The sequence below is a fragment of the Juglans microcarpa x Juglans regia genome, chromosome 4D (assembly GCF_004785595.1).
Source record: "Juglans microcarpa x Juglans regia isolate MS1-56 chromosome 4D, Jm3101_v1.0, whole genome shotgun sequence".
Classification (NCBI taxonomy): Eukaryota; Viridiplantae; Streptophyta; class Magnoliopsida; order Fagales; family Juglandaceae; genus Juglans; species Juglans microcarpa x Juglans regia.
The window spans coordinates 17,074,616-17,146,704 of NC_054600.1; the positions used below are offsets into that span (position 1 = coordinate 17,074,616).

A 72,089-nucleotide genomic window follows, 5' to 3' on the forward strand; every position below is an offset into this window, starting at 1 on the left:
CTTCTTCTAGTTGTTCTGCTGCAAGCAATCACTCTTTTGAAGGCAAGGTCGAGGCTTGCTCTGGGAGTCCCGGCTTTTCGGCATCGCCTTCTTCAATTTCTTCACTTGCTGCTGTGGGACAAGACGTTCTAGTTTTTATAGCAAGTGGAGAGGAGATCGAGTTGCTCGAAGCCTTGTATTCTGTTATTAAGAGGGCGGTAGCCGCTACTTCCAATAATCGTGTCACGAAGGCGGAGCACCAAGTGGAAGGTGGGCTCATTCTGGATGTTGTAGCCAGCGAGGGTTTGGTGGATCTGTGCGAAGATCCCTCTTGTCCATGCTGGAACGATTCTTGAAGAGATGGTCTCGACTTACGTAAAAAGTGTCGAGGGTTAGCCTCTGACCTTTGCAACTGGGGGTTGCTGACAAGGCTCGTCGAACCAAGGCGTCCGCACAACCGCCCGATGCAGGGTATTTGATGGAGGTCATCCTCCTTTTGGCCTAACTGGAAACCGGGGGGAGGGGGGGTAATTTGCGGAAGCCATCAGCCAAGTCGGCAAGTGTTTATCTGGCTTCTTCCATGAGGTTTTGCAACTTCTTTTTCCATCTTTTTCCTTTCTTTCACCATTTTCTATATTCTTTTTACTGACCACTCCATGTTGGCCTCTCTTGTTTGTCAGAGTTCCTCTCATCTGGAAGCCTTTATTATGGATGGCTAAGAGGCTGTTGAGCAGGAAAATAGGCCTTCACACGATGACCAAGACTGCCCTACGGTATGCTAGTGATGAGAGGGATGAGAGGGAACGGCTGGAGCAAGAGCTAAGGAGGGTACAACTTGCCTTGGAGGAGGGTAGTAACAAAACTAAGAAACTCACCCATCGTCGGAATGAGCTAAAGGAGAAGGCGAGGGAAGATGCCTAGTAGATTGAGGCCTTGGAGCGACTTGTCCCAAGTGCAGGATGTCGCGTCCCGCCTAGACAACTAGCTGAAGTTGGTCGTGAGCGTTTGTGATACCGAGTGGGTGCATGGGTGTACTGAGGGCCTTAGGTCATTGCAGGACCACATCCTGGAGAGTTCCAAGCTATTTTCGCAGACCTTCGAGAAATATTTGCTTGACCATGACCTTTCCCGGGTTATCGTTGACAAAGAAATCTTTGCGTTCCACTGCAAGCTGGGGATGGTGTGATCCTTGATGCTTTTTATGGGTCTTGCCATCCCGGCTACGTACGAGCCTATTGTTCCCAAACACAGTGACCCTAACTTTGACATCCCTGAGGTCGTCGCTCCCAATGCCGAGGTCTTTAAGCATGGTGCCTGAAGTTACTATGCCCTAACTTCTTTGTGTCGTTTCTGTTATTTCATTTTGCTTTTCTTTCTCTTTATTTTTTCAAATGTATATACCTATGCACCATTGTCATACAGCTCATGTATAATTTCTGATCATTAATGAAACTGCCTTATACTTTGTTGTGGCAGGCTGCTTGTCTTTACGTATTTTTCTCCGATGTTTTAAGGTCCACCCTGTAGCGCCTAACCTATTCCTGACGACCCCGTTGGCCGACAGTTCTTCTGCTTATACTATCTTCATTTGCCCTTATCAGTTGCCCTCTTGGGGCCTTTAGAGATATTTTTTGATGAGGCTGATGTCTCTCCACTTCTTCTTTATGCCAATTTCCTCATTTTTGTCGTCTATCTCTTGGATGCACTTTACCATTCCTAGTCCTTCAGTTCTTTCATTTTACGTTGTTGTGTTTTATTTCGGTATGTAACCAAAAGAATAGAGAAGTGCCATTGGTGTATGTTGGCCCTCGCTCGCTGTTTTCAGCTTGAAGGGGATGGAAATTCCCCCCTTAAGAGTTAAGCTCCATCAGGAAGACTCCAGTCGCCTCCTTGGGGGGAGAGGCCGGGAAGTGATTTGCTAGCCCGCCTCGATGCCCCTCCAAGTAGGACCATGGCTGTGAAGTTGAATATAACTAATCGGGGCTGCTCTTTACAAAAATGGGAGTTGCAGTAGATTATTTGGTAGCCATGGGGATGGCCTACTCTCCGTCGTGGGGAGAAAAGGCGACCTCTGGCTTGACCTGTCTTCTTGGTCCTTGGGGAGGTAGGTTGTCTGAGTAGTTTGGGACTAGACCCTTTCTGGCTTGTTGGTATTGTGTATTTAATTCTTGATTGAAAGATAAACATGTAATCATAACTTTATCCTTAATTTTGTAGGAGTTAGACTTGCAAACTTGGGCCTTGAGATTAAATCCACTCCCGCTTGTTGATATCATGTAGTCTGGCATTCAGCTAGGTTCTTCGGCCTTCAAGGTGGCACACTCATTGCTTCAACATTTCACTGTTGGAGACTTTGTTCATGTCGGGTAGTCGAAAGACTAGGCCTCACTCCATCAGAGAGAGGTCAGGATGTCTCAAGTCAAACCCACTCTTTCGATTGCCTGAGGAGGTAACTTCTTCAGACGGTCGTGGGGCCGATCCGCTCTTTCGCTGCGATGGGAGTCGGGATAAGTATTCAGGCAACCGAAAGGCTGGACCCGCTCTCCTTCACAAGAGGGACTAAGCTGCCTCTGGCACAACTCGCCCCTACTACCTTGTGGGGGAGGTAATTAATTCGGGCAGTTTGACACTAAACCCGCTCCTTCTTGTTGACATTGCAGGAAAATGTATGATTTGGGTCAGGCTGGAGTTGAACCACTCTTTGTTCCCAACGGAGGTTAGGGTAAGTCTTCGGGCCACTGGGGGGCTAGTCCCGCACTCCTCCGCGGGAGGGGTAGAGTAGCCTCTGACATGACTCACCCATTTGAATCCCCTGGGGAGATAAGTTTTCGGGCAGTTTGCATCTGGACAATGCCTTGGTAATCATCTTCATGGGCAGAGGAGGTGTCGGCCTCGTGGATGGTAAACTTGGGTCGGTCGAAGCGAGGTTCTGGTCCCCTCGTTGGAGCTTCCTCCCTTCTCTTGTCGAGCCAACTTGCCAAAACTGTTTACAGAGCCCCGCATCAGAGACCCGAACCATACTCGTGCTGGCCCCTATAGGGTTAGTGGGAACACCCTGCATGCCACCTCTCCTGGGAAGTCATGCAACATCATGTGAGCCTTGAAGGTTTCCAGGTGTTGAAGGGGGTCCCTCCTTCCATCGTAAATCTCCATGGTGGGGACCCTAAACTTTGTTGGCAAGGGCATATCCATTACTTCTTCTATGTAGGATAAACCAGTGCTTGTAAGCAGTTGGTCCACCGACGATGATGTGCCCACTATTTCCTTACAATCTCTTTGTATTTCCCTTTGAGATTACGGAGCTTGTCTTACATGTTCTTCCTTTTCTCCTCCACGTTCGCTCCAGCTCTCTTGTTCTAGGACTTTACATGCTCGTTATTGTTGGGTTCCGCCTCTTCGTCCTGCCCTTGTTGAGGTTTTCTGAGCTCCTCATTCTCATTGCGAAGTTTTTGCACCTCGTCAGTCAACTTTGTTACCCATCTTCCATAGTTTTCAATCTTGCCTTTATGGCAACCTACTCTGTGTCCCTTCTGAGTTGTCTAAAACAGGTTGTTGTAAGCATACAAAGTATACGTAAGATCTAAAAGGATCCCATAGATTACAACTGTAACGCCCCAATGGAAGGCCCAAACTACATGGCCTATACTCTAAAAGGACTAGTCAATGACACAATTAGAATCCCATTGGAACATTTGTGACGCCCCAATGGAAGGCTCAAACCACATGGCCTATATTCCAAAAGGACTAGTCAATGATACAATTGGAGCATCATTGGAACATTATAAAGAGTAAGAACTTCTCCTTCCCAAACAATGTGGGATCCCATATACCATCTATCCTTATCCATATCACATGGGTATCACAATCTACCCTCCTTAAATTTCTGACGTCCTCGTTGAGCCTGTCCATTGTAGGTGGCACGGCTCAAGTTCCACATTTCTGATTGAGATAAGCTCTGATACCATTTGTAAACCCCCAATGGAAGGCCCAAACTACATGGCCTATACTCTAAAGTTAGTAGAGTATTTTGGAAGTTTGTAAATAATGAGAGAGTCTACGAATCATAAAGTTTTCTCGTATTTGAAAATTGTTATTTATACCAAGAGCCTAGGGGGACAGATCGTGCCTGCCCCTGAGGAGTCCATGCTCTCTTTATTGTTCATTTTGTCAGAGTTCTTTAATGCATCGTGTCTCTATGACGATATCATTAATGTGGCATGTAGCTTGGGTAGTAGTGCCATTAATGCGACGTGGTTTCCTTATTTGCCTTACACTGCTGGTGTTCTTAATGGTCCGTCGATGTCACCATGTCAAATGATCTAGAGTCTCCCTTACTTCCCGCTAGTTTATGTGGACAGGTATTTTAGGGCTGGACGCTGCTCGTGGGATCTCCAAGATGGCGAGTTTCATCCCCCTGCATTATGCTCCCACACGAGGGTTGCGTTCCAGGGGAGTCTACTTGTGGGTCGAGCTAAGGAATCTATTTATTGTGGGCTGGGCCTTCGCTTCTTATTCCCTTAGTTGCTCCTCTCAGACCCATTAAGAAAAGGGGAGTAAACCCCTTACAACTAGTTTTTTCTTACTTGGTTTTCCTTGGCAAGTTCTTCACAAAACATACTATTTGTGAGGAATATATTATTCTCCAAAACAAAACATACTATGCTAGTGTTGTATATAAACATACTATCCAAGGAATACACTAGTGTTGTATTCCTTGGGATTACATACTATTTTTATTCTCCCATTATAACTATATGCATAAAATAAATGATATAGGGTTCTTCATGAAAAACTATTTTCATATTCAACATTTCTATACTCTTGCTATTTTATAAAATTTAAAAGAGAACAAAACATGTATGGCAAATCTACTAGCTTATAATTAAGGGGAATGGGGGTTTGGAAGAGATCATCAGTGAAAGGGATGCGGGATGCAATGTTGGCTTTCGGGAAATCAAGTCATGCGGCAAGACATTATCTGCAGTGGTCCACGCAATGGTCAGTTGGTGGAGATTGGGTCGTTGGAGAGCAACAGGCAAGGGAGAATCGTTGGCATGCATGAGGGGTACGGAAGGGGTGATAAGAGTTTAGGGGTGACTTGGGAGTCTTTTAGGGACAGGAGAGCGGGGCACGTGAGACCCTCTCCAAGCGCGTGTGGCTCGCATGCCCATTAGAAAAGGATGTAGGGTAGGATTTTTCAATAGATTAATACTAGATACAAGTCTCAAATAGATAAATTTTACGTAATTTTTTTTTATAAAACAATAGGTTTTACTAAAATAATAGGTTTTTTTTTTTTTTTTTTTTTTTTTTTTTTTTTATATTTTTGAGATGTGGTCCACTGTTTTACACAAAGATTTTACAGAATTTATCTATTTGAGACTTATATAAATCATCTCTCATTTTTCAAAAAGAAGACGGAGGAGAATGCATATGCATAATTCAGGTGGCTTGTGGGTACCGCGTGGTGTGGGGAATATATAGGGAGTATGTAAATTTGATATAAAAAAAAAAAAGAACGAAAAAAACAAGTTAAATCACACATCAAACGAAAATCTAATATTTCAAGCCTTTGATACAAACAATAAAAAATTTTGAAAAATGGGGATTTTTAAGAAAATCAAATGTACATTATATTATTGATGATCATGAGGTTAATTTTTTTTTTAAATTAATTATAGTGACGGTCAAAAACCTCAATATAAGTTTGACCGTCAAGATCAAAGGGAAAATAGAGGGCAACAAAACACATGGAGTCGTACTCTAGTCCTATTGAATGCATTCTCCCAAATTAAAAAGTAAATGCTCTTGATAATCCAATCAATAATTAAGCATGCCCGACCTTAGCGCCAAATATTAGATGAATTCTGATTTATAGTCATTTTTATGTATTTTTTATACACTCTACTGATGTGATTGACCGAAACAATTAGCTTATATTAAAAAAAATGACGTAGCCATTCGTATTAATAGAGTGCACAATGATTTATATGCAAAAAAAAATGCACATAGAGTTTTTGATATTAGACAGAAAGAAATAAGTAGTTTTTACATAGAGAGAGTATTTTATATATAAAAATGATATTTATAATCATATATTGTGAAAGTATTGCGCATTTTTTTTAAAAAAAATAAGTAAATATGATACTCATATTATAAAAATATTAATTTTTTTAATGGTAGATTTCACTTTTTTTCAAAAGAAATACATGACATTTACATAATCTGTAACTGTATCTAACATTACTCAATATGAGCAACATATATCTTCCCTATTGAGATCAAAATGGAGCCATGTGTTTCTCATGTTTAATTTGTTTCGGCATTGATCACGTAATTAGTATATATATGAGTACAGCTCTGGAATTATATAATCATACATTTGAAGAAAAAATAAAATAAATTAAGATCACATCATGTACTTGGGATTTCTTCATAAATTACGCAGCAGGTATATATATTACAGCTATGTAATTAATAAATTAATTAAAGGGACTTAGAAATATATAGTTTCTACCTAATTCAAATGTTGGTAAAAAAAAAAAACATGAGTACTGAAGTAACCAAGACTCAAGATCGAACATATAATATTGTCATGTGTAGTTAGAGTTTAATTTGTGTGTGAATTAAGAAGCTAGCTTCAATATCGCCATTGCCACTATTAATGTGATCTATTTCTTACTAATTTAGGTGCAATTTGGTCCAATTTGGTTCAAATCCGAAGGTGATTATGTTTAAGAATGGATGTGAGTTTAGCTCCAAAGAATCTGAACCACATATAAGTCATGAACTTAATTTTTTTTTTTGGATAATTTACGTTTGGATAATGACATAAGATGAGATAAATTGAGATGATTTATAAATAGTAATAAAATTATTAATTAAAATTAGATGATATGAGATGAGTCTGTGTATCCAAACCCACTACAAGCAATTTCTTTTTTTTTTTCTTGAAGTTTGTCTTACTGGCATCCAGTTAAAAATTCACTGGATACATCCTGTTGAAAAGGAAATGGGTAAGATTGAAAGATTGATAGAAAAGTCAACTTTATTTTTCACTTAAAGCAATCTTGTCTAATCATTTTTCAAACAGGTCGATATTTCCAATGAATTTTTAACTAGATGTAATAGTAAATTTCAAATGTCGGATAATAAATCAAGTAATGCTAGATACAGTTTATTTTATTTAAAATAATTAATAATATCTATTTAGTATAACATATAGAAAAAATTATTTATATTATATTAATGCAAACATGAATTTTAAAGGATACTCTCAATTTCTCATTAGTAATGACAAAAATATTGGAAATTAGATAATGCTGTTTTATAGAACGATTTATCTACCAATAATAATATATATAGTAACATTATTGATGATGATGTAACTTCGTAAGAGCAAAATCTCATATCTGGAAGATTATAAATGTGTAGATATAAAATAATGATGATAAAAAGAATAATAAATAGTATTTTTAATAAATATTAGATATGAAAAGATTAAAATTTTGTTTGGTTACTTAACCCATTTCAACTTATCATTACAATTTTTTTAAATTTTAATATAAAATATAATAAATAATTCAACTTTTTTAAATTTTAAAATAATAATAATATTAAAAAATAATATTTTAATAATATTTTATCATCTCAATTCAACTCAGTTCAACATTCAAACGCAACGAAAAAATAAGTGAACTGTGAAATCTAGTCCACTATCGCCGTTTTGGGCCAATGTACATATGCTGTGACTGCGTAAGTTCCACCTAAGTACGATGCACGCGCGTGCAACCCATGCTTTGCGGCAGTAGCCCATGCCCTATTGCCCGAAAATTCAGAGAATCTGCCCTATTTTCAGAATACAAACAATCCAACACTTCTCCCCCTAAAGTAAGAAATAAAGACAAAAAAAAAAAAAAAAAAAAACAAATTTTCCTATATATCAGCCATTGTTCATTCTGTATTTCACACTTGGACAATTTTTTTTTTTTTATATAAAGTGTATGATAGTGAATAGTACCGGTGAGAGAATTATTCAAAAAACAAATAGCAGCAAAAAAGTATGTGATAATGCACATTTGTGAATTTTTTTTACCATTTATTTATTTCTTTATTTTATAAGAAAAAAAAGTGCATAAGAGAGAGCAACTAGAGATGATTTTTTTACCCAGGTGTGATCATAATAGCAAACCGGACAAAAGGGACTTAGATAGCGAGAAGTTATAGGCGTTTCCTCAAATCAGGTTAAGTCATGGCTTAAACCTAATCTTTATTAGGAAATTTAATAAATTTTTAAATGGGTAATACCAATGAATTTAAAGGTGAATTTAACAAAGTTGCTAACACTGAAGAAACCCATCTAATAAACTGAGCCCTTCATAATTCATATCATATACATTTGACTCATCTAAGCATCGATTAAATACGGAGGTCCTTCCTCATTGGGTAAGGCGAGTGTCATTTCCTTCTTTGAAGGGTTAGGCGGTGGACGTGGGTTTTCAATAATTTCCTGTAGAGAACAAGAGACTGTACCAGTTAGCCATGGAAGAAGAACTGACTAAGCTTTGGGAAGAATTTAGGCTAACAGGAATAGGGAAAGAAGAGGTGAACATTTTTTGTGGAACATTCTAAACGTGCTGATGACAGAGCTCACAAATGTTTACTTATTCAGGTTTTGATGGACAAGAACTTAAACAAAGAAGCTTTTAAAGGAACTGTGACTAGAGTTTGAAACCCTGAGGGTTCTATTTGGTTTACTGAGGTGGGTCATCATCTTTTCTTGGTTGAATTTCAAAAAGATGTTGATATTGTTGGAGTGTTTAATGGTAGACCATGGACTTTTGATAAACATCTTATATGCATACAATTGTTTGACAAAAGTACCCCTCCTAATGAGATGATTTTTAATCAAGAACCTTTATGGGTTCAACTACATGGCTTGCCTCTTCCAGCCATGACAGTGGATGGGGGAGAGAAAATTGGCTCTACAATTGGGGAAGTGATTTCTATGGATGTGGATGGGGAAAATTTTTCAGAATAAGAGTCAATATGGATATTACAAAGCCTATTCCTCGTGGGAAATTAATTAGAGTAGAAGGCAAACAAAGATGGATTGAGTTTAAATACGAAAGATTGCCTTTATTCTGTTTTCAATGTGGGGTTATAAAACATGATGGCCGTGTATGTGTAATGGATAGATCAACTCTTAATTCTATAGATACTTCTCATATTCAATATGGTAAATGGTTGAGGGCCACAACCTTTAATTTAGTGGGAAGTGGAGAAAAAAGATCAGAGGAAATGGGCTTTAGAAGTTAGTACAATGGCTCAGGAAGTGGGGAGCGTCCAAGCAGTGGGGCTTTGATCAATGTTTCAAGAAGTCAGGCAATACAAAATGTGAATTCTGATGAAGAGGCACATGACCAGCAATCTGGAAGTTTCAACAAGACTGCAATAGCTGAAGGAAAGCAAATTTCATGTCTTGATCAACAAAGGCAAGATGAATCAACACAAGAATAGACAAGAAATCAACAAGGAGAGGGGTTTAAAGTTTTTAACTTACAGAATGAAGCTCAAGGAAAATTCAGCAATAATGTTTTGTTACCAAAAGAAAGCCTGATCAGTTCTAACATCTCTGACAGTAATCCAGTGCAGTTTGAGCAGGTATTTTCTAAACCTTTGAGTTGGAAGAGAAGAGCAAGAGCTTTAATAGTCTCAACATCAGAAGCAATAGAAACTGACAACATTAGCAGAGTTATTACAAGAGGAAGGAAAAGGGAAAAAGATTCAAATGATAGTGAGAATATTCAAATGATCACCAAGTAACAGAAAGAGGAGCTCAAGCATGGAAGGAGACTAAATCAGGAGCTTTTGGTGGCGGCTGTTGAGCAGCCCCACCAATCCCAATGAAATGCTTAACTTGGAATGGTCGAGGGCATGGGAACCCTCGAACAGTTCGTGAGCTTTACTTCTTAGTGAAGCAAAAGAGCCCAAATATCCTCTTCCTTATTGAAACAAAGAGTTCGAGAGAGAGGATTGAACAAATCAAGAATAGAATTGGTTTTGATAGAAGTTTTACTATTAATGCAAAAGGGTTTGGTGGAGGTTTAGCCATGATGTGGAATTCTACTATGGATATAGAGGTTATCACTTATACCAGTTTTCATATCTCGTTTAAAGTCAATGATTCTAGACTTGGAAAGATATGGACTGTCACAAGGTTTTATGGACATCCAATAACTGCAAAAAAAGAAGGAAGTTGGCAATTGCTTAGGCATCTACAACCTAAAGACAATAGCCCATGGTTGTGCATGGGTGACTTCAATGAAATTCTGTATCAACATCAGAAATGGGGAGGAGCTTAAAGATCTTTTGCTCAAATGCAAGGATTTAGGAAAGCTTTGCAGGATTGTGACTTAAGTGACTTGGGATATAATGGACTCAAACATACCTGGTCTAACAATAGAGAAGGATCAAAATTCACCAAGGAAAGGTTAGATAGAGTATGTGCAAACACCACTTGTCTTACCATGTATCCCTCAATAGAGGTTTCAACAATTGCAACAAGTTCTTCATATCATTATCCTCTTTTGACAATCTTGAACACTCAAACACAACCTGCCAGTAGAAAAGAAAGGCTATTCAGATATGGATAAAGTTGGGGCATTAATAATGCAAGGACTTAATTTCAAATGCTCAAAACAGATATGCAAATTCTTTAGAAGGTTTGAAAATCAAGATGCTCAAGTGCAAAACACAATTATTGAAATGGAGTAAGAACAAGGAGAAAGAAGTTTCTAACTCAATTAAGGTGCAACAAGAAAAGATTTTACATCTTCAAGCAAGAAACAAAGGTGCTAATATTGCAGAAATACAATAGATTCAAAGGCTGATTAATTGGAGATTGGAACAAGAAGAAGAGAAGTGGAAACAAAGGTCCAAACAAAGATAGCTTAAAGAGGGAGATAGAAACACAAGTTATTTTCACAAGTGTGCTTCTCAAAGGCACAAAATTAATACTATTAACAGCATCTATGATGGAGAGGGGCATCTTTAAACTTTTAAACAAGTCATTAATCAGACTTTTCAAGATTTCTTCACTAATCTATTTTCTACTTCAAATCCAGAGGGTCAACAACAGTGTGTAGATACAATGCCTAGGGTGGTCATAGATGAGATGAACCAAATGCTCTAGAAAGATTTTGATTTTTCAGAGATTCAAAATACAATTCATAATATGAATCCTATGAGTTCCCTAGGTCCAGATGGGTTTTCAGCTAGTTTTTTTCAACAACATTGGGGTGTTATAGGTAAAGAATTTTGTGAGGCAGTTACTACAGCCTTTAACACCAACAATTGGGACAGCCCAATTAATGAGACTTTTATAGTGTTAATCCCGAAGGTCAAAAACCCCAAAGTTGTAACAGAATTCAGACCTATCAGTTTGAGTAATGTGATGTATAAGGTTATGGCCAAAGCAATAGCAAACGGATTGAAGAAAATTCTGCCTAGCATCATTTCAACAACTCAGACTACATTTATACTAGAGAGGATGATAGCAGACAGTGTTATTGTTGCTTATGAAGCTATTCACTCAATGCAGTCCAAAATGAAGGGTTCAAAAGGATTTATGAATCTTAAGATGGACATGAGTAAAGCTTACGACAGATTGGAATGGTTGTTTATTGAATCAGTAATGAGGAAGATGGGCTTCAACAGAAAATGGATTGCTCTTATTTCAATATGTGTTTTAATTGTCTCTTACTCATTGTTAATCAATGACATTCCACAATCTAAATTTCAGCCATCTCGTGGAGTTAGACAGGGTGATCCACTATCACCCTATCTATTTATATTATGCTCAGAAGCACTCACTCAATTGATCAATAAGGCAGAGTTGGCTAGACAAATCACAGGGATTCCTATTACTAGAGGGAAACTGCATATCAGTCATCTATTTTTTTTTCAGATGATTGTATGCTTTTTTGTCAGGTAGTAGAGCTGGAATGGAGGAAGATGATGGATATTGTTAATCAATATGAGGAAGCATCTGGCCAGAGAATGAATAAAGATAAGCCCTCTCTCTTATTCAGTAAAAATATCAGTCTCTCTTCCAAGAACTTATTAACTAGTATGGCAAGGATTAGAGGAACAAATTCACAGGAGAAGTATCTAAGCCTCCCATCTTTGGTTGGTAGATCAAGATGCAAAGAGTTCAAGGCCATTCTTGACAGAGCCAGCAATAAAATGAGCAATTGGAAGCACAAATTCTTATCACAAGTAGGGAGAGAGATTATGCTCAAATCTGTCATTCAAGCAATTCTCACTTATTCAATGGGAGTTTTTAAACTTCCTAAATCTTTATTGAGGTAGCTAAATAGTTTGATGAAAGGGTATTGGTGGGGTCAGGTAAATCAAGAAGAATGGATGAGCTGGATGAGTTGGTCTCAGATGGGGAAATCTAAAGAAGTAGGAGGTCTTGGTTTTAGAGATTTTGAAAATTTTAATCTTGCTTTGTTAACAAAACAAGGTTGGAGAATTCTGTTATATCCTAATTCTTTATCTTCTAGAGTGTTGAAACTTAAATATTTTCCCAAATATGATTTTCTTAATGCAAAAGTGGAAAGTAACTCATCCTACATTGGGAGAAGTTTTTTTATCAATAAGAGAGCTTTTACAACAAGGACTTCATTGGAGAATAGGAAATGGGAAATCAGTGAGAATATGGTCTAACCCATGGTTGCCACAACCTACAACTTACATACCTTAAAGTGATAACAAATCAATGGGGGTAGAAGCTAAAGTGGAAGTTCTAATCATGCCAGATGGTAAGGAATGGAATCTACCTTTTATTGATGAAATTTTTTACAACAAGGAAGTTGAGCTTATCAAGCAGTTACCAATCAGCCAGAGTAATCAACAAGACAAATTGATATGGAGAGACAGTGCTAATGGCTACTTTACAGTGAGAAGCGCATATCATTCACAAGGAGAATTGCAAGACAAGGAAAAAGGGCAAAGTTCTTTCATCAATATTCAAAGAGACCAGCAGTGGACCAGATTATGGAAACTTCAGTTACCTCCAGCAGCAAAGAGTTTTCTATGGAGAGCATGTAGAAATATATTGCCCACAAAGAACAACCTGTAAAAGAGGAAAGTTTTGGATAATTCAATTTGTCCAATGTGTCTTAGTGAGCCTGAAACAATTGAGCATATTTTGTGGGAGTGTGCCTCAGCAAATGATGTTTTGAGCCAACTTTTCAGGACAATTCAGAAAAGTAAGTGGTCTTACAGAAGTTTCAAAGAGTTAATAGAAGACATGTTCAACAAACTTGACAAGCAAGAAATGATGGAGCTGTCTTTATCTTTCTGGAATCTATGGTGGAGAAGAAATTAGTTAGTTTTAAAAAATATTTTGTTAGATCCATAGGCTGCGATACACAGAGTCAATCACATGAATCTGGATTTATGTACAGTTGAACCAAGATATGAGCAGATAGTCAGTGTAGAAATCAGAAGGACAGATCCATGGGTTTGTCCACCTCAAGGATTTTGTAAGGTTAACTGGGATGTGGCTGTTGATAAAAAAAAAAAACATTGTAAAATAGGAATAAGGGTAGCAGTCAGGGATGAAATGGGTAACTTTTTGGCAACCTTGAGGAAAAAACAAAGCTCATTGCCTGATCCGAACCTAGCAGAGGCTATAGTAGCAGGGATAGCAACAAAGTTTGGAGTAGAACTGGGAATGAGGAAAATCATACTAGAAGGAGACTCCAAAAAAGTGGTCACTGAACGCAATCTCAAGAATCATAATGGGAGCTACTTTGGGATGATCATAGGTGATACTCAAGCTACAATGACAATGTTGGAAGCATGTAGAGTCAGCCATGTACACAGGGAGGGCAATTATATTGCCCATCATCTAGCTAAAACTTCTTTATATGTTTCAGATTACATAGTTAACATGGAGGAAACTCCATTGTTTCATCAGATCATGCAATACTTCTTGTTATCAATGAAGGAAGTTGTTTCTCAAAAAAAAAAAAGCAACGATTAAATTTATCAAGCGGTGATGTTTTGAGTTTTTCTTTCTATACACGCGATTATTATATATAGATATGTAAGAATTTAAATAACTTAATTTTTTTTTTTTGAAAAAAAAAAGAGATTTAATTTATTTTTTAAATCAGAGCTTGGTGAATCTAAGGTGAAAGTTGGATAGTGAATTGAGATGAAAGTTGAATAAAATATTATTAGAATCTTATTTTTTAATATTATTATTGTTTTGAGAATTAAAAATGTTAAATTGTTTATTATATTTTATGTTAGAATTTAAAACAATTATAATGATGAGATAAGACGAGATGAAATGCTTCACTATCCAGCCAAAGTTCTAAACAACTATAAATAAAGTAGATGGCCTCTTTTTTACCTTTTTACCCCTATGCTAGTGTTGTAGATAGTTAAGGCATAAATAAAACCGGGGTGGGTTACAAGCAAGAGTATGTATCGGCGCCTAATAGTAGCTACATATATGTCATCGGTTGTCGGTTTAAAAGGTACTCTAACGTAAAAAAAATGTTGGTAAGCTTTGATTGTGGCCAACATTTTTTTTTTTTTTTTGATAAAATGGATCACATTTCATTCATAAAGAAGATACAACTTTGACTTAAAAAAGTTAGTTACAAACGTTAATAGCTCCCCAGCACACTTTTGTGGCTGACATGGTCTAGTCTAGACGACAGATCGCTAAAGACTAGGTCTAAAGGATCCGTCGTGCACAAACTCTGTCCCCGACAGATAAATAGTAACCAAACGACAAAACCCATACCCATACCTCGACTACGCGGAGTAGGGTGCACCAACCCCATACACTGCCTAAGCAGAGAGGGGACATCACACCGTTCAGATTAAGGTCCGAAGGGACAACATTTTTGGATTTTTTATTTATAAAAAAAAGAAAAACAGGACACGAAAATAAAATACAATGGAAAAAATACTGTAGCAAACAGAAAAGAACAATGCTCCTAGCGGCTACGGTGGCGCGTGCAGTACACGCGCCACCCTGGGAGAAAACCACTCACCCATCTTGGAAGATTCGGACTCACAGACCCCAGTGGCGCCGCTCGTGACGACGGTAGAGGGCCTCCTGGCGTCGCGAGAGAGCCACTCGCCGAACATCTTCGAGATCTTTTGGTCGCGCGTGCGAGCAACTCACCGCTCCGATTGGCGCCGCCTTTGGAAATCTTGAAGATCGGTAGCTTGGCAACGCCATGGAGAGGCGCGTGCTGATCTATAGTCACCGGACATCCAAGATCTGCGATTCTCCCTTATTTTACCTGCAAACACAACAAACACAAAAAAATGGAGCACTACACAACGGGGACGATGGAGGATGGAAGAAGGGGAAGGAGCCGAAGCTCCCACCCCCTCGAGACAGGTCTGTAATGAGGGTTCGAGAGGGGCGGGGGGAGGGTTCGAGAGGGTTCAAGAGGGGTTTAATTTACCATATTTTGACCTCGATTGTGGCCAACATAGCATAACAAGGTTGCTCTAAGGAATAGTGCAAAAACCACGAAGAGTGATATACCTGCCGTTATAAAAGCAGTTGTTCCTCCATAAATAATAATTTGTGTTAAGTTTTTCGAAAAAAAAAATTGTGTTAAGAAGGCTACACTACATTTTTATATTTGAGCTTTATAATGGATTAGGTGTGTCTAACACCCCGCCTAAAAAGCTCATTAAGCCTTGATCTTAGTAACCTTAATCCTAGGTAACTAGGAGTTGAGCTATTCTAGAATAAGAATAATTTTGGATATTTGAGTTGGCAAGAGGACCTTATAATTTTGGGTTATTAATTACATTAGGGTTGATGGTAAGGTTAGCTTTAATCTTAGCACTTAGTACAAAATTCACATAAGATTAACGGAATTATCTAAAATGAAAGATTCAGTGATATGTGGCTTGAATTGCAGAGCTTGGAAGGATTTGGTCGCCAACAGATTGATTGCGGAACTCGAATTTGGTGGTCAACAGTAGATTGATCCTAGTTGGGATGAATTATCACACCGAGTAGATGCCTTGTACGCTGAATATAACTAGAGAGGAGGTCACAAATGAACGGGCGTGGAGGTCACAAAGACCACATAACCCTTTCCTCGCCTTCCCAGATGAAAGACTTCTCTCGTATTTTTTTAGTTGTTGCCCACAATGTCGTTTAGGTGGACTTTTAAGTTAGTCAGTTAGACTAGTTGATTACGACCAAAGAATAATGTGGTAGTTGTAGTACAACTTTGGGGTGTCGATTCTACAAAAAGACAAATTAAAAGAATTGTAGAAAGAATTGTAGAAAGAACAAAGAAACTAAAGAAAGAGATTAAATTATTAATGAGAAAATAAAGATTAATTTTAAATGTAAATTAATGTGAAACAAAGTAACTAACAGAAAAAGTACTCAAGTTTGACAAACAGTAAAGCGTCGGGAATCCCTTACACAAATATGGTATTTTAATTATTCTTAATTCATTGAATAACTCAATTGGGAACTCAATTCCTAATATTGTCAATCGGAAGGTATAGATTTATAAACCAAGATTAATCCAAATGTAACTCTTTGAAAAATCATTCACCACTTTTAAAATACGTAAATTATTATCACTATTGAGAAAATCCAACGACGATAATATACTCAGGAAGTGATATTACAGCAAAAAATTAAATCAATATAGAAAAATAATTGATCCAAACATAATCAAAGAGTCAATCCATTCAATAGAAAAAGCATGACTGAATCCATAAACAGAATAAATTCCATGATTATTCAGAGGAGAAAACATTAACGATAAATTGAGAATGATAAAACAAAAGAGTTTTAGTAATTGAAAATCAAATACATAAATCAAGAATAAATTAAAAATACCATCTAATGTGCAAGTTCATTCCTAGCCCTACTCGAGAATTTAGTTACCCAAAAATATAACGGACAACAAAAATCTCAAGAGAAAAATAGAGTAAACGGTGGCCATGGAAATTAATTTCAGATCTTCATCCTTCAAACTGAGTCGTCTCCCCTCTTCTGGACTCCTAATTTCGTGCTAATGATGTACTTAAATAGGGTAAGAAAGAAACCCTAATGTCTTCATATTCCCGCACACAAAATCGCCTAAATTTTAGAACTCAACTTGGCAGCCACTTACGCGCTTCAGGAGTTCGAATTTGAAAATTTTTATTACAGACAACTTTGTATACCTTTAAGATAGCTTTCCAACACATTAAGATCGCATCAATCCGATATCTGAACGAAAAGTTATGATTAAAATAATAAAGTGTGTCCATTCTGTCTCCTAGCGCATTTTGGACTCTGATCCGAATTACTCTCAAACTCCATCATTATCCTTAATTGAAGAGTCCTACACTCCTTGAAAGTTCTTAGGTTGTTCCAACGTCTTGCCCACTTGAAAGTCCTTTGAATTTGAATGGGTTTGGACTTGCTCTTTTATAGACTCTAAAATTAAACATAAAAATATGCTTAGAAGTATCCCAAAGTAAAAAAGAAACTCAATTCAAGAATACACATTAATTCCAATGATTTCTATTAACATTTTAGCATTTTAGTTCAGTAATAGGGTATTTAGAGTGCACTTTTGTACATTCATCACACCCCCCAACTTGTTAATTACTAGTCCCTAGCAATTTCTATGCTAAAGAGATGAAAGAGATGAGAATCACTAAAATAGGCCACTAATTCACATTTTCCAAATTCACATATCAAAAACAAACTAAGGAATCTAATAACCCATCAAGATCAATCCACTTATAACAATTCACAGAGAGTGTGTGTGTTTTCCAAGCTATAACCATCTTACCACTAACCTTGACACATGCAACATCAAAAAATCTCAAGCAAAAGGTTCAACTCCATAACTCAAGGGTATAATAGTGTTTCGTGTAAGGGCTCTCTCTATGGAGTTGACAAATGGTGTACACACAATCACATAGAGATTTAGGTAATTATGAACAAGTAAGAAGCAAGCTTTGATCTTATGATAGGAACACTAACAAATGAGAATTCAACCATTCTTTCCAAAAGCTTACTTAGGATTAGAACGGTCAACACAAAAGGTTATAACGTGACTTAGGTTCGGGGCTATATGAAAAAAATGAAAAAGGATTCAAAAACTTCCAAGTACATATAAAGGGAATCTTATTAAATATTTCAATAGACCACACTTCTCACTTGATGTACTCTTCAACGTTTCAAATCATCAAATAATGCCTCTTTTTATTTTTCTTTTTTCTTTTTTCTTTTTTTTTTCATCATTTTCTTTTTATAATTTGGTGATTAATTACATGTCACTCTGGTATTTTGCTATTTCTACCCAGCCTTGGTATTCTTGCCTTTGAAGCTCACTTACTTGAACACCTTGTAACTCATGTTCTTCCTTTCTTTCTCTCTCTTTTTATTTTATTCCTTTCGAAAAGAAGAATTCCACATCTAGTACACATTTGGAAGTAACAAGGATAGGAAAAATTAGTGTATAAGCTATACTCCAATGTGGATAGGCATGCATGTGGGCATATGAAAAGAAAATGTTACATGTGTTTATTGGCTCAAAGTTGGCTACTAGGGGTCTATAATAGAAAGGGTTAGCTTGAAAGGCTCAAACGTTGATCCTAAGTTGACCTTCGTCATATCCCAAGTATATCCACCATCTTACCACAAACAATGTAATGATATTCTCAAAAGAAGTATCCAATTCAACATATTAATGAACGCTTATCACAATTTATTGCATTTGTAGGCTCTCAATCCTCTCCAAAACTCACATTAATACTTAAGCAAAAGAGTTCTCTAGCTACATGTGTCAAACCACCATCTTACCACAAAGCTTGGATGAGTGCATTAAAGATTCTGTGAATGCTTCAGCAAAAAATGATTATGGTGGGTTTGATGAATTCACGAAGATGGCTATGAATGAGAATGAGTACACATGTGAAAATGATGACTTGTGATGCAAAATTAAAAAAAAAAATTGACACATAAAAATATGCCACAGAGTTCCAACAAGCATTTTCAATACTGAATTTGCACTACCACCCCCAACTTAAATGAATCATTGTCCTCAATGTTTAAGAATCAAATTTGAATGAGGAATAACTAAAAATGGTAGAATACACCTGATGAGTGACATGGGTAGCTCGCTAAGCACCAAATATGGTAACCTGAAATGACAAAATGAAACTAACCTGCAAACAAAAACAAAGAAAACAATAGCAAACAAAAAGGAAAAGGAAAAGAAAGAAAATAAGAGAAAACAAAAATAAAACAAAACAAATAAATAAAAACATACATGCGTGGTGTGGTCAAGGTTGATAGACCGAATCCACAAGTGGAATGTCTTCCACTTCCGGAACTTATCTATCAATTAATACTTTAAGGCGTTGACCATTTACTTTAAAGATCCGACCATCCTTAGCATCCTCTATTTCTACCGCCCCATTTGCAAAAACATTCTTTACAACAAAAGCGCCAGTCCACCTAGACCTAAGTTTTCCTGGATGCTTATGGAGTCTAGAATCATATAAGAACACTCGATCATTAGGCTTAAACGTTTTTCTCAAAATATTTTTATCATGAAACGCTTTCATTTTAGCCTTATAGATTCTAGAGTTCTCATAAGCGTCATTTATCAACTCCTCTAACTCAGTCAACTGAAATTTTCTAAGCTTACCTGCTTCCTCATATCAAAATTGATATGCTTGATGACCCAATAAGCTCGATGCTCGAGCTCCACAGGTAAGTGGCAAGGCTTTCCAAAAACAAGCCTATAAGGTGACACGCCTAAGGGAGTTTTGAAAGCTGTGCAGTAGGCCCAAAGTGCATCAATTAGTCTCAAAGACCAATCTTTGCGATCCAAGTTGACCTTTTTTTCTAAAATTTCCTTAATTTCCCTATTTGCAAGTTCTACTTGTCCACTTGTCTGGGGATGGTAGGTAGTAGAGATCTTATGTACCACCCCATATTTTTTCATCAAAGCGTCAAAAGAACGGTTGCAAAAATGTGTACCCCGATCACTAATGATAGCACGTGGTGTACCAAATCGAGATAACACATTCTCTTTGAGAAATTTAATTACCGTCCTATTATCGTTACTCCTGCAAGCTGCTGCCTCTACCCATTTTGACACATAATCTACTGCCACAATAATATACTGGTATCCAAAAGGAGGAAATGTTCCCATAAAATCAATGCCCCAACAGTCAAAAATTCCAATCACCAAAATTGGGTTTAAGGGCATCATATTACGACGGGACATAACTCCTAACTTTTGACAGTTTTCACATGAGCGACAATAGATGTTTGCATCCTTAAACAAGGTGGGCCAATAAAATCCACACTGTAGAATTTTTGCGGCGGTTTTCTTCATTGAAAAGTAGCCCCCACAAACTTGAGAGTGACAAAATTCTAAGACGCTAGCAATCTTTTCATCCGGGATGCAACGCCTTAAAATTTAGTCAGGGCAGTATTTGAAAAGGAAAGGGTCATCCCAATAGAAATTATGTACCTCAGTCATGAACTTCCTCTTGTCCTGAGCGTTCCAATCCACCAATATCTCACCTGCAGCCAAATAATTCACAATGTGAGCAAACCATGGTAGAGAAGTAATAGAAAGTAAATGCTCATCGAGAAAATCATCCCTGATTGGCAGGTGGTCAGATGTGTCCTGAAATGTGAGCCTCAAGAGATGGTCAGCAACTACGTTCTCCACTCCTTTCTTGTCTTTGATGGTGATGTCAAATTCCTGCAAAAGTAAAATCCACCGTATCAGTCGCGCCTTAGCATCCTTCTTTGTAAGAAGGTACTTAAAGGCTGCATGATCTGTGAAAATAATAATAGGAGAACCAATCAAGTAAGCACGAAACTTATCCAAAGCAAACACTACAGCTAGCAACTCTTTTTCAGTGGTGGAATAATTCATCTGAGCACTATTTAGAGTTCTACTAGCATAATAAATAACAAAAGGCTTCCCCTCCCTTCGCTGTCCAAGAACAGCACCTATAGCAAAGTCACTAGCATCACACATGATCTCAAAAGGTAAAGTCCAATCAGGAGGCTGCATTATGGGTGCTGAGGTAAGCTTGTCAATTAGCGTTTTAAAGGCCTTTTAACAAGGTTGTGTCCACTCGAATGGGGTATCTTTAGCTAGGAGGTCACATAGTGGTCTAGATATGGTGGAAAAATTCTGTATGAACCTCCTATAAAAGCCCGCATGTCCAAGAAATGATCTCACATCATTTACTGTCCTAGGTGTAGGCAACTTAGAGATTAATTCAATTTTAGATTGATCAACCTCTATCCCCCTAGAAGAAATAATATGCCCTAAGACAATACCTGAAGGTACCATAAAGTAGCATTTCTCCCAATTCAAAACTAATTCTTTCTCCTCACAACGAGTCAACACTCTCTCTAAATTCAATAAGCATGCATCAAAAGAAGATCCAAAAACAGTCAAGTCATCCATAAAAACTTCCATGCAATTTTCAACCATGTCACTAAAAATGTTCATCAGGCAACATTGAAAAGTAGCAAGTGCATTACACAATCCAAATGGCATTCTACGAAAGGCATAAGTACCAAATGGACAAGTGAAAGTAGTTTTATCCTGGTCTTTTAATGCAATTTCAATTTGATAATAACCAGAATAACCATCCAAGAAACAATAGAAAGGATGACCAACCACATGCTCAAGAATTTGATCAATAAAAGGGAAAGAAAAATGGTATTTCCGGGTGGCAGCATTCAATTTTCTATAATCAATGCACATCCGCCATCCAGTCACAACTTTTGTAGGGACTAACTCTCCAAAGTCATTCTTCACCACAGTAACACCTGACTTTTTAGGAACAACCTATGTAGGACTTACCCATTTACTATTAGCAATAGGATATATCATTCCTGCATCTAATAGTTTCAACACTTCATTTTTCACCACTTCTTTCATAGTAGGATTAAGCCTACGCTGGGGGTCTCTACGAAGACTAGTTCCTTCCTCTAAATTAATTTTATGAGAACAGACCAGGGGACTAACACCCTTTATATCAGCAATGCTCCAACCTAAGGCTAACTTATGCTCACTTAGGGTCTGAATTAATTTCTCACCTTGAGACTGAGACAATTCAGATGAGATAATAATAGGAAAAATATCACCTAGACCAAAGAAATCATGCTTTAAACCCTTAGGCAGAGGCTTCAATTCAACTTTGGGTGCTTCCACACTTGAAGGAATTTATTTTTCACCTTTCTCAAGTAACTCCTCAAACTTCGGTTGCCATGCCCAAGTGCCTTAATCCTGAGTTTCATAAAAAATAGCACAAATATCAACTGCATCAAATGGATCACTGATAGAAAAGAAAATACTCAAGGGGATCAAAATCATGAGCTATAGAAACTCCCCTATCCACGAGTGAGTCAATCATATATGTCTGGTGGCTCTCATCATCATCTTCTGGCTGTTTTGCAATATGGAAGATATTCACCTCGAGAGTCATGTTTCCAAAAGATAACTTCATGAGCCCATTCCTACAATTAATAAGAGCATTAGCAGTGACAAGGAAAGGCCTACCTAAAATCAATGGAATTTTAGAAGTGGTATCAACAGTAGAGCTAGTGTCAAGGATTAGGAAATCAACAGGATAATAAAATTTGTCAATTTGAATTAGAACATCCTCTACCACACCCCAGCGTACTTTGACTGAACGGTCAGCCAATTGCAATACCATAGTGGTTGGTTTGATTTCTTACAACCCCAACTGCAAATAAATAGAATATGGCATTAGATTCACACTAGCTCCTACATCTAGTAAAACTTGCCCAAACTCATGATTTCTAATGCTGCATGCAATGGTTGGACAACCAGGATCCTTGTACTTGGGAGGAATCCGCTGCTCAATTAGAGCACTAACTTGCTTTGTCAGGAACGTTGTCTTCTTCACATGGTGCTTTCTCTTAACTATACACAAATCCTTGAGAACTTTTGCATAAGTATGAACTTGTTTAATCACATGCAATAGAGGAAGATTGATTTTTACCTGCCTTAGATTCTCTAGGATTTCATTGTTAGGATCCAAAGTTTCCTTGCTTAATTTTAAAGCTTGAGGGAATGGTACCTTCACAGGACTTTTTCTCACCTCAGGTTCCTTGGTCAGCTCGACATCACTACTATCTTGATCCTTTTCCACATCCTCTGATTTGTTCGTTGTTGGGATGTGTAATGACTTACCACTTCTCGTCACAATGGCATTCACATCCTTCAAATTCTCATGTGCCATGTGTTGACCATGGGGTGCGGACTGAGAAGGGAACTTACCTCGCTCATTCACACTTAAGGAGCTCATCAATTTGGACACTTGGCTCTTTATCTCCTTATTTTCTTCAACAACCTGCGTAATCAAAGATTCAAAGTTTTGGTTAGTCTTACCCTGTGCCTCAATAAAAGCATGCAACGTGTCTTCTAAAGGATTCCTAGAAGATGAAGGTGCATGATATGGTGCAGGGTATGATCTAAGGGGTTGTGCAAGTGGCTGGTTTTCAGACTTCCAGCTTAAATTGGGGTGATTGCGTCACCCCGGATTATAGGTATCGGAATAAGGTGTAAAAAGCTTCTTGTACATACCTAAGGCATTACATTGTTCCTCATACATCCCTCTCATATCAGCAAATGTGAGACACTCTTGGGCGAGGTGATCTACCCCGCCACATACAAAACATGGTCTAAAAGACTCTGCATGATCAGCCACGTGTGTTGGCTTTAAATCCTTAGTCTTTAACACATCTAGCTCCCTAGTGAGCATCTCAACCTTAGCCTTTAGGCTATCCTCTTCCCTAAGATGGTAAATTCCACCACTATTTGGGTTTCCTGCAGGTCGTGACCTATTTGTGCTTTCAGTAGCACTAGATCCAATCTAAGTGTGAGCTTTTTCAGCAAGCTCATTAAGGTATTCTATGGCCTCATCAAGATCTTTATGTAAGAACTCACCATTACACATCATCTCCACGAATTGGCGCTCTCTAGGTGTAAGTCTCTCATAAAAATAGCTCACTAAGTGTCAATTCTCATACCCATGGTGAGGACATATACTCAACAACTCCTTAAATCTCTCCCAAGATTGATACAAAGTCTCACTGTCCTTTTGTGCAAAGGTGGAGATTTACATTTTTAAAGCATTGGTCTTATGTTGGGGAAAGTATTTATTAAAGAAGACCTGAGTCATCTCATTCCATGACCCAATAGATCGGGGTCTCAGTGAGTATAGCCAACTCTTAGCTCTATCCTTCAAAGAGAAATGAAAGAACTTAAGTCTCACAATGTCATCAGTTGCATTTTGACTATGAAAAGTTGCAACTACTTCCTCAAACTCCCTAATATGCACATATCGATTTTCATTTTTCAAGCCATGAAAAGTAGGGAGTAACTGTATCATCCTTGTTTTAAAATCCAGTTGGCAAGTATTAGCTGGAAACATGATGCATGATGGTGTGGCTGTGCGTGTAGGGTAGAGGTAATCATCAAGAGTTCTAATGGGTTGATCTTCATGTTCACTCATTTCTTCAGGACTAGATGGATTGTCAAATAAAGGATTTAAAAAGCTTGATTCTGACTCTTCCACAGGCCTACAAGCAAATCTACCTAAGGTGTCTCTATATCTGTGCATGCAAGGTAACAAAATACTAAAAACTAAAAACACTATGAAAGGAAAGAAAATAATAATAATAATAGTGCAACAAGCTAAAAGAGGGAACGAAGTTACCGCCTTTACAAACTGCTGAAATAAAAACCTATCTAGCAATTCTTCTACTGTCTCCCCGGCAACGGTGCCAAAACTTGATCACGCCCAAAGAATAATGCGGTAGTTGTAGTACAGCTTTGGAGTGTCGATTCTACAAAGAGACAAATTAAAAAAATTGTAGAAAGAACAAATAAACTAAAGAAAGAGATTAAATTATTATTGGGAAATGAAATATTAATTTTAAATACTAATTAAAGTGAAACAAAGTGACTAAAGGAAAAAGTACTCAAGTTTAACAAATAGTAAAGCGTCGGGAATCCCTTGCACAAATATGGTATTTTAATTATTCTTAATTCATTGAATAACTCAATTGGGAACTCAATTCCTAATATATTCAATCGGAAGATATAGATTTATAAACCAAGATTAATCCAAATGTAACCCTTTGAAAAATCATTCACCACTTTTAAAATACGTAAATTATTATCACTATTGAGAAAATCCAACGACGACAATATACTCAAGAAGCGATATTGCAGCAAATAATTAAATCAATATAGAAAAATAATTGATCCAAACATAATCAAAGAATCAATCCATTCAATAGAAAAAGCATGACTGAATCCATAAACAGAATAAATTCTATAATTATTCGGAGAAGAAAACATTAACGATGAATTGATAATGATAAAACAAAAGAGTTTTAGTAATTAAAAATCAAATACATAAATCAAGAATAAATTAAAAATACCATCTAATGTGCAAGTTCATCCCTAGCCCTACTCGAGAATTTAGTTACCCATAAATATAATGGACAACAAAAATCTCAAGAGAAAAATAGAGTAAACGGTGGCCATGAAAATTAATTTTAGATCTTCCTCCTTCAAACTGAGCCCTCTCCCCTCTTCTGGACTCTCAATTTCGTGCTAATGATGTGCTTAAATAAGGTAGGAAAGAAACCCTAATGTCTTCATATTCCCGCACACAAAATCTCCTAAATTTTAGGACTCAACTTGGCAGCCACGTACGCGTTTCAGGAGTTCGAATTTGGAAATTTTTATTAGAGACAAATTTGTATACCTTTAAGATAGCTTTCCAACACATTAAGAATCGCATCAATCCGATATCTGAACGAAAAGTTATGATTAAAATAATAAAGTGTGTCCATTCTATCTCCTAGTGCATTTTAGACTCTGATCCGAATTACTCTCAAACCCCATCATTATCCTTATTTGAAGAGTCCTACACTCCTTGAAAGTTCTTAGGTTGTTTCAACGTCTCGCCCACTTGAAATTTCTTTGAATTTGAATGGGTTTGGACTTACTCTTTTATAGACTCTGAAATTAAACTTAAAAATCTGCTTATGAGTATCCCAAAGTAAATAGAAACTCAATTCAAGAATACACATTAATTCCAATGATTTCTATTAACATTTTAGCATTTTAGTCCAGTAATAGGGTATTTAGAGTGCACTTTCATACACTCATCACTAGTTGCCCTATCTAACTGCCCAGAACCTTATTGCCAAGTCTTCTCGCCTTGAAGGTAAAATATATTGGCGCCAAGTCTTCGCGCCCAGGTTTTGAATCTCCTAGCCTATCGAGAGGTAAGCCTTCTCACCTTTGGGTGAGAGAAATCTGTTTGTTGCCCACGAATAAGACGCCTTGCCCAAATCTCATAGGCTCTCTTTAGATATCGTCGGTCTGGATCCGTAGCCTCTTCTTTTGTATCAAAATACTCTCATTTTGCACTAAATCTTCTCATTCCTTCAAATCTAAGAAAAATAAATAAAAATATGTAGAAATAAAATAAAATCAATAGTATTGAAGGGAAAATAACAATTTTCATAAATAAAAAAGTGATAAAAATCATATAAAAATAACACTTATAATAACTCAGTTTTTCTCACCCAAAGCTATCCAAAACCGAAACTCAACAAAAATCTGCCAATTTGAAGCCATGTGAACCCACTGGCTGCAAGGGGAGATTTCATGACTTTTTGTCAACCAAACCATGCCTCACAACCTGGCCACCACTGTAGGACCATTGTAGCCACAGTATGGAAGAAATAATGGCGGTTTCAGGCCACTATTCCCCTTGCTCAAAAGCACACAAACTGTAAAAGGTAGTATGGAAATTTCAGCAGGACACCTCCATCTCATCACCTTATTTCGGGCTACACCTTCATGATCAATTGGCAGCCAACTCTCCACCCTCTACCACCAGAAAAATTCTTCAAGAAGTGACCTTGCTCCAGCAAAAATCAGCCATGATGATGGTTCAAGGGATTAGTTAAGATAATGATCAAAATCTGCCAAAGGAAAACCAGTTGAACCCGTCAGCCCCCTTGGGTGGTTTTGATGATTTTTCTCCCCTCTCCTCTGCCCCACGACTTGAACAGCCCCTATAGGAGTAATGTAGCAACCATAGAAGTGAAATCATGGTAGTTTAGGGCACTGTTTTGACCTGCACAAGATGACACAAGTGATGGAGTCCAAAGTTGGAAAATTCAGATTCATACACCATCTTCCATCAATCCCCTTGACCAAAGCCAACGTCCCCTTCCCCTTGGCTGCCTATAAAAGGCCCCTCACCCCCTCATTTTCTCCACACTTTAGCTCCAAGCTTCCTCTTGAACCTTGAAGAGCACTTTCCCCTTTTAGAGATCAAAAGAGTGAAACCAAGTGAGTTCTTGAGTGTTCTTGTGTAAGGCTATCTTGTGTGCTTGGAAGACCAAAAAATTTGTAAGTTTTATTGATTTTGATCTTATTTAGCATGTCAAGCTTTGTTTCCATGTGTTGATACAAAATTTGGGTGAGTTTTGGGAAGGTTATCATGCTTAAATCAAAACCGAGTCAATTAAGTGATGGTTTGATTAATTAAATATTTTTAAGTGGAAATTTAGCTATGACATGTCTCAAGCATGATTTGATATGATTCATTATTGTATTAACATGATTATGGAATGTTTAAATTATGGTTAGAAGTATGTCATGGTAGGTTTTGAATCTATCTTGTTTTGATCATCAAGAATGAATCGGTTTGAATGAAGTAGAGATTAAGGATATTTTAGCCATGATTAAGTGTGGGGATGGAATCTATTTTTCTAGAATTAGTCTTCATTATGTCATTAAAGATACTAGTGATCATTTGTGATTAAAGAAAATCTTATATGCATGCATTCATAGGGACCAATAGTTGAAAGTACACTACTTAGGCATCAACTAGAGTGCATGTCAAGGGTTGGGATCATTTGGGCAAGTTTCATTTTAATTTTTAAAAATACAAGGGCATAAATGGTTTTAGAATGCCAAAAATATGAAGTCCATAAATTTTTATTAAATTTGGAGTTCGTTTGCAATTAATGAAAATTTAGGGCCTTAATGGCTATTTTTTGAGGGTCTAGGGTATTTTTGTAAATACCCATTTTTGAAATCTTTGATTTTGGACCTCACCCATAGAAGTATTAATCATAACTTAGTACGCACTTGATTTATGCAGCTACGGCATTATTTTTCAATTACTCGGAAGATTGTAAGTTGGCCTCCAAACTTACACCTTGATAGATTATTTACGAATTATTGATAAATGCCTCATTCATGTTTCAATTATCACTTTGAGCATAAAATATCATGTTATATGATACATTGAGTGTATGTTTACATGACAAGTGATATTTTTACCATTTTAGTATAATGCACCTATAAATGTCATTTTTACTTGAAAAATGCACACGTCATGAAACATATTTTTCAAGCATAACATGAAAATGAACTTTTTGCACGACTGCAAAGGCTATAATGGAGAATTATCCAAGTGGAACTCCTCTGTCCACTCTGAAGTGAGTAAGAATGGAGTGGTAACCCTTGGGTTAATAAAGAATAGCCAACGTATGTTATGATGTTATGATGATGTTATGTTATATTACCAATACATTGAGAACGATGTCTGCAGACAATGATGTAGTGCCAACATGAGTTGTGCTACGGTCACCGGCAGGTGCTCATGGTGCATATGTTGAACCATGTTCCTACCAAACGTATGTTAATGATGGCTTTAATAAATGATGAAATGTTATGATTTTTTGAAAGCAATAAAGTATAAAATGTTCTCTTTCGAAATGTCATGTTTTTGGAATGAGAAAGTGAAAATGTTCTCTGAAAGCGAAAGTGCATCAAGGTTTTTCTAAAAATGTTGACGAATCTGGATGGGAGACACATGCACATTTTTCTGCATTTCATGCAATTTGTATTTATCATTCTTCATGTATAATTTATCTCTGTGCAAGTTGATTGTTTAACTTATTGAGATTTCGAGTAAATCTCACCCCTTGTGGGACCACTATCATTCCTCCCAGAATGATAGAAGTTGTGACAGGACTGGTAGAGGACGGACATGATGGATTGTTGGATGCAAATGGTTGAAGAGGAGCCAGACCTTGAACGAAAACTAAAAATAATTTTCATGCTCATAAGCATTGACTCTTTATACTTCAGAGCATATAAAATAGTTGATCTCACCATGGAACTTGGATTAAGTATTTGCATTAAGGAAATGTTATCCTTAAGTTTGAACTTATGATGGTTATTAACGCTATTGGGATGTTTTTAGTCCATTTTGGCATGAGTTATAACTAATCACCCTTATTCCGCTGTGATTATTACATACTGCTAGTTGCGCTCATAGGATGCATTGCTTATTAATTGTCATGTATGGGGGTATTTAACTTTATATTACATGTCTCCACACGCGAAGTCTCTGTCACATCCCAAGCGGAGGTTGGAGGCGTCACAGTGTGATCTGGGGAATATGTTGTTATCTCTATTGATTCGTGTCCATTTTGCTTTGTCTAATGGTATCTCTATGACTAACACTGGTAGTAAACTTGAAATTGCGTGATTATCTTTATCAGATGCAAAAATACGTGTGACTTTGTCTAAAATAACCCTATTTGTGCAGCGTGAGATGTGCCTTTGAGGCATTTTTTGGTCTTATTGCTTGCCCCGTGTTCGAGGCCTTTGGTGCCTTCTTTCTTGCGCCTTTAGGCCTTTTACACTGGTCATTCTTCCTTTTGTAAACATCTCTTCCACTATACTATTTCTTATGCTTCTCTTATTCTCTCTTTTCTTTTTCGTTCCATAAACTTCTCAGTCTCTCTCTCTCTCATTCATTCTACTTCGTTTCCTTTCTTAGCTTGAAATTGCAACAGACAGACAATCCTTGTCTCTCTCTTAGGGTTTGTACGTGCTTCATCTGAAGCCCCCATCTACATCTATTTCTCTGTGAGATCTCTCTCTCTCTCTCTCTCTCTCTCTAAGTTTGTATTTGTAGATTTGAGATTCTGTGTTTGTAGATCTGCTTTTTGGGTTTTCTTATTTTTAAAATCTTCTAGCAAAACCGTGTTTATAGATCTACATGCTCGCAACACTATAAATTTTGTAAAACTGTGTGTACTTTTTTGCTTCTGAAAAATAATGTTCAGATGCTTTCTCGGTTTGTATATCACTTTTCTCTCTCGTTGGTTGTTTACCACTTTGGCTAGATCTATTTTTGTGTTTTTAGATTTGAGTTTCTGTATTTTTAGATCTGAGTTTCTGTATTTGTAGATCTAAGTTTCTGGATTTGTAGATCTGAGTTCCTATACTTGTAGATCTATGTTTCTGCTGGTATAGTACTCGTATTTGTTCAATCTCAAGTCTGTCGGCTTATCTATGTTTTTCTTTTTCTTTTTTTTATCCTTTGGGTTTGGATTTGTATCTGTGTTTGTTTTTTTTTTTTCTACTAAAAATATTTTTTGTTGTTTATTTGCAAATTTTGTAACCTAGAACGAGAAGGCAAGATTTGATTTTGTAAATTTATATATATATATATATATATATATATATAAACTCAAATCCCCTCATTTTTACTTGCTCTATTTTCACTGCCACCTCCAAACCAACCCCACATTCTAATCCAAAACCGATTTTGACCTGACAAGAAAATGGCTGAAACCACCCAAATTGCAAGCAGTAAAGAAGACCCAAAAGCACCCAAAAGCCTATTCTCGCTATTCCCCAAGTTTAAGCTCTAACTCCCTTTGTGTTTGGCTGCTGTGGGAGTTTGAATGTTATGGCTTCAAGATTGTTTCTTTTTTGACCATTGGATGCTATTATTTGCTTGGTTGAGTAACATTTTAAGATTGAGATTGGAAAACGTTTGTGTGATATTTATGATTTTACGCTTTGCTTGTTCTGAGAGAGGACCTTCCTTAATGTCGATTTGCCTTCTCTGTTGAATGTAAGAGTTTACGGAAAATTATTCCTTCAAAAAATAAATTTTACGTGTAAATTCTCCCCTAATTACAAAATTGTCGTTTGTATCAACTCATATTTGATTTTATTTAATTTGTAGGAATCGTTTTGTCAGATGCTTGGAACAAGGAGCAAAGGAGACTTCTTCTTGAAACCAATTCGATTATCTAATGTCAATAAGCTTAAATCCCATTTGTTAAGTGTAAATCTAAGAGTTCCTTGTAAAATTGATGTTTTGCATTGTGATGTAAACAATGTAATATGTAGTATTGTGTGTAGATGTCTATTATTATTTATTTTATTTTATAAAAATTTGAATGGACAAAAAAAAGTTTTAAAATGCCTATAAAAATATTTATTATATAAAAAAAATAAACAGGAAAGCAATATAAAAAAAGTCTTTTTAAAAGTGTTACAAAAATTTATAAAAATTTAAAAACCAAAAAAAATTAAAAACCAGTTATAAAATCCGGTTATCCGGATATCCGGGTCCAAATCCGATACCCACCCGGATTTTGACCGGATTTATCCGGGCGGATATCCGCCTGGTTTTAAAAAGCCGGATCTTGATCCGGATGCACAGCCCTAGACCTAACATATCCATAATGTCTCTCTTGGATAATTGCTTTAAATTTGTTATGCAAGAATATAAGGTTTTCATATTATTTTTGGCACTAGTCCAAAGATAATAACTATATATGCGGTTACCTATATATTTCGTGTATTGGACATAAAAATGACATTAATGTTAGTACTTTTCATCCTAAATTTGGTGACTCTAGTCTTACAAGCTAATGCAGCCCATTTTAAATGACTTCTTTAATCATCCACTTAAGTGAACATTTTATCAGTGTGATTAGGGATATCAAATCATGCATATATAATAATATCACTCCATGTAAAATGAATTAATATGACCAAAATATTTAAGTTTTACATGAGTTTATATTTCTAGTGGTACTTTCTACTTATTGAGCAGTCACATTTTGAAACTATTATGCTTTAAATACTTGTACAAAAATCAGCATGTCCATGTGGGGTAGCAATTTATGTTCGTAAGTTGTTTTTTTAATGCGTCAAGTCATGGGTATACGACTATATGTATTGGCATGAATCCGATCAGTTTCATTAAATTGGTAAAATCATAAATCCCTAAAATGATTTATATAAATGACGAGTGATGCGATACAATCCATTTAATAATTAATTCTTATTGGGCTAATCAAAACATGACCCATTTCAATTCGTTTCAACCCGTTTAACCCATTTTATATAATTGGATTGAGTGACCCATATTCTTATTTTGACCCAATTAACATAATTATATATATATATGTATAATTCCATATATATATATAATACAAACATAACTATATAAACTATTCATAATTTCAACTAGATTCATGACAAAATATCATATGATCAATATCTAAACGAATAATACATAACAAAATTAATATCTCCAAAAAAAAAAATTACAGATTGACAAAAAATTTTAATAATTTGAGATATTAATTAGTCATCAAATACTAATATTAATATTGCATACAATAACAACAGCGACGTAAAACTAAATATTTATAGAGTTTTGAAAATAAAAATATTAATCTATAATTAACTTGTTTATTAATCGTAATTGTATCTTATCAAATCAATCATTTTTCTATCCGATCCATTTATATCAAATCCACAAATATTATCTCATTTTCCATTCGCATTAAATTCACATGTCGTATCATATATTACAACCTTAGCCTATGATTTTATCGCTGAACATTACAGGCTGCAGCTAAATTTTCCAAAATGGTACTGGGCTCGAATCTGTGGGTTACGGACGGGTCAGCCCCTGATTATCCCAACAAAAAGCAAAGAAAACACTCTCTCTCTCTCTCTCTCTCTCTCTATCTCTAGTCTCTCCGAGGATCAGTTGCCATCTCTGCATGAGCTTCGAAGGATCTTCAGCTTAAAAATCTCAATGATTCAGTAAGTTTCCTTTTTTTGAGTTTTTATTTTTATCCCCAAATCAGGTCCTGCTCTTTATTTTTATATTTTGAAGCTTCTAATTTACGCTGCTCGATTTGTCCTATTATTCGTTGTGCTTTGTGCCCATTTCTAATTGAAAATGAGACCTTTCAAAAAAAAAAAGAAAATGAGACTTTATTGGATTTAATTGAATCCGATTTTTCTCTTCACTTGCCCAAACAAAATAACAAAACAGTTTTATGTGGTTACTAATTTCAGGTTTGTATTGCTAATTTGCTACTTTTTAATAAGTAGGTTTGTATTGCTACTTTAATGTAGTTGTTTATGTATCTATTTTGGTGCTCTCATTCTTAGACCTTTCTATCTCATTTTCTCAAAGCAGGATTGCTTTTAATTTATGTCAGCTGGGTTCTGCTCTTTCTTCTGTTCTCTGGATACCCAAACACTATAAAGTGAAAATTATTAGACTATAACGAGTGATCAGGAGTTTTTTCCATTAATTATGAAACGAAACACGTAGTTAAATGAGTCAAAGTATCTATTTCAATATCAAACCGCATACAAATTAAAAAAAAAAAAAAAATTTGAAAAAAACTATAGAAGAAAAAAGGAAAGCATAAAAACTTAATAGACAATTATTTATTAAAAAAAAAACTTTATAGAAGATATTTGGACTTGAGCATCGAATGGTGGAGGTGGAATTGAATTCCAGCACAAATGACCAGGAGGCAGAGTTAGAGACAAAAGGGGTATGGAGGCAGACATGAAGTTTTAGGTCTTTAGTATTCTTAATTTTAGTTCTAAGTAATATCAAGGTGACTATGTGTTCGTATCAATTATATGAATAATCATTCAATTTTTATAATTAAATTTTTTTTTTCTGTTCTATAATTGTTATAATGCTGAATGGCATTTTTTGGATATGTGTTTGATTAGTCGTTTTGTTTGCATTTATATCAAAATTGGGTAAATTTCTAATTCTGTTCTTTTTGCAATTTTCATGTCTTTAATGTCATGGAATGCATATTACCTAGTTTGATTACTATTTCTAGGATTTGTTAAGTTTATTTACAATTACCAATGGCTACTCCTGTGTTTCCTGTACCTCTGCATTGAATATCATGGACATGAGATCTTATCTTGGATTAGGCTCCATTTGTATAATTTTAGTATATGAGAATGGAGAGATCATATTTCTAAATTTGAATGTTGCAGTGGATCCTGAACTTGTTGTGAGCATTGATGATGGGGAATTCGATAACTCTACTGATGTTGAGCTTGAGCTTTGTAAAGATGTAACAGTGATTAGACATTCAGTTGAGGAGACATCTTTTACTGATCAAAATGATAAAATAAGTCATGGTTCTTCTATGGAGGAGATTACTATCTTTGAAGGTGGCGAGCCATATGTGGGTCAGGAATTTGAGTCTGAAGAGGCAGCACATGCTTTTTACAGTGCATATGGCATGCGTGTTGGTTTCGTTACTCGGATAAACTATCTCTCTCGCTCTAAACTCGATGGATCCATTATTGGTAGAACTCTTGTCTGTAACAAAGAAGGTTACAGAAAACCTTACAGGATTGACAAGAAAAATTCAAAGCCACGAATTGCCACTAGGATGGGTTGCAAGGCAATGCTTTCAGTAAGGAAACTAAGTACTGAAAAATGGGTTGTGACAAAGTTTGTGAAGGAGCACACTCATGCGTTGACTACAGGGAACGCTCAAAGTATATTGACCAATACTCAAATCCCGGTACGTTAATTGTCCTCTTCTTTTTGGTCTCTAGTCTGTTTTAGATAATTTCCAGTATGCCATATGCCCAATGAATCCCCCAAAAAGAAAAGAAAAGAACAGATGGTTGGAAAAAGAAAAAAGTCAGCAACTGACCAGCAGTCCCATTATCATCTTTTAGTGACATTTTAAGAAGGTTCCATTTAATACATCTTGGCCAAATCTTACAAAATAATGGGATTTATGATTTTTTTTCTTTGTAATATAAGACTTTCATGCATTTTTTTTTTTATGTAAAACTCTGCATGAAAGCTTGTGCAGTGATCATTTTAGTATGAGATACATTGAGAAGTTAGACGCTACTAGCCACTTGGACTAGATGCTGGAAAGGTTCGAATATGACGAGGAAAGAAAATTTTATGGTCATTAATGAGGGTGTCTTCATATCTAGATCTGCCCAAGATTCTGACCTGCAATTTAATTTGCTCTGTTTAAGCTGTGATATTTGATGAGCTGAAATCTCCGATGTTATCCTAGATCTTTATTGAGTTAGTCCCGTTCCATGTGTGTGCTTCATTGGTAGATTTCACCTTCTGATGAAATTCAAAATTTGATTTCCCCTTCATTCGGAATTCCCTGCAACAATAGCGCCCTCTTAGTTACAAGTCAGATACTTTGATATTATTTTATGCTTAAAATTTTCAATTATCTTTTATTATATCATGATGTCTTGGAGGATGGGAGTGGAGGGAGAAAAGGGTGATCAAATTGTTCTATTTTACTTGTTTCCCCTTAGTCGCTTAGCAGTGATTGATTTGGAAACTCTGTAGGAAACCGATTCTATTTAAGATTTCCAAAAACTCTCATGTTAGCGTACAGAATCTTTTTAAATCTTTTAAGTTCATTTCAATGTCTTGAAAAATGTTTTCAGCTAGCCCATTACTAAATATTTCTGTACTTTCCTGGCTGCAAATGTTTGGCTAGAACTTTATCTTTATGCTTGTCTAAATCCCAGCTGCCATATTAATTTTAAGTAAAATGGATCAAATATTTATATTGTTAGTTGCAGCCCTAGCCACCACCTCAGCCATGCTGCCATCAGGAATTAATTCCATTTGGGCTGAACTAACGCACCCGAACAACTGAAGCAAAAATCCTTAAAATCAATTCTGTAGAACTTATTCTACTTTAATTGGTTCTTCTTTGTTGGCACCAGATATCCATGAAAAAAATGGTTCTTCTTTGGATTCGAATAGGAGCTTCCAGATATAGGGGACACCTGCTTGGATATCAGTTGGAAAGATGTTAATATATGTATTTGTTTTATAAAAGTTACTTTTTTGACAGATGTGTCTGCTATCCTCATGGTGTTTTGTTCATATTTCTACACCGTGATAAACAGAAATGTTTTGCTTTTAAAAATACTAAACCTTGACTGCACTGGATTGCATCTTACATTGGCTCACATATCATTTTTATGGAATTTATATCACTTCTTGCTACGTTGTTAAATTATAGATCTTGCTTTCTTCCTTCTTTTGTTGGGTTACTCATTTGTTTTCTTTCATACTTGTTTGCCATGGTAAGCTGAAATGCTTTATTATCTATAAAATAAAAAATAATAATAAAAATAAAAAAATCTGAAAGGCTTTGTTATGAAAGAATGGAAAACCCTGCCCTGCCTACACTAGATTGCGTCATACTAGGTCGCATGTTTGATCCACACTCACTGCATCTTATTCCACTATCTTTACCGATAAAAAAAAAGGAATGTATACATTTGATGCAGCATAGACTCGGGGTAACCTCTTCCCCCAATCAAACAAGGAATGTATACATAGTGCTCAATAGGGGTGAGCACCAACATAGTCGGAGTCGGATTCCCCTAAATCTGACTCAAACTTGTGTAGGCTCCAATCTGACTCTAACTTGTCGGAGTAGAGTCGGATTTGAGTATTTTTTAGCTTTATATTTAGCCGGTTTTTAAAACGGAATTTTTAGTGGGCTTTCAAATTTTAGTTTTTCCAAAAATTAAAAACTAAAACTAAATCATTCACTGTTGATTTACTTTTGTACTAATATCTAACTTATTTTTATACTAGACTTATACTATAGTGTCTAATTACATGTTATCATATTATAATATTACATATTATTTCTAGTACAAGTATATTATTTTATAATAATTAGCTCATACTAGTATATTATTCAATTTAACTATATAAGTTCTAGTTATATAACTATATAAATATTCTAGTATATATGATAAATATATAAATAAATACATATTTTTATAACAAGTAATGCTAGGTACAACAAGACCCAAACCCTTTGTAAAAAAGTAGGTCCCACTAAAAAATAATAGGTTTTTTTACACTTTTTAAGGTGGGGTCCACTTTTTTACAAAGGGATTGTGCGGGCCTTGCCATTTGGAGCTTGTAGAAATAAATTCTCTTTTATAACATATGTATAATGTCAGAGTCGGATTCGTCAAACTTTCCAATTTTTGCTCCGTCAAACTTTCCAATTTTTGCTCATCCCTAGTGCTCAAGACTGCTTCTTGCTCTAATTTTGAGGCGGCGGGCCCTAAACTATGGTTCTTTCTTTCTTACTCAAATGTGGTATGGCTAAAGGTCTCTTATCAGCAATATCTAATGTTTAAGTTTACTCACCATCTCTAAATTACCTTTACTACATTGGTTCCAAATCAAAAAATGTTCGGATCTCTTCCCAAACTAAAGACTGATGGGTTCTTATGGCTAAATCCTATCCCTTTTAAATACCTCACAGAACGTTTCAGTATAAATTTGAGCAGATGATGGCTAATAACTAGAGGATGCTGTGCCTACTGGGCAGTAATTTTGGAAGTGGGAAGCCATTTTATTCTTTCATCCACCATTGTCCAACAAAAACTGATCGAATTCAGTTGTACTAGGCTTAAGAAAGATGACCAGCAGAGCCTTACTTTTCGCAGATTGATTAGTCTAAACTTGGTTTTATGTTTTCTTATACTTTCTCCTACTATCTTCGTCTTTTTAGCTTTTGTTTGTTTTTTGTTTTTTTTCATTGACATGCTTCTACAACTATTATGTTTTTGTAGAATGAAAATGTGAAAATTCAAGAATTAACTCAACAACTGCTCCTTGAGAGAAAGCGCTCTGCTTCACTTAGAAAAGTTATAGACCTTTTATTCAGTCACATTGAACAGCACGCTGAAGACCTATCAAGAAGGGTACAACATGTAGCTGACCAGGTAAAGGAAATTGAATCTGGAAGGAAAACCCCTCAAAACTGTAGATAATGTCGCCATTTGTAACTAACATTTTGTATATTATCACATTGGCCTTTCTTTGGAACATGTAATCTTGAATATCAATTTAGTAGCTTTTCATCTGTTTCTATTGTCTTCCCCTGATAGCCTGGTGGCATATGCAAGTGTTTTTCTTTCGGCAAACGAGGAGAATAATAGCTTTGCTATATCTACATACATCATGCTATTGCTGTACTTCGTTCTTCATCATTGAGTCTCCTGTTACACCCTGTGCTTACCAATCTCCTAGGAGCAAAGGGGTTTAGTTGGCTGGCTGTAAATTCATTTACACAGAGCCAGGAAGAAAAAGGTAGGTCTTTGATTTTTAGGTTGAATTGATGAAATGAGAAATGCTAGATATAAGCTTAGGGTGTACAAGTTTTGTGCAAGTCTTTTTGAAAAAAAAGCGGGACCTACTATAAAATTGTGATTTTTTTCAATGGGTGTCAATTTTTTTCAAAGAAACCGCCCTAGGCCTGCACTCAAACAGTTCAAAAATGGGAAAAAAATATTGAGGAATAGTGTAGTCATTGACTATTTGCACCCTTCGAAGTAACATCATATTTGGTAGATCTTTTGATGTATTTTCTTATTTCTTGCCACCAACATAGTTGGAATTGATCCCTCAAGATAGACTTGGTGCAGTAGGAATAGATAATTCTACCACTTACATCAGTTTTATGTTTTGATGCGTGAATAAAAAGGTTTAGAAATAGATTTTCTCAAAAATGAAAACAAATAATTTACCGCCACAAATATAGGAATAAGATGGAGGCAACAAGTTAGTATTTAGGATGCAAAATATTTCATTTGCCGATGAAATATCTTGGCCTCCCTTTGGGTGCGCCATTCAAATTGAAATCGAAAATTGGCTATTTAGAAGATGATGTATCTATCTAAAGGTGATAGGGTTACTTTAATTAAAAGTACTCTATCTATCCAACTTGCTGACTTATTTCTTATCATTATTCTCGCTTCCTATCAAGGTGACCCAAGACAAAAAATTTCTTTGGGGAGGGGGATGAATGATAAGTTAGTTTCATTTAGTAAAATAGGCTACAATATGCTCCACCATCTCATAAGGAGGCTGCGTATCGGGAATCTACAAGTTTTTAACAAGGCTTTGTTGAGTAAATGGTTGTGGAGATACCATCAAGAATGAGAGACCTTGTGGAGAAATATAATAGAATCGAAGTATGATGAAGTATGGAGAGGTTGGTGCTCAAATGAGGTAAGTGGGTCATTTTGGAAGCACATAAGAAGAAGATGGAATGCATACTTTAGAAATACCTAGTTTGAGGTGAGTGACGAACTCAAAATCAAATTTTGGAATGATATATAGCGTGGCAATAGGACACTCAAGAAAGCTTATCCAAAAGTCTATGGTGTAGTAAGAATGAAAGAAGTATTGATTGTAGACCTTTTGGTAATTCGTTTGGATTCACAACCCATCTCAACTCATCTCATTACTATTCATCAACTTTAACTCACAAATCTCACTATTATTCACAACCTATCTCACTATTATTTACAACTCATCTCAACTCATATTCCAATTCAAACAAGGATTCTGGAATATCACTTTCTTTAGAAATGCACATGATTAGAAAGTCGACACAATATCGGAGTTTTATGATCTTATATATTCCACTCGTAAAAGGAGGGAAGTTAATGAAAAGATTTTTTTGGCATCACTCCAACAAATGGAAGTTCGTCGTTCTCTCCTATCAAGCAATGAACACACATACAACAAATCCTTTCACATGGAAGAGTATTTGGAAGACAAAGTCACCCTTGGCACTCTTCTTTATATGGACAGCTTCATTGGCAAAGATACTCACACTCAACACGTCGATTAATTGTCATGGACTGGTGTTGCATCATGCATGTGCAAAAAGAGTAGGGAGTCAGTTGATCATTTATTATTTCATTATGAGATTACCACCAACTTATGGAATGGCTTCTTCACTCGGGTGGGGACTAACTTGGGTGATGTCAAGAAGGATGATCGATCATTTAGTTTCTTGGAAAGGCCTTCAAATATTGCAATAAAATGGAAAATGGTTCCAATATGCTTATAGTGGTGTATTTGGAGGGAAATGAAAGGCAAAAGTTTCAAAGATCAAGAGCGATCAATGGAAGATCTTAGGAAATCATTTTTCAATACTTTATTTTATAAGTCGGTTGTAATTGATTTTAATGCGAAGAGTTTCTATGAATTTCTTGTATCACTAAACTTAGCATGCTCAGGCAGCGTTCTCGTATATGTCCTTGTATATTTGGGTTTTTACCTATTTTTATGATCAATAAAATTTTGTTTACAATACATAAAAACAATTTGTATTTGGATGGCAAGCTAACAATAAGGCTCATATTATATACTTTATTAATGTTACGTTTGACTTTATATTAATGGTAGCTCCAGGAAACTGGCCTAATCTTTTACCAGGTTACGATTGCACAGCATCTCCGTAGAACCAAGAAAAAAAGGTCTCATTATGCTGAAATATCAAGTAAATATGACATATTTTGGACTAATTCCCAAGACTGTATTTCCCTTCCTTGTTGGTTGAATACCTCGACAGACTTACAGCCAAATTTTGTACCTGGGGCTGAGATGTAAAACACTGCAGTTCACCAGTTTTAGGAAGGCATAAATTTCTGTAGAAACGAGATCTCTTTGGCTACACGCATCAGGAAGTACATCTACTACCATTGTAAGGAAACAGATCGCTTTCTTCAATGTAACTCTGTGGATTGCCACCTCCACTACTTAGAAGTGGAAAATCATCTTCAAAATCTATGTCGCTTCAACTCTATTTTCTACACAAGAGCCCAAAATATCAATCTTCTGCAACCTTTGCTAAGCCAATCTTCTGCAGTTATGGTTACTTGAAACCAAGTGTTTGTGCCAACTACATGAAGAAGAGCATCATTTACTGTTACATTTAGGTATCAAAGACTTTTCGTATAATCCACATCAAATTTGATGAAGGTTAGCGTATGTTTACTCCCTGCAATGCTCATCAGACATTCCGGGTTTTGTACACGGTATAAGCCAGCAATAGTGGAATTGAAAGGCTATATCCCAGAAAATGAATCAATGGGTTCATCTCATAAGCTTTTACCAAAGCCCTGCAATTCTGTCATTGAAAAACAGAAAAGGAAAGAAGACAACGCATTAGAAAAAAGCTCAGTATAAGTGAAGACTGTTGAGCAAACAGTGAGAATAAAAAATTTGTTATTTTCTGTATGATTTGAAAAGGCCATATTGGGGAAAAGAAATTGGATCTATGTGCCCTATTAGAATTGTTGTTGCAAGATCTAAACATCATTTAGTTTCCTTTCTTTAAGATTTTACACAACTGGGTGATTAAAAAAAGAGAAAGGTAAAACTAAGGATCTGACAACTCCAACAGATAGTTTATCAAGCCAATCAATTGGACAGCCATTGTTTCACAATTGAATCTACTCGCGTAATGTATTGGAGCATGTTACTGCCATTTGTGAACAAGCGCCTTACTGTTTCACTTATTTTCAGTGTTGTTAAAAGCGCTAGGCGCACTTAAGCTCAAATGCTGTCTAGAGGCTAGGCACAAAGCAAGCGTGCACCTGATTGAATAAAGCGCATGTTTTTAAAATGAATGTATAATAGCAAAAAACCCAAAAAATACAATAAAAAGAAAGGTTTAAAAAGCAAGGTGGTAATACATTTAGCCTATTAACTCTTACAATGAACCATGAAAATCAAGTAATCAACCAATTACATAGATTTAGGAAATTTTGGTCAAACATCCTTTTGCTATGGGGTACTTAAGTTTTAAGATCCTGTAAAAGTTTTTTTGAAAATGTACCAATAAATTATTTTTATATTCGAAACCCATTAGAAAGACAGGAAGGGGCACTCTACGAGAGATAAAACCATACATAAATGATATAAGCCTCAAATGCCAACCACATGTGGTATGACTTAGGAGTTAATAAGAAAGAGGACCCTTTGTTAATTTTTTCATCCATCAACATTAATCGAAACGCGTGGCAGCTTCACAGATTGCCACTTCTCAACTTTAATTTTTTAAAAGAATTAATTTTTTTAAAATAATAATAAAAACATATTTTTAATTTAAATATATCAAACTTAGAAAAACAAAAAACTGGAACAGCCACCATGGAGATGGCCCCACCCAGATGGTGAGCAAGCTTTACTTAAAAATAACATTTTATATAAATCTCGTGCTTTCCATGATATACGCATATATATTGACAGACACTCATAAATAATAATTAATTGATAGTCAAAATCAAATTAAAGCACATTCTTGAATCAAAATATACCAAAAGGGTGGACCAACAAAGCTCAAGAATTATAGGTATTGACTTCTATGCTAATATAAGCAAATCAAATATCGTTCCATCTAGAGAGCCAATTTGGACTATTATATCCAGTTACATCACATATGACATTATGTGGAGCTATGGTACGTAAATGATCTTCAGTATCATCTATTTTTTTTTTTTTTTTAAGTATCTTCAGTATCATCTAAATACTTAATAATATTTGTTCACATCATTTGTGGGTCTCGAAATGATATTTTATCATTTTTATTAAAAAAAATTATAAGCATGCTTTTTTGCGCTTTAAGCTCGCACAAAAAGCCCCAAAAAGCTCGCTTAAAGTGCTCTTCTGTAAATGCACTACAATTTTGATAAGCAAAGCGCTTTGGCCTTAGCGCTTAAGCGCGCTTCTAAAAACACTGCTGATTTCATCTATTCCTTTTTTCTTTTTGGTGAATGATGGCAGTGACCTTCATTATTTGACCACACATAATAATTTCCCACATCATGCATTCTCATAATATCTTTAATTGATAAGTATATGGAACCTAACCTTAAAATGCTTCCAACAAATCACCAGGAGCACCACAAAGAGAACTTTCCGTATCCACCGGTCACCAAAATGGAACTTTGATCCGCCACATCCGTAATTGTACAATAGAGATCTCCTTCTTCCCTGTTCATAATCATCTTCTTTTTTTCCTGAACATGACAGAAAATGTTCCCTATAGATACCTCTTTCAGCAGCCAAAGCCGCGGCAATCAGAATAGCAGGAAAAACCACAAAGAATAGATGGGGAAGAACGACCACCATAATATCTGGACATCCAGCATAGTCATGTTTTCCCTTGCCATCAATATTTTTGACTACCCAGCCAATATAAGTCATGTATCCCCTTTCGTCACCATCCGTTAAAACTCGCCCATAAAACCAGGGGAATAATATAAGGTGGAGCAAGTATCCTAACATACCATACCATACGATGGCAACCCTGCACAACTCTTGCAGAATCCATACAGTGCCATTTATGAAGCCTTTATTAGCTATGAAATTTTTGCAAGTATACTGCTTCTTGGAGAAAATGGAGAGAGCTTTTGGAATAAGAAGAATAGAGAACATAAAATAAAGAGCAGACCAGAGAATTGGGTAATACAAGGTAGCCCATTGACAACCCATGACCAAAAATTCTGTCCACGTCCAGGAGAGCTTACCACTAAGACCATCAACAGAAAAGGGCCGTAATTCAGTCAAAGTTGATCTGCCCAAGATGTCAGTTGCTTCAATTTGTAACCAAAATCTATCAGGAGATGGATCCTCAAATGCTTTGTAATTCCATAAGGCAGCATAAAGATCTCCCCTGGAGCTGTTATCCACAAGCTTTGTCATTGGTGTCTCCATGACCACTACGAGATTTCCAGGACTGGTATCATATATCCTAGTCGTCACAGACACAACCTGATAAACAGAGAACACCAGAGCTCTTACTGAGTCATAAGATGATGGGAGCATAACTTGGCATTCATATCTCTGGCGTGATGAAGATGTTGACATTAAGCGTGAGTCTAGTGGAAATGTGGGCAATATAATTGTTTCTTTGGCTCCCAACTTGAAGTCAATGTCAACATATGAAACGTGACCTCTATCAATGGCCAAAACTCGCATTGCTCTACTCTTCCTCCAGTCACCCATCTCCCACTCCCAGAATTCTTCAATTGGTGGGGCTCCAGGAGAACAATTTACAGGACTTTCAGAAGATTTTTGGTGTATATTAAGCTGGAAAAACTTTGGCAGGGATAAAAAATGATGACTAGACTGGTGGTGCCGCTTCAAATTCTTACCAAACCTAGTGTGGAGGTGTCCACATAGGTATGCCGATAGAGAATGCTTGAGGAAAATATCTTTTAAGCTCTTTCCAGAAAATGAAGATGCAGAGAATGAAAGTGGGAAATGCCCAAAGGAAATCTTGGTCACTGATTTTGTTGACTGAGAATTCCATTGAGAGAGCTCCAAATCTAATTCTTCTAACAGTTGATCAGTTGGATGCCCAAAAAGATTAGTTGGACCTCGTAAACCAACAGACATTGTGCTGTCAAAGCCAACAAAGAGATATTTCTGCCCGCCAGTCTGGATAAAAAACAACAAATGTACATAAGTAACGAAATTCTTTACAGTTACAATTACCAACAATACACACTAACATTCTTGATTAACACTTGTGTAGAGGAAATTTTCTGGTAAATATGGTTATGCAAAATATGGGCCAAACCACGTCCACCACTCTATTTATCTTGGAGTAGGACATGAAGGACCCCAGAGAGTGTGGTCATATGAGCCCATACTATCAAATGACTACTAAGTATGGTCCTCAGACTTTATAGTAGTATACTTGACTTAGTAAGTATACAACCATGAACGGTCGGAAAATGAAGGGTTATGAAAAAATAACCAAAAAAGATTAACAATCTCTAAGTCTGCAACTTTCAAAGTAAGCGATGAACACTTTCTTACCAGTAACCAAACAACAATTGGAAATGGGTTAACATGAGTGTCATGTCCACAATCATCCACCATGCCAAATTCCCTAAAGTAGATGAGGCCTATCGATCGTGGCGAAAAGGCTTGGGTTTTAGAAGAAAGATAAAGAGCTGTTCAGATAACTTATGCTTATAGAAAATATCATAGCCAAAAACAGAATTTTTGGCATTCCCAATATTCCAATTACTAAAGTTTCAAATCAGAATTCTTTTAAACAAACATTTAGCTTAAGCTATTACCCTCGAGAGAGATAACATAAAGCTTTGGCGCTAATAATAAGAAAGAAAACCAAAAATTTACAGTGAAATATACACCATCAAGGCTATGATAAAGGATACTGATGAGCTGAAGAAATTCATTTGATGTGAAGAGGGCAAAATAGAAGTTCAAGAAAGCCAATTATAAAGGTATGGTTTTTCCCGACCCTGCATACTTTTCTCATGGGCTACCATGCATACGGGTGAGAAAGAATTATGTACATCATTCATGATGCAAAGTGAAGTCAGAGTTTTTCGTATTCATCAACTGGTGGTGTGAGTTCATTACATGGCTCTAAAGAAGACTTGGAGTCTTTGGTGGCAGTAGATAATTGATGATGCGGGCAGCTCACGCAAGTGTAGACCAACCAAAGCAACAGTTCAATTGTGTTAGAAGTCTATGTGTGAATGAAGTTGTAAATTCTTTTTCTAATTTTTAATTTCCCTCGTAGGCATTGTCGAATGCCTTAGAAAATCTTGGAATGCAATTAAAAGAAGATCCATCAATCTGTGGCATTTGAACAAGCCTTTTTGCATAATGCTCGAGAGAAGTGCTTGCATGCTTTCCTTATATTTTTCTTACTTGGCTTCAAAATCTGAATCATCATGTGTGTCCATGGATGTCTCTGATAGATCTAGCTCTAGTACCAAAATATTACATGCCCACTTGATTGAGCACATAACTGTGTATTGAACAAGAAAATTCTTGGGATCTTTTTTTATTTTGTTTCTATCTTGAAAATTCATGAAAATTATATCAATGGTGAAGGGTGATTGGAATATCTTTCATAGGACAACCCTTTTTTAATTTTTAAAAAATTGACTAGTTATCCTATCAAACGTGAGTGCTTGAATATTTGAATAGGCAAAATACTTGTCTTTTTATTATTATTATTATTATTATTAACTAATTGTCCTTAAAAAGGTCTACACAGCTAATGCTGAAATTCCTAACAACTCCTATCCAAGGCAAACAACTAATTGGCTAAGACCACCAGTTGAAAGACTAATTGGCTATCAACTAATTGCCTAATTGTCAGTTCCTAATCAAAACAAAAATTGTATAAACAAAATTAAATAAATATTTTTTTTTTTATCAAAAAAAATTTAATCAAGAATTCACACATAGACTTCTACCACAATTGAACTGTTGCTTGCCGTGGTCCACGAATGCATGAGTTGCCTGCATCTTCAGTTATAAACTGCCACCCAAAAACTCCAATTGTCCTTTAGAGCCGCATAAAATTGCTCAAGAAAAAATATAAAAAATATCTGCCCAAAATCAGCCCAATTTTGGCAGCCGGGTAAAAGTACATGGGGCATAAACATCAATAAGTTATATGAACACGAAAGCTGTTTAGCAGTGAGCATTGATATACTACCTACAAGGTAAATAACAGACCTGAAGAGTGATACTATTGACATTCCGACTTCTTCCCAACTGCCCATTGATACTATACTTTGAGAAGAAATCAAATGCACCACCAACAGTTGGCACAGCAAAATTATCATGATTTCCTCTAACATCAAAGAAGATGCTCTTGTCAAGTCCACTCCTTAATATAACAACTTCCATTATGTTCCGGTATTCCACCCACTCCTCCTCATTTTGCTTCATTGTTAACAAATCCTTACTTTTACCATCTGGGAAAGATACGGAAAAACAAGCAGATGATAGCAAAACCATTAGGACATCAGTTTGATGATAAATCAAAAGTTTCGCATATTTGCAGCTTGAATTTGGATATAAACGAGACAACTTTTAGACAGATATGGACAAATTCAAAATGCATAACAGAAGCTAAATGACCAGATTTGCAAATGCAATCACCAGATATGTCTTTGTGGTTATGTACTCTCAGCTCATCTGAGTTTGATAATGATACCATATTAATAAAATACTCAAACTGGACCTGCAGCACCTAACAATCATAGATTTGGGAATTATTTCATCCCAGAAATAGCAGAAAGCTGTCGAGTAGCTCGGGAAAGAATCATAATGAAATGAAGTTGCATATGAATAGGATTAAGAAAAAGCACATCAAAACCAAACGCTGCAGTGTGATAAGACCAGAAGATTCTTAAATTGGCAAATGCAGCAACTAGATTTGTCATTGTGGTAACATATTATACGTTTGATGAGCCAGTGCAAAATTAACCATACCAAATTGAACTTACAGCTCTTTTTGCCCATATAACTCAATCAGTGATTTTTTTTTTTTTTTGATAAGTATAACTCAATCAGTGAATTATAGGAAGCCAGAAATAGTGGACAGCTCTCGAGGGACTTAGGCCTTGTTTGTTTTCACAGTTCATCTCAACTCATCTCATCTAATCATTACAACTTTCCCAAATTTCCATACAAAATAAAATAAACAATTCAACTTTTTCAAATTCCAAAACAAAAATAATATTAAAAAAATATATTCTAACAATATTTTATTCAACTTTTTAACTTTAATCTCAACTCATCTCATCTCATCTGCGAAAACAAACGAGGCCTTAGAAGGTATCATAGAGAAATCAAAAAGCATATTCTAGGTTAACCAGGTTTTGCAATCATTTGACTTTGTGACCTTCTTTAAAGGGATACCAAAAATAATATAAACCCATATTTCTTTTTTTTTTTTTTTATAGGTAAATAGAAAATATAGATATAAACCCATATTTCTTTTAAACTATTATTTATTGGTATCCATTGAAATAGTGCAATCATCCGACTTTCTGAAGCTATAGACTGTCTTGTTCTGGATCTCTAAGGTAGGTACGAATTGAAACATCAAACCTTGTAGCTTATTTGGGGTGGGAACGAATGATACATAACACCTCCCCTCAAATTCTTTTTGTTTCTTTTTCTTATATTAGCAATTAACACATGCACCTAAATAGATGGGAACCTTATGGGGTGGGGGATTTCCACTATGCCCATGGCCAAAGTCTCTCCTCCCAACTTGTCTGTGTCTATACATATATATTAGTATTTATATTGTTAAAATTTCAGGACCAATATCTGGTTTTCCCTTTGAGCTTTAGCTCAAATGGCACCTACCCCCAATTAGAAGGGAGTGGAGGGTTAGCTTGTAGCTTCAACACCCATAGCGAACATGTGTAATTTATCCATTAAAAAAAGACCCAGCACATGCATGTGTACACTACCAATGAGAGAGAGAGAGAGGGAGATCTTATTTCAATGCCCGAAGTAAAAGCCTAATCATAGTAGAATGCATAAACAGAATGCATAAACCATGTGAAATTCTTGTGTGTTTTCTCAACATTATGTGATTATTTCAGTGAAAAGATCAAGAAAATATAGATTATATGCAATATCCCATTCAATCGTGGTTTTTGACAATAGAAACTACTTAAAAGGTCCTGGAACTCTATCTTATCTTCTTCAGAACAATCCTCCAAGAACATGAAAATGGTGATTCATATTAACAACAATGTAAACCTGAAAATATATAAAAGGTTTATTCATCAACAGAAATTGTGCTTTCAAACGTTGGATTACTCATTTTAATCAATCAACAGATTTTTTTTTGATAAGTTAATAAAAAAAATCTCAACAAGCATTTAAATGGATACTGAATACAACAAATAATTTCTTTGACCATAGGAGCATTTCTCATTGGTTAAGTAAATGAACTTGTTATTCTCAAAAAATTGAATCAAACGAACAAAAACTTGAAATTTCGGGGCAGATCCAAAAAAATGAAAAGAAAACTGATAATTCCATTTACTAGAATAGCATACATCACAGCTTGCAATTTAGTGGTAAAAAAACTTCAAGAAATAAAAGTTTGCAGCCACAGTAGGAAGAAAAAGAAGTCCATGATTCCACAAACCAAACAAAAATAATAAATACTCCTCAAAACTACACACCAGAAACCCAAAACAAAAAATAATAAATACTCCTCAAAACTACACACCAGAAACCCAAAACACGAAATGCATGCACACCCATAAAAATATGATAGCATAGAGAGAGAGAGAGAGAGGGGGAGGGGGGATGCTAGTAAACCTGTGAGATCACCAGTGATAAGAACAAGGGAGGGTTTGATGACGGAGAGGACAGGGCCGACAACGTTTTTGAAATCAAGAGCTCGTTCGGGATGGTGGACACTGAAATGTAGATCAGAGAGCTGAACCACCCATATCACCGACTCTGGGCCTCCCTTCACATGTATCACTCTCCTATCGTTCTTCTCATTGCTGTTCGAGCTCGATTTGGAAGAAGAAGAAGAAGATAAATCATCTCCTCCTCCTTCCTCGATAGTTCTTGTAGCATGGAAAGTGCAAGGTAAAGTGGCGGTGGTGAGGAATAAGAGCATCATCAGATTAAGAATCAGATTGCCCATCTTCTCAAACTCTGGAATTCCGCACTCTGGAAACTCCTACAGACATGTTACAATCAGTGCCTTTAGTTGTTGCCTGACCGGGAAATTGGGGCGGGTCAGGTTCGTCCCTGGTGGTTTGACGACGTACGTTGAGAGGCGTTCGGGTTACATTTCGTTTGGAGGTTGAGGTGAATTGAGTTGAGTTGAATTGAGATAATAAAATATTATTAAAATATTATTTATTAATATTATTATTATTTTAAAATTTAACATAATTGAATTATTTATTATATTTTGTATTGAAATTTAAAAAAATTATAATAATGAATTTATATGAATTAATCATCCAAACGAAACCTAAAGTCAAGTGGAAGATAGATGATTTCTGCAATTTATTAAATACAATTGTCGTTTTGGCACTGGCCAAGTTGTCTAACAAAATGAGCAGCATCGTTCAGCCGCTCTAAATAATCTAGTTTATTCGATAGTTCACTTGTTATTCGTCTAGTTAAACTTGAATCGAATTCAACTCATGAAAAAAAAAAAAGTTTACCGGTGAAAGCAGATACCTGCTCGATTAGTAAGTGACACATATCCGTCAAAACTCGACTCGACTCGATTAAGGCTCATTAAGGCCCACTCGCTTATGTCCGAGTTGACTCGTCAGCTCTACTCGATTAAAACTCATTTATATATTGATAAATATATATATACATACTTATATGTATATAGACATAAGTAATTAGATTATATATTATATATTTAATTATAATATGTAATTAAGCTAATAATATAAGCATAGTATTTTTATAATTAAATATATAATATGTAACCTATTTATTTATGTCTATATATATATTTTTTATTTATTTTTTAAATCTGCGTTGTATTGATTTCTCAATTGTTGTCATTACAAAATTTATCCTTTACAACCAAATGGTAAACACAATCAGGGACTTCCTCTAGCCAACAATGTTCCCCATCCATTGGCAATGCCAACCTCGCTAGATGATGAGCCACCACATTGTCTTCCCTTCGAGCAAACTCAATTTTCCATCTGTTTTATGCCTTCTATGAGCTGACCCCTCCAAGATTCATCCTCTCTTTCAGTTCTGACAGCAACTATAACCTCCTTTGCATCTCCCTCAATGACCACCTCATGGATTCCAATTTCTGAGCACATCATCATTGTCCTCCATAAGGCATTGGCTTCTGCTATATAGGGAGAATTCACATATCTTCTAGTTGCACATAAGGAAGCAATAACATCTCCTCTGCAGTCTCTTATTACAATCCTCATCCCCATCATTTGTTGTTCCACATCTAGAGCACCATTAAAGTTTGCTTTATACCAGCTTGCCTCAGGTTTAGTCCATTTGCTACCCGTTCCCCTCTCTTCCTTCTTTTGAATTGCTCTTCCTTTCTTCTGCATAGCATCATAAAAGTCTTCCAATCCATTCACAACAGCCTGTAAAACTCTACTTGGACTTTCAAATATACAAAATTATTCCTTCTATACCATATGTACTTCATTATAGCCACTACTCTTCCTATACATTCAGTTTGTATTTTTGTATCTAAGTCCTTCCACAACTGTACAAAGCTGCTATCACAAACAGGCCACTTATGGATAGGACTATTTTTTTCTCCCCACACATTCCTTGCAACTGGACAGCTCCAAAGAGCATGCATAATTGTTTCATCATTAGTTTGGCATATTGGACACTTCAAAATTTCCACCACTCTTTTCTGGTATAACAACAGCCTTGTAGGCAGAATATTATTCACAACTTTCCATAGAAAATGTTCCTCCATATATCATCCCCTTTATTCTGTTCAGAAGGACCACACTCCCCCTCTACTACTTATGTTTTTCCATGTAGTAGGCACTCTTAACAGTGAAGACACCCTTCTATAAATTGTTCCATATCAGCTTATTTGCCACCTCATTCTGACTAACTAGTATTGCATACATCACCTTAGCCTCCTCTTTACTAAAAACAGCCTCAACCACATTTTCCTTCCATACCTTTTTTTTTTTTTTTAAAGAGCCGAGATCGCATGTACAAGAGTGACCCCCTCCTAATTTTATTAAAGAAACTCTCACTTATGACGGAGGAATACCAGAAACAAATATATGAGAACATGAATCCCACAATTAAAGCAACCCCAAGAAAACCAACAAAAGATCCCCAAGGCCAAAAACATTAACCACGTCTAATATAAGGTACGCCAAGCTTGTCCATACGAATAATTCTCCGGATATGACCTTGAATGGAAGAGTCCTCTCCAAACTGTACGTTAATCCCTTACGACCCCTGCTTGGCTAAAAAATCAACAACCATATTAGCTTCTCTAAAAATGTGACGGAAACGAACATTTAGCTCCCTAACAATATCTATAATCTCCTCCCAAAAATCCCAAAGGAACCAATATTTACATACTCCTTACGCCAACCAACCAACCACGACCTTGGAATCCGACTCTACCAAAATATCTCTCAAACCCAATCGCTTACACGGCCAAAGCCCATCAAGAAGAGCTCTTCATTCAGTGATGGTGTTAGTAGCCTGCCCATATAAATGTGCAAAACCCATTGCTACACCACCCTTAGAATTTCGAATAACACCACCTCCACCTGATTCTCCTAGATTATCGCAAGAACCGCCATTAACATTCAATTCGACTCTACCTCTCGCCAGAGGACACCAAGTAATAAATTTAAGAGTCATAGGCACAACCGGAGTAATTGGACATGCTAAAGTCTCCAAGATTGATCGGTCATTGGAGCTAATGGACCGAAATTTTTTTATCTTGCTCGATACATCTCTAATCAAACTTTTAATAAATCGAATAATATTGTCAAGAGTAAAAATCATACCTTCCATTCTTGCCGCACAACGAGCTCGCCATAATGCCCATGAAATAGCAATCGGAAGCACCCTCGAATCCAGCCCATCTGTGTGGACATAGAAGCACGACGCCACCAGAAACACAACATCCCCTCCCAATTTCGAATCTGTGGGACTTTCATTTGGCATACATCCGCAAAAAAATTCCAAACTTTTTGAGCTCCTCCACCCCCAAATTCTTATGTGATTCAAAGTCTCCATTTGTGGTTTAACACAACACTCACATTTAGAGGCCATAGGAATGCTTAACTGTGGAATGATGCTATCTACTGGAATTCCCTTCCTCTTAGCTCGCCAAACAAAAAAAGACCACTTCTTTGGCAACCAATTCTTCTATAGCCATTTTTTTCCAGGGGCAAATAACTCCATGTTGCCAAATCATATTCCAAGCAGACTTAGTGGTGAAAGCTCCACTAATGTTTGGCTTCCATACACATTGGTCCATACCTGGACGTAACTTCATTCTTGCATCCGAAATCAGCTTAACGACATTTGCCGAAACTCGTTCCTGCAAGGCATGTAAATTCGGTCCTGTATGCGTAAGGACGTCTGCCACCTACAAATTTAAATTGCCGATAACAGGAAGGTAAGTAATAAGCGGCCTCTCCCCTATCCAGTTATCCATCCAGAAATTAATATGACCTTCCCGAATGATCCACCGTGAATTATCTAGCACTTGTGGTATGAGTACCATGATCCCTTTCCAGAAACGAGACATTTATTAAGGTGCATAACTGAAGAAGGATGAGGATTTCCAACGTATTTGTGCAAGAAAAAATTAGACCACATCGATTTATTATTGATTAACTTCCAAGCAAATTTCATAAGTAATGAAGCTTGAACCTCATGCAAATCTCGAATACCCAGCCCCCCCCCCTCCCCCCTCTTCCACCGGCATACAAATTTTACTCCAAGAAATTCATTTTCTTTTTTTGTATTGCTCTAAGGAACCCCATAAAAAATTTGAGAAAATCCTCTTTATCCCTGAAATCATATCTTTTGGTAAATTCTAGACCGATAACATATGTATAGGCATACTATTCAAGAAATGTTTGAGAAGAACAATTTTACCTCCAAACGAAAGAAGCTTGCTCTTCCATCCCGCCAATTTCTTTTGAATTTTTGGCAACAATGAATCAAACACTCGGATGGTCAGTCACCCCACAATTAAAGGAATGCCCAAATATGTACACGGCCAACTCCCTTCCTCAAAACCCAAAATATTCTTCAACTCGTTCTTCCGGCCAACCAATATAGAGGATGAGAAATACATAGATGACTTGCTCGGATTAATCAGTTGGCCAGACATCAACTCATACCTTTGCAAAACTCCCATAAGATTCCGAATAGAGGACTTGCCCCCATTTGTAAAAATACGAATGTCATCCATGTATAATAAATGAGAAATCAAAGTGCCTCCACTCGGATGGAAAGGCTTAATCTGACCCATGCTAAATTCTTTATGAAGCATTCTAGAAAGGATTTCCTCCGATAAAATAAATAGATAAGGAGAAAGATGATCACCTTGTCGTAGGCCACGCAACGGCATTAAAAAACCCTTGGAGCATCCATTGAGCATAACCGAATAGAAAGGGGAGGACACAACATTAAAAACAATAATATGCCATTAAAAACAATGATCTCTAGAAGAAAGCTCTAATTCACTCTGTCATAAGCTTTGGCCATGTCAATCTTTAGCAATACATTGCCCCCTTACCTTCCTATTAATTTCTTGAACCAATTCCTGAGCCAGTGAAATATGTTAAAAAATGCTTCTACCTGGAATAAATGCTGCTTGCTCAGGCAAGATAATTTTTTTCCAGTAATGGCGCAAGTCGAAAGACCATAATCTTTGACATAATTTTATACACAACGGAGCAAAGGCTGATCGGTTGAAACTGACTAAAGCCCAAAGGCTCATCAACCTTCGGAATGAGGACTAAATTGGTAGCCCCAAATAAATCCTCAGCCATTTCCAACAAATCCTCTTGGACAATGTCCCAAGCCATCATGAAAAAACATGCCGAAAAACCGTCCGAGCTCGGGCTACTATCCGTCGGGATAGACCAAAGGAACCATTTGATTTCCTCCAGAGTCGGTGCAGTACACAGTGCTTCATTTTCCTCCATGGACACCATCGACTGAACCAGTTCCATCTCATCCAAGTTGCTTGCAATTGGTGCTACCGAGAGTAAACGTTGGAAGAATACAACTGCCTCTTCATGAACTGCCTCCCCTGTATCCAATGTTCGTCCATCATCAAGCCTCATTTTAACAATCCTCTTACTCTGTTTCTTGAGCCGTATGGAAGCATGAAAAAGACCTGTGTTATCATCCCCTTCAACCAGCCATTTCGTGCTGGATTTTTTACAAGCCAACGTTTACACTCTATGTACCCACTGGGAGTGGTCTTGTTAGCAATTCAACCATTCGTTCTCCAACTGCGTCGAATAAGACTGGGCTAATCTAGTATCCAACTCGAAAATACGGTCTTCCACTTTTTTTAATTCTTCCTCCACCCGACCGAATACCTCCCTGTTCCAAATCTGTAATACACACTTCAGCTTTTTTAATTTCTTACTTATACGGACCGTGGCACATCCTTCTATGTTCTCGGACCACACATCTCGAACTAATGGAAGGAAGCTCTCATGTAAGCCCCCACATACGAAGGAACTTGAAAGGCCGAAAACAACCACCCTTTCTCTGATGAGCTTCACCAACAATGATGCATGATCCGAAGAAGTTCTGGATAGATACGAAACCGTTACATCTACGAAGTAATCCAAGAAAGGCAAATTCACCAGAATACGATCCAAGTGACCCCAAATTCTTCTGCCCCTCTTCTACCATTGCACCATGACAAAGATTTACCTTCACAAGGCAGGTCCACAAGCGCACACTCATGAATACAATCATTAAACTCCCTCTTCGCCTGAAGGGGCCTACAAGAGACCACTCACCTTTTCGCTATCATCCTGAATAATATTGAAGTCCCTCGAATGAACCATGGAAGCCCACAAGGATTAAGAGACGTAAGGAACTCCCATAATTTCAATCTTTTAGCCTGAAAACAACTAGCATAAACAAAGGTTGCAAGTACACGACAACTTCCATGAACAAACCAACCACTAATTGCTTGATCCGATAAAGAAATCAATTCAAACTCCAAATCAGCAGCCCAAAAAATCCAAATTTTGCCCCAACCTCGGCATTATTCAAACAAAATGGAAACTTCATCCAACGCACCCATCTACAACACTTATTAGAATTCAAAAACGGTTCTAAAATGGCCACCAAGGGAGGGCGACTTTTATTCAAAATACGCCGAAGTCTACTCTTCGACGAAAGAATTCCCCTAATATTCCATGTAAGAATTTGCATAAAAAACTAAAGAAATTTTTTGGAACTTTTACGGTGCTCCAAGACCACAATCGATTTTTCTTTTCGCATCTCTTTTGCTTTTTTCAGCGAAACATACATGTCAGGGTTGGACTCGAAAGGTTTTGCTGCTACCTCATTCAATTCATCCTCAAATTCACCCTCAGAACTGGTCGTGGATCTAATGTCCACGTGATGTAACTCTTCCTCATCTATAAATTCATTGTCTCCCAGCCCACCTAACTCAAACTCCAACGCTTCATCAACAAGTGGCAACGTACTTCTTGGCTCGAAATTCGGCAGAATTTCCTGGGCTTCCTCCGCACACTCTTCTTCAGCAATCTCAAACCAATTCTCTTACTGCTGAATCAGCGTTTCCTTCACTATATTAGGCTCTTCTACACCTTCTTCAAGCAAAGGTTCATCATAAGCCTGAGCCATCCCGGTCTCTAGTTGTAACACCTTTGACGAGTCATCACTGACCAGTGCCAATTCCTCAAACATGATCCCATCAGATGATACATACCAAACCCCATAGATCCCTCCATGAAGCCCTTCCCTTCTCTCCTGGATGGACTCTAGAATGGCTTCTCTTCTGAATTTTGAAGGTTCGCCCACCACCTGTTCCGACCCAGAACTGGCATTTTCACCATTTCGATTACCCACTACCTTCAGATGTTAATAGTTTCCTTTTTTTTTTCCTGTCCTCCTGCGCCAACCTGTTAGGGATAATTTTTTTCCCCTCTGCAGGACGTTCACGTTTAGAGCAATGAGCTGCAAGATGACCCTACCTTTTGCAAATAGCACAATACGCTGGGGTGGATTTGAATACTACCTCCTGAAAATGACTTGTCGCAAGGCCCAGGGGACCCAACCAAAAAGATTTTCGTAGAGGCTACGAAACATCAACTTCAACACAAATTCTCACGGCCTCCGGACGAGTTACACATGCCGTAGCATTGTCCCTCTTCAAGTAGTGACCGATACCATTCCCCATTCTCCGTAACATCGATTCCTGAAAATAATTAGGAAACAAACCTGGCAAAGAAATCCAAATAGGAACCCATGAAGAATCCTCGTCTACGACAAAATTTGTAGTCCAATGAAACACCCGAAAAGGGATTCCATGTACTTCGGAAATCCCTCTCACCATTACACTAATAAAATCATCCTTCTGTGCCATTCAAATCAACACATTCTGTGGATTCCGCAATTGTCCAACCACCGGTATTGATTTCAAAGACCAACAATTTTTTATAAACACTCGAATATTATCTAGAGAAGGCCGTCATTGAAGAAATTTCATAACCATAGAGAACTGAAAAGGCTCTGCCGATTGTTGTACCTTTGCTTTTGAAAACATGAAAAGCATTGTCCCATCTTGAAATCTAGGTTCCCGTGGGGGTACAAACACCTCAAGCAACAATTGAGGCTTCGCAACAACCATGTCCACAAAGCAACACCTGCACCAGGCGCACATTCATCATGATGAAAAGTTCCAGCCGTTCTCCCTTGAACTAAGCATTCACTAGCATCCAGCCTTGCTGTGGGAGGCATGAGGTCAGCGGCCACAGCCATAGGAAAACCCTAATCTCCCCAAAATGTAGAGAGGACAATCGCCCTACGCCACATCAGCCCTACTCTCCTTCCTAATTATATATATATATATATATATATATATAAAGCTAATATGCTCTTCCGTACCCCTTTTTGCTCATCAATCAACTCACAAACTTTTGCATCCTTCTGCGTAATTCTTACAGGTGACTGTACACAATGGGTAATGGGAGTAGGCAACCATTTCTGGCCCCAGATACATGTTGTTCTCTCATCCCCAATCCTCCATATCATACATTCCTTCACTATTCTTAAATTCAACCATATGCTTTTCCAAATTAGTGAAGGTGAGTTTCCCAATGGTGCCTCCAGCAGCTACAGGTTTTTAAGATATTTATCTTTAAAGACCTTCGCTACCAATGAATGAGGCTCCTTTAGTAGTCTCCATCCCTACTTTGCCAACATGGCACTGTTGAAGCACTCCAAGTCTCTGAACCCCAAACCCCCTTCAGCCTTTGCTAACCCGAGACTCCTCCATTGGTTCTAATGAATTCATTTCTCTTTTTTATAATTGGCCCACCAAAACCTAGTCATACGTGCCTCAATCTCCCTGCATAGCTTCTTAGGCAACTGAAAAACATTCATTGTATACGTGGGGATTGCTTGCAACACAGCTTTGATAAGTACTTCCTTGCCTGCTCTAGACAAAAAGTTGTTTTTCCAGTTTTGTATCTTCAACCAAACCCTCTCCTTAATACTTTGAAAAACATTGTATCTTGATCTGCCAACTATTGTTGGAAGCCCCAAATACTTCTCATAACTATCACAAACCACTGCCCCAGCCTCCTAAAATATTCTCCCTCTCACATCAGTAGGGGTATTGGCACTAAAGAATATAGAGGTTTTATCCTTGTTGAGTGTTTGCCCTCAGGCTTTTTCATACACTTCCAACAATGAGTAAACTACTCTCCATTCTTTCTTTAAAGCTCTACACAAAAGTACACAGTCATCAGCAAAAAGTAAATGATTGAGTCTTAATCCTCCATTACTCACTGTTGTTCCCCTTATATCTCTTTGCCTTTCTGACTTCAACAACAATTGACTCAACCCTTCAGCACATATAATGAATAGGTAAGGGGATAATGGATCCTCTTGCCTTATTCCCCTTGTGGTTGAATTCTTCTTCCAATATTGCCATTCACTAGCACTGAATAACTGATAGAGGATACGCAAGACATGATAAGCTATGTTATTGTATCACCAAATCCCAATTTTTTCAACATAGCTTCCAAGAAAGGTCATTCTATCCTATCATAAGCCTTTGACATGTCCAGCTTTACTGCCATAGTCCCCACTCTCCCCCTTTGTTTAGTACTCATGGAATGAAGCATCTCATATGCTATCGTTATGTTGTTAGTTATAAGCCTTCCAGGTATAAAAGCACTCTAGTTAGGTGCAATTATAAATGGAAGTACTTTCTTCAACTTGCTTGCCACAACCTTCGGGATAAGCTTATATAGGACATTACATAGGCTTATTGGCCTATATTCCTTGACTGAAACAAGAGCTTTCATCTTTGGAATGAGGGCAATAAGTGAGTGATTTAATCCTTGACTCATTTCACCACAATTTAGCACACTTAAAATAGCTATGCATGTGTCTTCCTCTACTACATTCCAATGGCCTTTATAGAAACCTGCCCCAAATCCATATGGGCCAGGTGACTTAAAAGCTGGCATTTGTCTGAGAGCCTCACCCACCTCAACAGCAGTGAACTCCCTCTCCATTTTCTCATTCATACGTGCAGTGACCCTTCCTTCAACACACTGCACATAGATGTCTATCTCTTTAGCACTAGGATTCAGAGTTAAGTAGACTTCCTTGAAGTAAGACCTAAAAGCAGCTTCCAATCCCCTTTCCCTCTGCACTAGCCTTCCTTGTAAATCCATGATGGATTTGATGGTATTCCTTTGTCTTCTCTGGTTAGCACATGCATGATAGAATCTTGTGTTTCTATCACCATGTGCCAACCAATGCTTTTTTGCCCTCTCCTTCCACCTTCAATCCTCCTGCTCAAGCAGAATATTCAACTCCCTCTTAACTTTCTTCACTTCTCCCACACTCTTTGGACCCTCATTCTCCTCAAGTACTTTTAATTTTTCTGTCAAGTCTTTGATTGCCCATTCTCTATTAAGAATAGAGTTTCTGTTCCATCTGATTAGAGACCTCTTGCATCCCACAAGCAACTGGTTCATTTTAAGCTGAGGAGCATTAAAACCAGAAATATTTTCCTTTTCGGCCTCCACAATTTTTCCACACTCCTCCATTCCCCAACTCATCTCATATTTAAAATTTCTTCTTCTCTCCCAGTTATCCCCCTTCTCACTTAGAAGCATCAATGGTTTATGATAAAAAAAACCCATGTCAAAAAAGTCTCCACTCTTAGTTCTTGAAACTGAGAGGCCCACTCATAGTTTGCTACTGGTCTACTAGCCTCTCTTTTACATAGGTACCATCCTCATGGCCATTATTCCATGTGAATTTACTTCTTGTCCACCCTAGAACTGACAGTCTAGCTCTTTCTAGTGACCTTCTAAAACCCTCCATCTGCCCTTCACTTTTATCTCTGCCACCCACCTTCTCATCCTTTGCCACCAGCTCATTGAAATCACCAATGTCACACCATCCCACCTCAGCTGGCAATTTTAGTTTCAATAACAATTCAATGATCTACCCCTTTTACTAGCTTTTGGATTTCCATAGAAGCCAGTCAACAAGCAATCATCATTCTGCCCCTCCCTTTTAATCCACACACTAACATGCCGTTGTGAATAGTTCATGAGTTCCACTTCCCCCTCATTCTTCCATAACGTCATTAGACCACCCCTCATTTCCTTTGGCTCAACCATAATACATCCCTCCATGCCAAGTTTCCTCTTTATTCTTTCAGCTTTCTTCATTTTCAACTTTGTCTCCAAGCTCTTGATAGTTCCAACTAATAGTTTTCAATGATCTTGGCGCTGCTTAACAGCCACTGCCAATATATTAGCAACAAAATTTTCTGCCTCTTCACTCCCTTCCACCTCCTTCTACCTTTTCTTCCCTTCACTCACCCCCTCCTCCTCACCACACTCCTTATCACTTCTTCTTTTTTTTATTCAAGTATTAGTGATCATACCTTTCCCTCTTGCTCTTCTCTTCCATCTACCACTTCTTGGAGTATTTATCTTCATTTCTGTAGAGTCCCCCCCCCTCTCAGCATCTTCCCCCATCCCCTTCTTGCTTGCTTGTTCAAATACAATTGCCAAATCTATAATAGCTTCTACATCCTCCTCTCCTACATTGACAACCATCAAATCTTTCTCCCTTTCCTCTCCACCAGACTCCAGCTCATCTCCCTGTTTAATGACAACATCATCAACCTCCACTTCAAGAACAAATCTAACACCCTTCCCCATACACTCCTCTTACTTTTAACATCTTCTTTTACCACTCCCCTCCCTCTTTCTTCCCGTACCTCCTCAACCTTACTGCTTCCTTCTTCCTCTTTTTCATAGAACTTATTTTCATTTTCCTCTCTCCCTCCCCTAGGCCACGAGACATAAGCTCTCCTTCTCATTACATTCTCAGCCTCAGCCATGCCCTGAATTGTGAATTTAGTCCTTCCTTCACCTCACCTATATTCCTTTCCACCATACAACCCTTTTCACTATGAATTATCCATCCACACTGAAAACACATGCGAGCGAGCTTCTCATACTTCAGATTCACCCATAGACTATGCTTTTCCACAATAATTGTCCTACCCCTAGCTATTGCCTTCCTCACATTGATCTCAGTTTTCACTCTCAGGAACTGTCCCCATCCCACACCATCATCTAGAACTTCCACCTCCATCACCACTCCCAGAGACTTACCAATTTGAACTCATACTCTCTCGTCATGTAAGCCAATGGTAAATTGTGGATCTGGATCCATAACACTTCCTTCTCAAACTTCCAATCCTGTGGTTGGCAATAGCCATCGAACACTTGGAGGATGATAAGATGATTATCAAAGAGCCAAGGTTTTCCATCTAGAACTCACATCCTATCAGCATGATTCTTGAAAGTGATAATGAAGATATTGCTCCCTACTGTTTGAAAACTTGTCGAAGAGCATATTCTCCATATCTTCTCCATCGTCTTCTCAATTATTCCTTTCTCAATCTGCCGATCCATACACAGTTTCTCAATCAAACTCTTATCTCCCTTCTTCTTTACCGCCTCCATAGAATCTCCCGTCAACTTAATTCCCACTCTCTCCTCCTCTGTCAGCTTCAGGTTACCACATAACTCCTCTAAAACCTCTATACTTCCTCTGGAACCCCTTGCAACTTGCCTCTTCAATCAGTTCAAGAATTCTCTCCCACCTCTATTTTCGCAAGCTGAGAGGAGACTAGCTCCAAGGTAAATAGACTTTCGTATGCCCATATATTGAATATATTTTATAGTTATATTTTATAATTTGTACAATAATTAGTCGATAAAATTTAATAGTTTCATATATTACTACGTGGGAACCATATATGAAATAGATATATGTTATCATATATGTGTATGTATTAATAATTTCTGTAGGCATATAATATATTATTAATATGGATAAATATCAACTAGATAGATATTAAGTATTTATAAATTTTTAAAATTTTATAATTCAATAGAAGTTCTACTTGTTAGTTGTACAAATTCAATATTAGATTTTTTATTTTTTGTCTATTAATTTTTTATTTTTTAAATCTTATTCAAGAAATAAACAATTCGAGCCGAGTTCGAGTTTGAGTTGGAAATTTTACTTATCGAGTCCAGCTTGAACAAAGAATAAATAAAAATCCTGAGTTCGGGCTCGAAGTCGAGTATTTTGAGTCGAACCGAGCTCGGTAAGCCAAAGACTGGCTCGAGTCAGCTTGATTATAGCCCAACCCTACTTGGCTCAAATGTTTTGGTTTTCTTTTGTCTTGGCTTTAGTCTTTGTTTGGTGTATCAAATCTTTTCTAAAATTTTTAAACATTTGTTGTAACTTTACTAATAAATATTATTTAAACACAAAAAAGTATTATTTTAAATTTTTATCTAATTATTACTCAAATACAAAAATCAATATAACTTTTACAAATTTTAAATTAAAAAATAATCTTTAAAAGTTATTTTCAAAACTTTTCAACTTTCTCTATCCACGTTCAAAAACTCCAATACAATAGTTATTTTAAAAAATATTCTTCAATTATTTAAATTGTATCTATCCACTTTCACAACCCCAATATAATACTTATTTTAAAAAAAAAAATTTATGGGCTATCTCTCCAACGACAGGATATTTGATGTGTTATACCCGAGTCCCACTCAGAAAAATTTATGTTATTAGTTTATTTAAATTAAATTCTTCTCTATGTATTTTAATACATATAGGTCATTACTAATGTGGTTTTAACGTGTAAATTTTATATGTTTAAATGAGATTTAGAAAAAGAAGGGAAAGAAGAGTATACTTGTATTTTACATTGTGTATTATTAAGTTAATCTTTTGTAATCTCATCTCTTGATTTGATAGGTAGGAAAATATCCATCTTAGCTTTTCATCACAGCCATCCCTTTGCAATTCAGAAAAGAAAGAACAAGAGCCCCAACCCATGTGTCTTCCCTCATTCTTTCTTCCATTTCGTCTCTTCCATTCCCATGCTCAGAAAGCCTATCTCACATCTCCTCAAGGAGAGGAATAACCAAGTAAGCTATAATGGACCCAAACTGACTCGTTCGAGAGAGTCACTCTCCAGAAAGTATGAAAGGAAGAGAGAATGGAAGTCGAGAGAGAAGAGAGAATTTTGTAAATGAATGAACTTCAATTGAGGACTTTTCCCTCCAACCTTCTTTATTTATACTGAATGTTTTTATCAAAACGGTAGTGTTTAACAATATCTATTACACTTCAGTAAGTAAAAAACTACCTCGTTACAATTAAGAAGAAGAAAATGTATTAAAAGACAACGTTCTATTAAAGAAACAACCAACTAATTCTATATAACACATCGTTCCAAGTTTGTTCTTCGTATATAACTGCCATCAACCACCTTCCCTTTCTGCCATTAACCCCTTCCCTTTCTGTCATCAAGCACATAGATCAACCCCCATCAACCAGCACCTTGACCACTGCCATCCCTTCTTTCGCAAACTGCAACCCTTCCACTCCAGCACCTTTTCAACCCATAACACACCCTTCCCCTTTAAAGCACCTTGGCCACAAGGTGAGGAAATTGTTGTCGAAGCTTCCAATAAGGTTCACATGTACAATCTTCCACTCCAGCACCTTCCCATTGAATCAAGACTTCCACCACAACCCTGTTGTCCTTCTTAATACTCCTACGCTCCAAAATTTTCTCAAGTTGAGGCCTTAACTCCCCTTGCAAATCAACTAGGGGTAAGATAGAGAGAAGTGTAAGCTAGTCTCCAATTTTTTTTCTTCAACACAAAAACATGAAAACAAGATGCAAGAGTGAATTTGAGGGCAAACACAATAGATATGCCACTTTTCCAATTCTGTGAGTGATCTAAAATGGCCTAAAATATCGAGGTGAAAGTTTAAGATTCCTCCTGACTGCCACAGATTGCTGCCTATAAGGTTGAAGTTTAAGATAAACCCAATCCCCCACTGAAAATTATCTACCAGTCTTGTGCTTGTCATAGTAATACTTCATTCTATCTTAAGCAAGAGATAAATTGGACTTGAGTGTAACCAGAATTTGTTCTCGAGTCTACAATAATTGATCTACTGACTGATTTGAAGTTAAAACAGGAATGTAGGCTTGAAGCCTAATTGGAGGAACCCCATAAACAACTTCAAATGGAGTTAGCTTTGTGGAAGTATGAAATGTGGAGTTATACCACTATTCAGCCAGTGAAAGCCAATCCACCCATAACTTTGGTTTGTCACCATAAAAAGATCTCAGAAAGTGTTCAAGGTACTTATTTATAGTGTCTGTTTGGCCATCACTCTGAGGGTGATAGGCTAAAGAGTAGGAAATATTAACTCCCTACAACTTGAAAAGTTATTTCCAAAATGAACTGGTAAATGTTGAGCCACGATCAGAAACAATGGTTTTAGGTAAACCATGCAACTTAAAAACATTGTTGAAGAATAGTGAAGCCACCTCAACAGCTGTAAATGGATGTTTCAAGGACATAAAATGGATGTTTCAAGGGCATAAAATGGGCATACTTTGACAATCTATCCACTACAACCATAATAACATAATACCTCATTGAAATGGGCAAACTCTCAATAAAATCCATTGAAAGGTCAGTCCATATTCGCTCAGGAACAGGTAAGGGCTGTAAAAAACCAGCTGGAAAGACATTTTGGATCTTATTCCTTTGGCAGGTTTCACATTCACGAATAAACTTCTTGACATCATTCTTGAAGGACTAGAGTGTAAGTAGTTCAAAATCTGTTGCTTCAAGGGCAAAAAATCAGGCACATACATTATGTCCTTCTTAAACAAAATGCCATGCCTTAATTTAAATGAAGAGCCAGAAGTGGGATCAAGTTGCAATGCAGTAATTAGTTTCTGCACATCATGATCTGCATCATAAGCTGCCTTCAATTTTGAGAGCCATGTTAGTGTAGGAAATGATAAAGCTGCCAATTCCCCAAGTTTATCAACCTGATCTTTGCGAGACAAGGCATCAGCCACCTTGTTCTCCACACCCTTCTTATACTCAATTGTAAACTCATAGCCAAGGAGTTTAGAAAGCCATCTCTGCTATGCAACAGTGCCAATCTTCTGCTCAAGCAAATATTTAAGGCTATGGTTATTAGTTTTGACCACAATACACTTCCCAAAAGATATGGCCTCCACTTCTTAACAGCTAGCACTAAAGCTAGAGACTCTTTTTCATAGGTGGAAAGAGTTAAGTTTTTACCCTTCAATGCCTAACTTAGAAAGGCTAAGGGTCTTTGGTCTTGCATTAAAACTACTCCTACACCAGTTGCACAAGCATCACATTCAATGACAAATGCTTTGGTGAAATCATGCAAAGCAAGAACATGAGCACCTGTAACAACAACTTTGAAGTCATTAAAAGACTTCATGGTAGAATCTGTCCAAACAAAAGCATCTTTTTTTAACAAAGATGTCAAAGGGGCAGCAATCTGACCGTAGCCCCTAATGAATTTTCTATAGTAACTTGTCAAACCTTAAAAAGCCCTTAATGACTTCAGGTCTTTAGGTATTGGCCAAGTAACCATAGACTCCAACTTGTTAGGATCTGCCCTCACTCCTTCCTTTGAAATCAAATGCCCCAAATACTCTATTTATTGGCATGCAAACTTACGCTTTGACTGCTTAGCATAAAGTTGATGATGGTGTAAGGTTTGCAACACAGTTGAGAGATGAGCTAAATGAGATGGTATGTCCCTATTGTAAACTAGTATGTCATAAAAAAAGACAATGACAGACTGTCTAAGGAATGGCCTAAAAACTTCATTCATGAGGTCTTAAAATGTTGAAGGGGCATTAGTGAGGCCAAAAGGCATTACAAGAAACTCATAATGCCCTTCATGAGTTATGAATAGATTCATATGAACATCCTCATCCCTCATACGTATTTGATGATATCCTGCCCTAAGATCCAATTTAGAAAAAATTGTAGAACCTGAAAGTTCATCCAAGAGCTCATCCACAATAGGAATGGGGTATTTGTCTTTAATAGTGGCTTCATTTAAGGCCCTATAATCAATGCACATTCTCCATGTGCCATCAAACTTCCTGACTAGCAAAACAGGAGAGGAAAAAGGTGATTGACTAGGCCTAATAATCTTGTGATCATGGGACCTATTGGGTGGTAACCCAGTAGGTTCATAAAAAACATCCTTGTATTGCTATAAAAGCTGCTTCACTTATTCATCTTGCAAAAATGAAGGCTCAATGGAGCTACAAGCAACTAACTATAGAAAAAATCCCTTGGTACCACAACCAAAGGTCTCAAAAGACTCATCATCATCAATAAGATCTGATTGAGAGACTGTCAAACCTTTTAAAGAAACTTTCTGACCAGCACACTGAAACTGCATATTCATATTCACAAAGTAGATAACCACTGTATGCCAAGAACTGCATCACATGCTCCCAAAGGAAGAGTAAAAAAATCAACTGTGAATGGTATATCCTGAATCAGCAAAGGGACAAGCATACATTTCCCAGTATTATCAATGAGCTGACCATTAGCCACCTTAACACTAATAGCCTGGCCAAGTTGCACATGCAACTTACATTGAGCAGCCACTGCAGTATCCACAAAATTATGTGTATTGCCAGTGTCAATTAAAATCACCAACTTTTTCTTGCCAATATAAGCAATAAGTCTCATTATCTTAGGTCTTCCCCCACCTACCATCAATTGTAATGAGATAGAAGCTATCTTAGCTTCAACTTCCACAGGCTCAACAATCACTTCACCACTAACATTAGTATCCTCTTCACAACTGGAATCACCAAATTCCATACCTTCCAATATAAATAGTTTTGACCTTTCACACTTATGACTTGGTTGCCATTTATCATCATAGAAATAGCAAAGGCCTTTTTTATGCCTTTCCACCATTTGAGACTTAGAAACCTTATGATAAGGAAGCTTAGCTAAATGTGGAACTCTCGGTATTCCTAAAATTGAAAGAGTTTGTCCTGACTTCAACAGACTTGACTCTGGACTAAACTTACTCGAATCAGTATGTGAATTTCTCCAAGGCTTTCTAATGCTCACAACATATTGTTCTTGAATGTTGGCTAAGCCAAATGCATCATTCAAGGATGAAGGATTCATCATCCTCACAGGTAGCCAAATCTCAACACGTAAGTCACTTAAAAACAACTCAATTTATTCTTCTCAAACAAGCCTTTAATGCAATTGGAAAAATCTCAAATTCAGCTTTATACTCATTAACTATACTAACCTACTTGAGCCGAGTAATTGACTCCATTGGATCATCGTATGGAGTAAAGCCAAATTGAATTTGAATAGCTTTGATGAAATCCTCCCAAGAGTGAAAGGTTTCTGCCTCACTAGCATCCTGGCACCAGACCAAAACTTCATCATCCATATGGAAAGAAGTAATGAAAATATGTTGACCAGGAGGGACTTGGTGATACCAAAAATACTGATTTGCACGATAAATCCATGGTGATGGATTACCACCACGAAATCTAGGAAACTCTAGCTTAATTCCCCTGACAAAACCTCTGTCCACAAGTTCTCTGTGATGCACTTCTCCCATGCCTTCCTCCATATCTTCATTTTTGTTCAGCGTTTGTTGATCTTGATAACCTCAATGTATTTAATCAGGATCCTCAGAATCATGACAAGCAATTCTTGAGATTTGTTGTAAAACCTCCTAGAACTTTTTATCTTGTGCTTCCCTCTCTAATCTCGTAGCCTCCTACTGCTCCAACAATAAACCAATCGCATCTTCAATTGGTTTTTGTTTCTGATCTTGTTGTTGCCGTTAGTGATTCATTGAATCAACTATTTGAGCATACGAACGCGTTCCTTCTGCCATGGCTGATACCAACTGTAATGGACCCAAACTGACTCGTTCAAGAGAGTCACTCTCCAGAAAGTATGGAAGGAAGAGAAAATGGAAGTCGAGAGAGAAGAGAGAATTTTGTAAATGAATGAACTTCAATTGAGGACTTTTCCCTCCAACCTTCTTTATTTATACTGAATGTTTTTATCAAAACGGTAGTGTTTAACAATATCTATTACACTTCAGTAAGTAAAAAACTACCTCGTTACAATTAAGAAGAAGAAAATGTATTAAAAGACAACGTTCTATTAAAGAAACAACCAACTAATTCTATATAACACAACATCGTTCCAAGTTTGTTCTTCGTATATAACTGCCATCAACCACCTTCCCTTTCTGCCATTAACCCCTTCCCTTTCTGTCATCAAGCACATAGATCAACCCCCATCAACCAGCACCTTGACCACTGCCATCCCTTCTTTCGCAAACTGCAACCCTTCCACTCCAGCACCTTTTCAACCCATAACACAAGCTTCATTTTTTTGATCCATCTTCTTGAAGATTTTTGTTCCACACGAATGACATTCGAGGTTGTTGATCTGAAATTTCGATTTTGTGCTCCAACCAAGACTCTCTTTATTCTTCAGTTCCACGCACTCTCATCTCCTTGTTGACGCCCCTTTTCATACCTTGGGAAGAAGTTTAAATCAGGTAACAAAACTTAGTTCCTAAACTTTTGTGGTTGGATTGATTCTAAACCCAAAACCGTAGCTCTTGAATTTTTGGAAATTCTGCTTGCTGTCCAAATTTCACCTAGTAACTTTCCAAGTTTGATTTTTTTGGAATAGCCAAATCCGTGCAACCCACAGTGGTGAGGTGAATTTTCTGCCTTGTTTTTCATTTCAGTTGTGTGGTTTTGTAAAGTTTCTGCTATGGACTTCCCTTGTTTCTGGTGAGAATGTGTATTTTTAATACTTTCCCTAAGTTAATAGTCTTAGTAAGCAACCAAGGATTTTATTCAAACTAGTAGGTTTCATGTTGTAATTTTCTGGTTTGTAAGGGATTCACCCTTGCCGTTTGCTGCTATGTTTAAACAAAAAAGTGATGTTTCTTGCATGTTTTCTTCAATACTAGTGGCCTTAGTCTATGTAGTTGGGATTGTAATTAAATGGAGGGAGTTTAAAATATAAGAATGCACTAAGGCTACTAGCTGTCCATGTAGTGAAGAATTTTCTGCTATGTGTTATGTTTTGGGGCTTAAACCAGCCCATTTCATCCCCTTTGCTCATTTTCATCTTTTGCTCAACCCAAAGCTAATTGTTTGTATGAGAAACTATTGAAAACAAGGGCCAAAAACCAGCCATCTTGTGAGCATTAGTTCTTCATTTAACTTGGTTCCAACAAGTTACAAAAAAGCTTTCAAAATGCCCTTTTAATGAAAATTTCTGATTTGTGATGTTTTCTTGTTCCCTTCCATTCCTAAATAAATTCCTACCATTTGTACATTTCTAACCCATGATTTCCATCTATCCTTCATGTAGAAAACCCAATGGCCTTTAACGGACATCAATCATGCTATTAGGCACTTTCATGAGTTTCTTTAAAATGCTGAAATGAGAATTTTAATGTTTTGGCTTAGTGTCATGTGTGGTGGGAAGTTAAATGGGTTGAGATTGTGTTTTGAAGTTGATGTCTTCTAAGTGAAGAGGAGTTAAGGAAATTACCTTAATTCCTTTTTGGATATAAAGTGGAAGGAATTAAAGTGAGCCTCTAGTTAAGGGTTTTGGTTAGTGAAGCTTAGAGTTAAATGGATATTGATGTACTCGTTCCATTTCATTGAATAGGACTTTTCAAGTTCAAAGTGAACCAAAGAGTAAAGCTTGGAGGTAAGTAGCTATGACCATGCTTCTTACTCAATATGTTCTTCTATTACATGCTTTCTTTATTCAAATGCTTCTTTGTGACAAAAAGTTAAATGTATATAATGTATAAGCCTTCTTGGTAGCCCATGTTAAGCATCCTATGAATTATGAATGTGTGTATATGCATGATGTAAAGCATGCACATTGAAGGTTTAGATCATGAGATTTATCATGCACATGTTTTCATAAAAGCTAATGATTATCCTTACTATAAAGTATGACATCAAATGCATCTTTGTGAAAGAAAATACATGTGCATTGGACTAAGAAAGATGATGAAAATGCTACGAATGGAGAGAAAGGAAAGAAATATGAATGAAAGTTTTATGCATGAAAATACTTAATGGTCAGCGACTGAATGATTATGGTACCAAAGGAAAGGGGCAGATTGCAATGCTGGATCGGTCCCATTTGTAGTTAACCCAATGGCGACATCCTGATTGTGGGATTTCCTAACCTGTGGTCACGTGGAGATCAGGTCTAAAAGGCCGCTAACCCTAACACACAGGGCGTAGTAGTGTGTACCGGCCAATGGAAAGGGAAACTGAATTCGAATGTTTATGCAAATGTTTTATGTTTATTTAAATGTTTTAAGCTTGTGTGATCTTTCAAAAGAAAACAATAGTCGAGATATGCTAATTTAACTACTTGGTATACTACTTACTGAATATTATACTCACCTTTGTTTTAATGCTTTAAACGTCTAAGAAATGTCAAAGAAGAAACTGTGGAGCAAGACATCGCTAGGGAGGGGGAGCTAAACGTCTAGCATACCCTTAGGCTGTGTTGGGTCTTTATGTTGACGTTGGAATTTTTGTTGGTTGTAAAACCGTTGGGGGCATGTATTTTGAGACAAAATATTTTGTGAACAAGGTAGATGCTTCTATCTGGATGATGGCTATAGTTTTAACTTGTAATTAATAGGATCGTCCTATGTTTTAATAAACAGGTTATTTTGGAACTTTGAAAAATGATAGAAATGGGGAGGGTCTCTTTTCCAAATTTTTAGTTCATGATACAGGTCTCTTTTTATAAACTGTTGGTATGTTATTTAGAAAAAAAATAAATAAATAAAACAAGATGAAAAGTAGCAACTCATCCCACTCTAGGGCGGGGCTGTTACATGGTGGGCATTAACCTTCTACCAAGCTAAGATATCAAGTTGCATTGTATATGGATGTATATCCACCAACAAGTATCTATTTAAGTCCAATTAGTTGTCTGAATTCTTTCAAAACTTGAGGTATCGCCAAACCTTTCACTTCAACTATGCCTTTTCAACCTATCAACTTAGGGAGGAGGCAATGCGGTAGATGGTGGAATCCCTTGAATGCAATGAACTCATCATACAATCTATTGAATGTGTCTTTAACCCTTGCCACAATTGTACTGCAGGTCAAGAACAATAGCCACATATAGGAAATGTTGATCATACTCAACTCTCCTCAATACTTCTCATTAGGGGAGGGAACTGAGGCCTTGCCTGGGCAAGCTGACGACCCTATCCATCGAATGCGGGGGCAGGGTACCCCACCTGCATCTGGGCAGACTTGGGGGGCGGGATGGGGCTGGGCCCATCCACTTTCCCCGCCCCACCTCAGATTTATATATATATATATATAGTAATAAAAAAAACTTCAGATCTCACCTTCATACCCATCTAGGAATGGGAAAGCTAAAGACCGTAGGCAACTAAGAGACAACGAAGGATGAGAATCCCCTCAACTAGAGGGAAAAGAATCCAAGTCTCTTACACAAGCATTTCGGTACTCATATATGATGCTACTAGCTTATAGTAAAATGAAGCAGTTTTGGGAATACTCAAAACGACGTTGTTTTACTATAAGACTAAAATCCCCCCCCCCCCCCCACCTTCTCCTGCCCTCCCAGAACTCTATCTCTCTCTAAAATTTCAATCTCACCCCTCTCCCTCTCCCTCGACCAAAAGACCCCCTCAGTCATCGCAATCTCTCTCTCCTACGCAGCACGTTCTATAACTATCCCCGATCCCTTCTATGAAGTATATCTTGATGTTTGTATTTGGAGGATGGGTTTGATTAATGGATTTGGAGGATGGCATGGTGATTTGTGTGGTTTTTCTTGAGTATCTAGGAGTTCAATTTGAACCCCTAAGTTAGGTTAGGGGTTTCAATATTGAAACCCCAAATTTAACTTAGGGTTCGAAACCCTAAATTAATTTAGAAGTTTCAA

The 72,089-nt window shown here is 36.9% G+C and overlaps 2 protein-coding genes and 1 non-coding gene across 4 annotated transcripts; 2 read left to right on the forward strand and 1 right to left on the reverse strand.

Moving 5' to 3' along the window:
* Nucleotides 1-24,094: 24,094 nt before the first annotated feature.
* LOC121261760 lies at nucleotides 24,095-24,202 on the forward strand. Its single transcript, XR_005939982.1, has one exon. It is a non-coding gene; the product is annotated as a small nucleolar RNA R71 (small nucleolar RNA).
* Nucleotides 24,203-32,846: 8,644 nt separating this feature from the next.
* LOC121260837 (protein FAR1-RELATED SEQUENCE 12-like) lies at nucleotides 32,847-38,171 on the forward strand. Of its 2 annotated transcripts, XM_041162879.1 has the most exons (3): nucleotides 32,847-33,041; nucleotides 34,257-34,795; nucleotides 37,875-38,171. In XM_041162879.1, coding segments are annotated over exons 1-3 (741 nt in total). In that variant the 5' UTR covers nucleotides 32,847-33,040; the 3' UTR covers nucleotides 38,076-38,171. The 2 variants fall into 2 exon arrangements, with proteins under 2 accessions (XP_041018813.1, XP_041018812.1); XM_041162878.1 differs by having other exon boundaries at nucleotides 32,847-34,795.
* A 2,270-nt stretch (nucleotides 38,172-40,441) lies between these two features.
* LOC121259896 (putative metallophosphoesterase At3g03305) lies at nucleotides 40,442-49,711 on the reverse strand. The gene is made up of 5 exons (XM_041161701.1): nucleotides 49,234-49,711; nucleotides 46,615-46,856; nucleotides 42,973-44,544; nucleotides 41,095-41,227; nucleotides 40,442-41,057 (listed from the first exon to the last, which is right to left on the reverse strand). The coding sequence occupies exons 1-4, from the start codon at nucleotides 49,568-49,570 to the stop codon at nucleotides 41,111-41,113; spliced, it is 2,268 nt and encodes a 755-aa protein (XP_041017635.1). The 5' UTR covers nucleotides 49,571-49,711; the 3' UTR covers nucleotides 40,442-41,057; nucleotides 41,095-41,110.
* Nucleotides 49,712-72,089: the final 22,378 nt, after the last annotated feature.

Coding starts and splice junctions, on each gene's coding strand:
- LOC121260837 (XM_041162878.1), top strand. CDS start 34,163: ATGGACATGAGATCTTATCTTGGATTAGGCTCCATTTGTATAATTTTA. Junction 34,796..37,874: donor TGACCAATACTCAAATCCCG/GTACGTTAATTG, acceptor ATGTTTTTGTAG/AATGAAAATGTGAAAATTCA.
- LOC121259896 (XM_041161701.1), bottom strand. CDS start 49,570: ATGGGCAATCTGATTCTTAATCTGATGATGCTCTTATTCCTCACCACC. Junction 46,857..49,233: donor TATCACTGGTGATCTCACAG/GTTTACTAGCAT, acceptor TATCTTTCCCAG/ATGGTAAAAGTAAGGATTTG. Junction 41,228..42,972: donor TTTGTTGGAAGCATTTTAAG/GTTAGGTTCCAT, acceptor TTTCAATGACAG/AATTGCAGGGCTTTGGTAAA.